We start from the raw sequence: 72,089 nt of genomic DNA, 5'->3' as shown, positions 1-72,089 counted from the left end.
TTGTATAAAAGCGTCAGCTAAATGAATAAATGTAAATGTAAATGTAAAATATCACCAAGTCCTAGCAAACAGTAATGCTTAAACACATTTTGCTAGATAGTTGATAAAACCAGATTTACTCTCAAGATTGACTGACTAACATTATTTTCCCCCTTGCCAGTTCTCATTTAGTCCTTCATGTTACAGTAACTGAAGGCAAATCTGAATGATGTTCCATTTTAACCTTAATCAACCTTAATCAACAAGTAGAATCGACCATGACATCCTCGCCTTATCTTTATCCTTATTTCCTTGCAAGAATGCAGAAAAGTTGCTCACCCATTGGTAGATGGAGTTGTAAAGCTGCATTTCACAATGTTTTGTGAATGTTGAAGTTAGGGGGCCTGAACAAGTTGATACAGGAAATCAGCAGCTTAATAACCAGGTTGACAGGCACCAAGTATTTTAGTATTTTATGTAGTTTGAGAATACAAAAATACTTGAATGTTTTTAAATACAAAATACATTCGATTTTTTTCAAAGGTTTGAAAATACATAACCTATTTTAAACACATTTATCTGAAATCCCTGTCGGCCCAGGTTATCCCAAACCTTAAAAGAAAGGCACAAATCATACATAGGCCTAACATAAAAGTTATTTTTGTAACTCCTACCTGTCAGTTCAGACTGGGCTAAATGATAGAGCCGTGGCTCTCAATCAGAGCCTCAAAAAACTTCCAAGGGGGCCTCAAGATGACTTAAAATTATTTAAAATAAGAAAAAGCAAAAAAGCAACAAAAAAAAGCATGACAATAAGCTAAAAGAGGGGTTTCAAAGTAAAAGAAAGTGTGCCTCCCTTTTGAAACAACATGCACAATGACACCTTCACCACCCCCCAATTTTGTAAAAATGTTCAATGGTGATCATTGTGCACGGTTTGTTTGCGCTTCAATAATAACAGACTCTCGTCCCTAATGTACAACTCCTGCATGTCACTGTACGTGTTGCTGTAATCGTCGTTACCTTGATTGCAATTGCCATCCATCCAAACTTTGTTAGCACGACACTGGTTTGCCTTGTTCAACTGAGAGATGTAATGTGTGTGTCATATGCTTATACAGCAGTTCAGTCTGTATTTCACAGCACGATTAAAAACAGCTTGGGCTGCTACAGAACACTCTCAGAAGAGGAGAGAGATCATGCTTTCAAATAATATTGTGTATGCTGTATATGCTGGTGTGGTGATTTGTGAATATTGATGCTTTGGCTATCATCAAGGCTGTCATTAAGTGTGTGAATGAGAGGATTCACTCCTTCTACACAAAATAACATCTGTCTTCAAATTCCTTGCATGCCCAGACATGTCAATGCAATTGTGTGTATCTGTGTTTATAGTGAGTCTGTCTGTACATGTCCGTGTTGACTTTCGTGCTTTCTAGCATACTTGAACACAGTAGATCCTTTTTTTTACTTGATTAGTTAATGTAGAGCATTGCCACATAAAATTCACTTGATTAATTTTAGTTTGCAACCACGTGCTTATGTGATTTTTAACATCAACAAATATTAAACATCAAGCCTCCTTTTAAACTCAATAGATAGCTGCCATTATTTTTAACAGGAGCAAATTTAGCGTGCAGTCCTCAACCAAAGCTATCTCTGTTGGTGGTCGCCCCATTACGAAGTAATGAGTGCAATAAGAGCGCTTTGGAACAATTCCTCTTCCTGTCCTGGTGCCCGACATTAAATGATAAACAAAACAAGGTGATGAGATTAATAGGGTTTTAGGCTTTGCAAATAAGCCAAGCTTCCACTCTTAGACACATCTCTGTGCCTGATCTCATTTCTTTGTGCTCAAAAACATTGCTTGATGTAAGACTTCATAAAGAGTAAAAAACTAATTATGATGTTGAAAAATTATCCTATTTAGAACATATCTAATCTGATTTGCATACTATTCGCATATTCTGGTAACTGTTACAAACACGTGGCCTTATGTTTCCTCTTGACTGGTTAACCCAACACAATGTCACTCTGAAATCTCTATGTAATTAACTCTTAAAAATAAAGGTTCTTTATTGGCATCTATGGTTCCATAAAGAACCTTTAACATCAATAAAACCTTTCCATTACACAAAATGCAGTTTTTAGTGGAAAAGGTTCTTTAGATTTTTTAATTGTTCTCCACACAAAGAATTTTTTTTAAAGAACTGTTCACTGAGGAACTTTGAGGAACATAAATAAGGGGGAAGAAGGGTTCTATGTGCAAGGGGTTGACTCATTAACTGTTTTAGGGTCAGCAACACAGAACAGATAGATGGTGCAGAATGCCTTGGGCTAATTAAAGTCTCCTCGACGTGTGACTGGAATGCACCATTATTAAAGGACCTGTAGGTAATTAAGCTGCAGTCTCTCTTCCTAGACACACTTTTCAATGTAATTAACATACATTACATTCTGCTCTTTAACGATATCTCTTCAAATGTGCTTTGAATATTTTGATATACTATAACACATATTTTGCGAGACAAACATAAGAAAAGTCCAAAATAATAAGTTAATAATATCCAGTGTCATATGATAAGGAAAAGACATAGGCCTGTTTATCTTTTAACACTCATCAAAGGTACAACATATCTGTAATGTTGGAAAATTTATATTGTATACATGTTCCTTAATACATCACACCGAAACACAGAAGGAAGTGACAAAGTTTAAAAACTGAGAAGAGTGGATGTTTGTGTTGTCATGTAACTATGAGGAAGGAGACAGTTGTCTCTGGTCAACAATGAACTGTATCCCACATAGGCTACACGTTCTCTCACACTCATTGCACTATAGAGCAGAATTGTAGTTGTTCAAGGAAATGTCATAATAGCTGCTGACTCCAGACATCTGATGGACTTCTGAGAACTAGCAAGTGCTTTTACTGATAATCTTGAGGAGATGCAGTGATGAAGCTGCTGGTAATGGTGTGGAAATGAGAGAGACAGACACGCACCAGATTGTCCACATACATACAGTTTCGAGACTCCATAATGGGTCAGTCTCTCACCAACAGTAGGCTTTAATTCTGCTAAAGCAAAATTATTGATTAGGCCTAGTGTTCCTGACAGTTAGTACATCAGTTGAATCTATATACCATTGTCCATTTCACAGCTGCTGCACTGATTTATGTTACACTGACATAACTTAAGAAAGAACACTCTGTTTGTAATATATCAACATTAGCCGCGTTTCCACTGTCGGGCCAGGGCCGGGCCGTGCTAGTGCGTGCCAGGGCCAGTCGCGTTTCCACTGTCACTTCCGGGGCTTGATCGGGGCTTACTCGGGGCCAACGGCCAGGATTTCTGGCCCGTCGAATACCTTGGGCCAGAGCGGGCCAGCTCGGGCTAGAGGAGTGGTTACGAACAGAGGCGGAGTTTACCTGAGTCGAGAGACGGCAGCGCCGGATAATTCTGTCAGCATTAAAGACTTTTAAAATAATTTAACTCGCGTTCATGTTTGAATGCCTTGTGTTTGTGATGCAAAAGACTATGCGTGCTAACCGTTACCATAGTAAACATAGTAAACGCTTGAAGATACGCATTGTAAAAAAACATACGCTTGAAGAAATCCGACCAATCATAAAGGCTATCACAGTCATGTTTTTATTTTATCTGTCAGTAGCCCACGTCTCGTCTCTTTATACCGGACTATCATAAAATAAAGCAACTTTTTTTTCGGGAGCTTCCTCTGTGCAGAAACGAGGACGTTATAAAATACATCGTTTCAGAAATCAGAATCAGAATCAGAATCAGAATCAGAATCAGAAAGAGCTTTATTGCCAAGTGTGCTTGCACCCACAAGGAATTTTTCTTGGTACTGAAGCTTCCAGTGCACATATACAAATACAAATACAACAAGAAACATAGTAATACAAATTCTAAGAATAAAATATATAAAAAAAATAAAAAATAAAAATAGTATAAAAAGTCAAAAAAGGGGTCACAGTTGGGTTTAGTCTGAATAAACATTTACAGATTATGAACATATTTACAGTATGTTGAGTAATATGAATTATAATATAAATATAAATATCACCTGAGTTAGAGAATATTACACTAGACAGTGGGAGTCTAGTGCATGTTACAGATTATGAACATATTTACAGTATTTTGAGTAGTATGAATAATATAAATATAAATATCACCTGACTTAGAGAATAGAATATTGCACTAGACAGTGGGAGTATTGCACTTACAGGCATATGCATTGGGGGGCATGTTAAGTGTTCAGAAGGGAAATGGCCTGTGGAAAGAAACTGTTCCTGTGCCTGGATGTTCTTGTGGCCAGTGATCTGTGTCGCCGTCCTGACGGTAACAGTTCAAACAGGGGGTGTCCAGGGTGAGTGGAGTCTGTGATGATTTTACCTGCTCTCTTCCTCACTCTGGAAGAGTACAGGTCCTGGAGGGTTGGCAAGGTGGCACCAATAATCCTCTCTGCAGTCCGGACTGTCCGTTGTAGTCTCCTGATGTCCGATTTGGTAGCTGAACCAAACCAGACAGTGATGGAAGTGCTTAAAACAGACTCAATGACAGCTGAGTAGAACTGGATCAGCAGCTCCTGTGGCAGATTGAACTTCTTCAGCTGGCGAAGGAAGTACAGTCTCTGCTGGGCCTTTTTCACAATGGAGTCAATGTGATTTGCCCACTTCAGGTCCTGAGAGATGGTAGAGCCCAGGAACCTGAATGACTCCACTGCTTCCACAGTGCTGTTCATGATGGTAAGAGGGGGGAGTGCTGGGGATTTTCTCCTGAAGTCCACAATCATCTCCACTGTTTTGAGCGTGTTCAGCTCAAGGTTGTTATAGCTGCACCAGACAGCCAGCTGTTCAACCCCCAGTCTGTAAGCAGACTCGTCACCATTTTGGATGAGACCGATGACGGTGGTGTCGTCTGCAAATTTCAGGAGCTTGACAGAGGGGTCTTTAGAAGTGCAGTCATTAGTGTACAGGGAGAAGAGCAGTGGGGAGAGAACGCACCCTTGGGGGGCGCCAGTGCTGATGGTGAGGGTCCTGGATGTGAGCTTCCCCAGTCTCACTCGCTGCTGCCGGTCCGTCAGGAAGCTGGAGATCCACTGACAGATTGAGGATGGCATGGAGAGCTGAGTCAGTTTGGCTGTGAGAAGATCAGGGATGATGGTATTGAAGGCCGAACTGAAGTCCACAAATAAGATCCGTGCATAAGTCCCAGGTCTGTCAAGATGTTGCAGGATATAGTGCAGTCCCATGTTGACTGCATCATCCACAGACCTGTTTGCTCTGTAAGCAAACTGAAAGGGATCCAGCAGGGGTCCAGTGATGTCCTTCAGATAGGCCAGCACCAGTCTTTCAAACGACTTCATGACCACAGACGTGAGAGCGACAGGTCTGTAGTCATTAAGTCCAGTGATTTTAGTTTTTTTGGGAACCGGAATGATAGTGGAGCGTTTGAAGCAGCAGGGAACTTCACACTGCTCCAATGATCTGTTGAAGATCTGCGTGAAGACTGGGGCCAGTTGGTCAGCGCAGGCTTTTAGACAAGCAGATGAGATGCCGTCTGGGCCTGAAGCTTTCCTAGTCTTCTTTTTTTGAAGACTCGGCTCACGTCCTCCACACAGACCTTAAGCTCAGGTTGGATGGCAGAAGGGGGGAGGAGAGGGGTTGCAGGAGGTGATGGTGGATGTGTGAAGTGCACATCAGAGCGGGTGTGAGGTGTGAGTCTGGGCTTCTCAAACCTGCAATAAAATGCATTGAGAGTGTCGGCCAGTTGTTGATTCTCCACAGATGGGGGGGATGGTGATTTGTAGTTGGTGATGTTCCTCAGGCCTCTCCAGACTGATGCCGGGTCGTTGGCTGAAAACTGGGTTTTCAGCTTTTCAGAGTAGCTTCTTTTAGCAACTCTGATCTCCTTTGTCAGTCTGTTTCTGGCCTGGTTATACAAGATTTTATCCCCACTTCTGTAAGCATCCTCTTTGGCATGACGAAGCTGTTTGAGTTTCCCAGTAAACCATGGTTTATCATTAGTGAATGATAAGAATGTCCTGGTAGGAATGCATGTATCCTCACAGAAACTGATATATGATGTTACAGTATCTGTGAGCTCATCCAGATCGGTGGCTGCAGCTTCAAAAACAGTCCAATCAGTGCAATCGAAGCAGGCCTGTAGATCCTGCTCTGCTTCATTGGTCCATCTTTTTACAGTCCTTATTACAGGTTTAGCTGATTTCAGTTTCTGCCTGTAGGTCGGTATAAGATGAACCAAACAGTGATCAGAGAGCCCCAAAGCTGCCCGTGGGACGGAGTGATACGCATTCTTTATCGTGGTGTAACAGTGGTCCAATATATTACTGTCTCTGGTAGGACATGTAACATGCTGTCTGTATTTTGGCAGTTCACGGGAGAGATTTGCTTTGTTAAAATCCCCAAGAATGATTAAAAGAGAGTCTGGGTACCTATGTTCCATTTCAGCTATATGTTCAGCCAGCTGTTGTATCGCCGCGCTCACACACGCGTCTGGAGGAATGTAAACATTCGCAAGAATGAATGAGGAAAACTCCCGTGGCGAGTAGAAAGGTTTACAGTTCATGAAATGCACCTCTAAGTTAGGAGAGCACATCTTCTTCAGTGTTGTTACATCTGAACACCAACTTTCGTTAATGTAGAAACACAATCCACCACCTCTCGTTTTCCCCGTTAGTTCCGCGATGCGATCCGCTCGGAACAGCTGAAAGCCCGGCAGATGTAGTGCGTTGTCCGGTATGGCTTCACTCAGCCAGGTTTCAGTGAAGCACAGAGCAGCGGAGTTTAAAAAATCCTTGTTAGTGCGGGTGAGGAGAAGAAGTTCGTCCATTTTGTTAGGAAGAGATCGGAGATTTGCAAGATGAATACTAGGGAGTGCAGTGCGGAGGCCGCGCTCGCGGAGTTTCACCAGCGCGCCAGCGCGCTTCCCGCGTTTGCGTCTGACCGCGCGTTTGAACAACACCGCTGCCCCTCCGACGAGAATGTCCAGTAAAACGTCTGAGTAATCAAAATCTGTAGAAAAGTTGTCTGGTGTGTGTTTCCTAATGTCCAGTAGTTCGTCTTTGGTGAAACTGATAGGAAAAGAATGACTAAACGCAGAACAAACCAACAAAAACAACACAATAACTGGAGAGGAAGGAAGTTAGAAACTTGTTCTGAACTTGAAGGAAGTTCTGAACTTGCTAAGCTAAGCATTCAGTGAACAACGCTTCAAGTTCGGGAAAAAATAAAAAAGTTGTGGGCGCAGTACAAGGCGATTAAAACGCACAATGGACAAAGCGGTGCCCAGAGAAGGAACTTTCCATGGTTCGACTTGATGGACGGTGTGCTGGGTCACCGTCCATCTGTTAGTGGAGAGACAAGTCGGGACACTATGGCAGCCGCGGACGGGGAGTTAATACATGCTATCTTCTTAAAATCTACGTTTTCTAACTTCCTGCCTGAATGAACATCATAATTCCCGCTGAAATGGGTGAGGTTGTATGACGTTTGATCCAGGAAGGCGTGTTAAGGGCGGGGTTTAGGGCAGCGCTGCAGGGCTAATGGCCCGGCAGTGGAAACACAAGCCCGGTGCTTGAGGCCCGAGGCCACTGGCCCGGCTCGGCTCGCTGTTAGCCCTAGCCCGGCCCTGGCCCGACAGTGGAAACGCGGCTAATGATCTTACAATTTTTCCCTCACACATCACTACAGTATGATACCTGAAAGCACACTGTAGCACCACTATTTCTGCCAACATCAGTTGCTTGGCTGACATATGGTATTAAATGTACACACTATGAAGATGCAGAAAAATTATGTCATGACAACAATCACTGGCTGATGCGTCACCACAAGGACATGCAAAATCGTACTAGCTTCACTAGTGACATCTGCATGAGTTGAGATTTGAAGGCAGGCCAGATAGAGGGGGAAAATGTCAATATTGTATGTTTAAAGATATGAATTGAAACTAGTGAAAGATCTTTTCCTCTGTATATTTTGATGTACATCAGAGTCTAAAAGTCTGGATTATCAAACAAAAAAGTTACTTGGTTCTATGCATTGGTTGTTGATTGGATGTTGAGATGCACTCAATGGTGGAGGCAGATGAACACAAGCTTACAGGGGCAGGGTTTAAGAAAACTGATGATTGATGAAGTCCTTTATAATTCACCAGAGAGGAGAAAAAATTAAATATGCATACACAGATGAATTGTTCACAACAATATCTATAGATATGGGGGCCATATTTGGAGCGCATTCAGAAAATAGAAACAGGTTATGGGTTAGGGTTATGTCACTGGTGGGCTAAGGTTAATAATACATCACTGGTGAAACATCTACTATAATATAAGAAAATATTTGTGATGCATATGTTGTTGGCAAAAATGTTTATTTCCTAGCTCCACGTCGTGCCTAACAACTCCCCTTAGCGGTTCTAAATTCACTGTAAATAGCGCCGTACATAGTCCAACTGAGGAGGGAGGGGGTTTTGGACCTCGGAGGGCGTGGAGCTAACAAAAAACAGATTCATGGTAACTGCCAATGTTACATTGAATTCACAGGAAATAAAGTAATTTAAACAATACATGAGGCCATCTACTCATACCATAAGCTCATCAAATACACATCTAAATAACTAAAGAACATGCCTAAGCAGGAAATATAGCAAGCATAAAAATTTTTTTTACATTTAGGACAAACTTAAGAAATACAGAATAATATTTAACTATCAAACAAAGGCACTTACATGGTCAATTACACACACAGGAAAAAACAAAGAAAGGAGAAAGATTCAGTCCTCTGCACAGTACATCCATGTGCAGCAGAAGGAAGATGCTGTGGGCACAGGTGCAGTTAATAAAGCCTGATAGAGCCCTAATTGGCTTGAGATCAGGTGGGTGGAGCTAGAGGTTAATAGGGAAATTAACAGGCTAAGAATGGTGTGGCACATGCTTTGCACCTTGCAGCTTAGGGACATAAAAACCATAGATATCATATAATAAAGGCTAGACGTCTCGTCCGCGCTGCTGGCCAATGGAGGTCGACGTCCACACACGGTGGCCATCTTGCCACAGGGAGCTCGCTCACTCGTAACATTGTGTTTTAATGGTGCATGTACTTTTAAATAACCATAATCTGCTAAATTTTCTACCGATTTTCAAACGGTTTGGTTTGTTATAAACGTCAGAGATGTAGTTATGACACTGCATACATATGAATAATTAAGAAAATCTGCAATTTCAACATGTTCCAGCGTTCAGAATTATAGCCACGTTAATAACGTTTGTAAGAAACCAAACCGTTTGTAAATCCGTCAAGATTTCAGCGAGATAAGAGGATTTGTGTTCGTGCTGATCACTCACCTTACTTCAGATACCACAGAGCTCGCCAGAAAGCTTCCCTGTGACAAGATGGCCACCGGTGATGCCGTTCGAGACTCCGCCTTAAAACATCTAGCCTTAAATGGATATCTATGATAAAAACTTCTTAACAGCCGCCCCGAATTCCAAGGATTGATCCAGGAAGTAACTGAGTTCAGACACTGATTTCGGTTGAAGTAACAATCAAACACAATGTGATCTTTACCATTGTGATGCACAATGTGGTGGGGGTATGAACCAGGACTCAGGGGCATCTTCTATTTCAGAGGATGACAACTTATTGACATACCCAGCATTAACTAATTTCTGGATCTTGCTGGTATAGGTCTCTGCCTGTTGTGGGTTTTAAAGGAGTCGCCTTTCACAGCTGCGGAGACGGGACATTACCGCCTTCTTGGGGGCCAGAGGTCTACACGGATGAGAAGTGCTGCATATCGTAGGGTGCCATCAACAGGTGTTCTGATGGTTTGGGTCTCAAGCTGGTGCATTGCCTCTTGATCCTTTTTGGAACGAACCAGAGCTTTCATGCTTCTGAGGTAATGCATCAATCTGCCACAGTTTCTGGACATTATGGTGGATGGCATCAGGTGGGCATTTAATCTTCTTTAAGCACAAAGGAGCAACTGGTGCTGGAAAATAGAGAGTAAAACGTTTCTGTCGCAATATCGAGTTCTTCTAAGCTATCTGGGATGCTGAGGAGATGAAACTGATCAGGAATATTATTAATAAAAGTCATTTTAGTGCCAGAAGTGATAGGTCTAACATATTTGAAACACGGAGTCGGCTTTGCAGCCTTGGCTAAATGAAGTATTCACAAGACTAGATAATGATCTGAGATGTCATTGCTCTGTTATAGAATTTCAACGGCATCAACATTGATTCCATGTGATAATATTAGATCTAAAGTATGATTACGACAATGAGTAGGTCCTGACACGTGTTGTCAAACTCCAATAGAGTTCAGAATGTCTTTAAATGCCAATCCCAATGCATCTTTTTCGTTATCTATATGTATATTAAATCACCAACAAATAGGACTTTATCTGCAGCCAATACTAACTCTAATACAAAATCAGCAAACTCTTTGATAAAGTCTGTATGGTGCCCTGGTGGCCTGTAGACAGTAGCCAGCACAAATCTCAAACGTGATTTATCATTTACACTAGCTAGTGTTACATTAAGCACCAACACTTCAAAAAAATTATATTTAAAACAAGACTTCGCAGTAATTCTGAAGATATTACTATAAATTACAGCAATACCTCCCCCTTTGCCTTTCAGACGAGGTTCATGTTTATAACAGTAATCTTACGGGGTGGACTCACTTAAAGCAATGTAATCGTCTTGTTTTAGCCAGGTTTCTGTCAAACACAGCACATCTAGGTTATAGTCTGTAATCATATCATTAACAATAAGTGCTTTTGAAGTAAGGGATTGAATATTCAGCAACCCAAGCTTTATCATTTGTTCATCCGTATTTTATCTGTTTTTTTATTTGTTGAACATCAATTACATTTTTACCCTTAAATGGGTTTAGGACTTTTTTGTACGTCCTAATTTGGGGAACAGACACAGTCTCTATATGATGGTGAAAGAGTCTCTATGTGATGTGATGTGATTTATCTGACCTCAGTGACGTGAGACAGCTAGCAGATGGTCGGTTTAGCCTGTCTGCTTCCTGACCTGAGGCCCAATTCATGTTTGAGCTCTAAGACTATGTGCCATATTACTAGAGAGAAGAGCAGCACCATCCCAGGAAGGATGAATACTAGGGCTGAACAATTAATCGCAATAAAACCGCACACAATTTGGCAAAGGCTGCGATTATTTTATGCGCAGCTTGTCAGTGGAGTGCGGCTGATTGGTAGTAAATACTGCCCCATTTGAATGCCAGAGGGCGCTCTCATGCAAACACAATAAATATGCCCCGCCGCAGAAGTACAATAATGCGCATCATTCCAGGAAATCCCTATCGCTGTAGCTGAATAAACAGAAGATTGAAACGCTTTGATTAAACATGACTTATAAATACACGACTGCCTTATTCTGTGTAAGAAGGCACATCATCTCACAGAAGGATGCTCAACTGTCATTATGAAGTGAGTTTGGAGTAAATGCATGTTATTAAATGTTGTCTGTTGTTGGACAAGAGGTTCATAAATGCTTCTCATGTTTTGGAAAGATGTTTGACGCGTGTTGTTTTTTCAAATGCATGTTAAAAGTGACTCAAACGCACAGTGCTTTCAGATGGAGTAGCGTTTACAGAGCCATACATCAATGACAAGCTGCGCACTTTAATAAAAAAATAAATAAAAAAAACGCAGCCTTTGCGATTTTAAAATCGCGATAAGCCATCTCGATTTAAGTGCGATTACATGTAAAGTGCGATTAATCGTTCAGCCCTAATGAATACCATCTCTTTTCAACAGGTCAGGTCTGCCCCAAAAACTTTTCCAATTGTCTATGAATTCTATATTTTTTTGCGGACACCACTTAGACAGCCAGCCGTTGAGTGAGCACAGTCTACTAAGTATCTCATCACTCCTGCGAACAGGAAGGGGGGCCAGAGCAAATTACAGTGCCTGACATGGTACTTGCGAGTTCACACACCTCTTTAACATTCATTTTGGTGACAAGGGACACTGGAGATACAGTTGGTGCTGAAGATACTGGGAACTCTGGAGATACAGGGGAAACAGGAATTACCTTGCCAAACCAGTCTATGAGGATCTCCTCAAAAATGACCTTCAGTTCCTCATAATATATCCCAGAGGCCACTGACATCTCATCCACAGCAGTAGTGGTGTAGGCGGGGCTCTCCTCCCAGCCCTCGAGCTCCACAAGCACTCCCTATGTGACGCACGATGTTGCCGGCTCACAAACCTGTTCAGACTCCGTTTGTGGTCCAGGCTCTGTGACGATGACACTCTCTCTCCTTATCCTCGGTACAGGCTTGTCTATCGCGGCAGGCTGGTCTCCACGGTCTGCGGTGGGCACTTGCAACTTCTCCGTCACATCACTTGCTGGAGGTGGATGGCTGGTCTCTGGCAGTGATGGAGTGGGGCTAGTGGTGATGTCATCCTCAGCAGGGTCAATGGTGAATGGTGAATTGTTCACCAGCACCCACTCCACAAATGCAGCAAAATCCTCCTTCGGACCGCACGCTGGAATGCGTGCCTTGGACCGCTCGCTCAGGCTGGTGTGATAAAATACACAGAACAAGCGGTCTGGGTAGTGTGTCTGACACACAAGCTGGATAAAGTCACAAGTGTGTTCTTCCAGCGGGCGGTCTCCCTGCTCCAGACAGAAGCTGGTTGGCGGGTAGAGCCATAGGGGGAAAAAAACCCTGAAAAATAAAGGAAAAAACAAAGCCCAAAAAAATAAATCACTGTTAGGTCCGTTATTCTGTCACGTTATGTGAAGGACAAAGCTCATGGAGACGAGAAATATGTAGAAATAACATTTAATAACCAAACTCTCAGGGGAAACCCCAAACACTTACATTGAGGATAACAGACAAAGACTGAACGAGAACACAAGGTATAAATACACAGGGTCTAACAAGATAACTAATGAGGTGATTGACAATGCACAGGTGATAGACATGACTAATTAGAACAATCATGGAACACTAGGTCACAGGACTGAACCAAAAACACAATGAAGGGGGGAAACACAGATCATACATGTAACAGTTTATATGAAGGAATTTTCTATATTGATATTTCACAAGTGTTTAACCTGAATTTTGACTTATGCGTTGGATTGTATTGCTTTTTAGGGTTGAAGGAAATATTCATAAACATAAAGGAAAAGTTACTGGTCCTTTTTTGCTAGGACATTATCTGTTTCTCTACAGATTTTTTTTTTCTAACAGTGTACAGATAAAACACACATGAGTAGTACACCAATATACTTACTGTGTAGGCCAATGATTGAGCAAAGCATCTTGGCCTGTGGTTGTTATTGCACATATTTTAGGGGGTGTCTCTTGCTCAAAAGGGAGGCTACAGCAAGCAGAACAAAAGAAACCACAGGAATTATATTGAGTGGGGTTATGCAACATAGCAATTCAATTGTCACATTAGTCTATTAATTTAATTATTTGTGTAAAAGAACATTGCAGTTTGCTTCTGGACCTGATGATGGTCATTGAAATATCTAATTGGACATGGAATATTGCAAATATGGAATATTTAAACATGCCTCCAACTACCATGCACTCTATTGGAGTGCATGGCGCTTTGCAATCTTGAAAATTGTAACCATTGTTAAGACACTCACAATATAGCAGGCAGTTAAATCGAAGAATACGGTTGGGAGACAATATTATATTTTATATTGGAGATGATTTCGTTGTTTTGAATTCTTATATACAGAGAAAATGCAAAGTGATACAAAACATATTAAGACTTATGAAAATGTCTTTAATACTTTGAAAGTGTCTACAACACTGATACTTTCTCGTGTAAGTCAGGTTGCTGTGGAAACAGTAGTGGAGGCCTCTATTTATCTTATAGTAAACCACTTTGATCAACAGATGGAATGTTTGGAAAGTAGCAGTGATAGAATTGTTACTATAATGTCATGGCTGCTGAAGATACATTATGTAGCCAAATTAACCGCTGCTTATTACATACAGTACACTCACGTAAAGCGATATACTTTATGCTATGTTTAGAAAGCGGTCATATAGAGATTGTCAAAGTTTTTTTTTTTTTTTTTTTTTATCACCTTACTGAATTTTTCGTCAACGATACCAGGGACACCGAAGCACCGGGGAACATGAAATTTGGTGGGCATGTAGCCCCACTAGACTTCTAAGGAAAAATTTCGTTTGGTCCCCGGGGGCCACTCCCCCCCCCCGCGCTGGGCCCCCCCAAAACCAAAAAAATGCAGTTTTTCCTAAATAACTACCTGAACCGTGGCACCGAGGATGAATTTTTATGGTATGTTGCTCTTAAGGGCCCACATCAACCTAGCCCATAATCACTCATTTGTGATTTGCGCCCCTCCCATAAAAAATGAAAATGCAATATTATTCTGCTTTAATCGCCCCTATCTTCAGTGGAGATGTTCAGAACTGCACCATATTTCATGTGTATGATTAACTTGACATCCTCTGGGGGTATCCTCTGCTAAGTTTTGTAGAATTTCATCCATGGGGGGGTATAAAATAAATTCATTTATGTGCACATGTAGTGACTGTACACTCATCGGCCTGTAGATGGTGCTGTTGAGCGAAGGGTTGCTGGTTTAGGATGATACTGTCACACACACACATGCAGGAATACAAACAAACGCAAGCATGCACACACACTGACATCCACACGCACAGACACACACCCATACACACACATACAAATCCACATGCACAGACACACACACACAAACACACACGCGCACACATGTACGCACACATACATACACGCACAGACACACACACACACACACACACAGACACACACATACACACACACATACACACACACACACAGACAGACATGCACATACTATTACTTTTTTTAGGTATATACATAAACACGCAATACAGCCAAATTACTCCACGTCATTTATTTTTGTGGAAAGCCAGTGCAGGCCTGAGCGGCGGTCATATTTTGTACCGCGATGCGGTACATCTAGTTAAGTCACACTTTAGATTAGGGTCCAATTCTCACTTTTAACTATATTAACAATGACTTTTGCAACTCCTAATTACTGCTTATAAATAGTTAGTAAGGTAGTTGTTAAGTTTAGTTGGAATTGGCTAGGACAAATGATGTAGAATATGGTCATGAAGAATAAGGCTTCAATATGGGCATGAAGAATATGAGCTTTTTAAGTACTAATAAACAGCCAACATCCTAATACACATGCTAATAAGGAACTAGTTAATAGTGAGAATCTGACCCAAAACTAAAGTTTTGCCAATAATTATTATAATTATATTACTATAGAAACTATATCACTAAATATATAACACTAAATATACTATATTATATTCAAAACTTTGTATATTCAAAACTTTGACTTTCTGTAAAACTGCTTTGTAACAATGTATATTGTGAAAAGATTTAAATAAATTTGACTTGACACTTTTGTTATTGACCTTATTTTAATTAATAAGAATTATTTATCTATTTTCCACCTACACTTTATTCTTAGTCTACAATGCAACTGTTAAATCTGCTAATTTAAAATGATATGCAATCTTAAGGGTTAAAACAATCCCATTTGAGGTCCCTCTCCAATGCACTCTTTATTAGTAGCCAGTATCCCAAAGGCTCAACTTCATTTGTCTGTCTGAGCCAAACACTGAGACATGAAAGATCACTGAACCACAATTCTATGTGCAACGGCTTGTGAAAAGCTAAATGGCCTCCCATTGGCTTAAGTCGAGAAATACCGGAACGATCAATGGGCCAGCCAGACTGTAGCTTTCTGCTGAGGTCACACAGTGGGGCAGCTTTGAGGTTGTGTCTTAACAGATGTCAGTAACATTAAGGCAGACAGTTGGGAGAGAGGAGGCTTGATACTGTATTCATTATCAACAGACTATTAGGTCTCAATGAATGATATTCAGATATTTACATTCTAAGTTGCTCTCCTGGAAAGTGCTCATGTAATCATACATTTCATAAAATTCATTTTGGCTCTTTACAGTACAGTATTATTCTTCTGTAAGACTGCTTTTTCAGCAGCCTTGGTTCGAAAAGTATTTTTCCCATAAGGATTTTTAGAAAGTCTTTGTTACAAGAGTTACAAGTCATGAAGCAAACCAACCAGCTATGAGGTAAATAACAACATTATAAACTTTGATTTGAAGCAAAAAAAGTATTTGAAAAACGGACAAAAAGACAAACTTCTGACTGTAATTAACAGCTTTAATGAGGGAAAGAACTTTAATCTCAGCATTGCATATGATTTATAATCAAATAAAAAACAATGGATACATTTAAAACTATTGATTTAAAGATGTTGATTATGTATTTAGAAACTATATATTTTACGTTTATTGCAAACTGCCCTATAGTAGGCAAAAAAGGTATGTGAACAGAGTAGTATTTCTAAATTCAGTATTCATAAAACAGTGGTCGGATGACTTACTACTTTTTTACTTTTGGACATTTTACTATACCATGAGGTAATGGGAGAGGATTTATGAATGGCAGTGAAGTGACACAACTAGCGCTGGTCAAATGACAATGACAACAAATATTTTTAGCATAGCAATATTAGCAATATTCTTAAGCAAACCATCGATTATCAACCTCCGAGCTAACAGTAGGTCTGTCTTTAAAGTTATCGAAGTTTCGAAGTTATCATAAAAAAATCAATTCCCCTATAATAAGACTTATATTCTGCACTTTATTAATAAATTGCAGAAATACTGACCCAATTACAGTCAAGTCAAGTCACCTTCATTTATATAGCGCTTTTAACAATATAGATTATTTAAAAGCAGGCCAAGGCCAAAAAGCAGCTCCTAAAACAAAGCCCATGGCCTTGTTCAACAGAGAAGTCTATTCAATGAATTTACTAGGTAATGTTATATAACAGAAGCCCTGAGGACCAAGCCATTAATATACTCTGCCCAGACAGCTATTAACAGATTCTGTGGCATGCCTGAATTTGCACTTTATTTAAGCAGCCAACTTTGGCATTTCTTGCCCTTCACCAGGACATGAATACTTTTTTAACCTCCAATATAATATGATATATATATATATATATATATATATATATAACTTATTAGCTAGAAATATCTAATAGGTACCACAAAGTTGTTTTCATTTTTGATTAAGATCTCGGAGAGAATGGATGAGAGTGAGGGAGACTTGCAGACCTTTTATTAATCTATCTGCTTGTGATGTCACTGTGACACATGAAATGAACACAAATAATCTTATGTAGCCCCTCGCCTCCAAGTCCAACCAATGGCATTCCCAAGAGATTAATACAGTATTAAGTGTAAATGACTTAACACCAATCCACTTACAAGGACACATGCTAAAATCCTGATGTTAAGTGTGCCAAACACTGTTCTACAGTAGAGAAAATCACCAGCGAATGAGATCAAGGAAGTTGTAGCCATTTTAACTGTCCTCTTTAATCACATGCAATATGCAGTTAAAACAGTCAAAATTGGCTGAGAGTTTAGAGGGTAATGATGATAATAAATTATGGTGTGTATTAACAAAAGCTGATTGGGATTATTCATTGTCAGATAGAAGCAAAGTGGTAAGCTCTGTTTAAAATGGTTTCACTTTGGATTTTCCCTTGGCCTCCTCCACTGATATATATTTTATATATATATATATTTTTTTTTACTTCTAAAACTTGTTTAAACCTGAGACTTGCTTTATAAACATTGATATGGAATCTGTGTCACCATGCCATTGTAATTAGGTTGCAGAGGAAAACACTAATCCATGGTGCTGGAGGCAGGCTTCAGAAATCCCCACCAGAACAGATCATGGTCACAAGCTAATTGGATGGTCAGTGTACTAAGGGTGGAGACTGCATATTTAGACATTAAAATGTTAGCGTTATAATTGAACTTTATCTATTTTCAGATCTTGCATATGGGGAAATGACAACAAAGACTGAACACAAAAAAATCCTGATAACAAAGTTTTTTATTACAACAGTTTCAATGTTCCATTATCGATAAATGGTTTGTGGCAATATAACATGGTTGCTGAGGTTTTTTTCTTTTTACAAAACCCAAGAAAGAAATTTGATCAACAGTTGAAAGCATTCACATTGAATTTACATTTTGAACGATAATAACCGCCATACAATAAGACAACCAAGACAGGGTGCAACACAAAGCAACCCCAAAACCACATCGATAAAAAGGGCACAATCAATTAAAATACAACACCCGGTCCTTAGAAGTGTTTTCACATCTAGACTGAATTTGCTTTTTTCTCCTCCTCCTATTTCTTAGCAATAAAAAAGCATTTCACTGAAGCAGCACTAACAAGAAGGTGTTAATCATTACCAACATAAAAATCCAAGATTGTGCAGTTTATCCTATAATTTGAAATAAAAAATACAATGCCATAACTTTGTGAGCTGGTCACTTGTCAACAAAAAGCCACGCCTCATTCGGATGATGAATATTTGGGGATATCCACAAGGCCACGCCCCCCTGTCCTATGGCATAGTCGAAACCAATGCAAAATAGCCCACCATGGGCACCAGATGAATCCATGCCACATGCTCCTGGAAGAAGAAGCTTTCTCTTTTCTTCCCAACGCTGGAATGGACAAGGGAGGCGGTCCAGACGCATCTAGGTGTTGCTAGAGGGTCGGCTCATCCCATCCAAAAGTGATGCAGCTTTAGATTTTTTTTTTCTTTTTTTTTTTACATTTTGGTTACAAAGTTATACTGCTAAAAGAAGTGAATGAAAAGAAGGCAATGCAGGGAAGGGAGTGTGCACAGTGCATGATGGCAGCTTGTGTCTTCACGAGGCCGCCTGCTTCTCCTGTTCAATGGCTGTGGACAAAGAAGGAAGGGTCATATTTATATTCACCTCCTCTTTGCGAACATTTGCACTCAATTTGTGCTTCTGAATCTCATTTGATAACATTCTGTGTGAAGATTAACTAATTATAACCTATGGACACAGATATAGACGTTTCCAAGCACAGCTTACTATAGTTATGTAATGCCTGGATGTCAAAAAAAGGACAATTTTGTGTTGAAATTCTTACTTTCTTTAGATGGCAGTGGGTTTTTCTCCTGCGTCTCAGTCTTCTTCAGCTTGGTTTTGTCGAAGCTGGTGACCTCTTCCAGGTTTGGTTTGTCAGACATGATTGGTTGTATGCTTAAGGAACAAAAGAGAATACATTTATTTATTTTTCTCGCTTTCTTGTCTGCAAAAGCACTTAAATCATTAGGAGAGAGCGAGGGTTGCTTCGCTAAAACACCGAGGCAATGAAGGTCTTGCAATCTATTGTTCATTTGGAGGCGATTTGCATCACATGCCGTTAATGTACATGACAGTGCCACACAGCACTGAACAAAACCGCACCCTTTTTGAATGGCGTCTGAGACAGCAAAAATTAATATTTACATAACAATAGCAGTTCCCACGCTGAGATTACAAGAGAAGCGCAAATATGATGATTCAATACGACAGCGGACCGTTTTGCATATATTTTCTTTTCTTTTTCTACTTTTTTTTTTTTTTTTTTTTGTCAGTAAAAATCTGAGATTTTTGCTCATTCAGCTCGGTTTCTTTCGTGAGCATGGTCGCACAGATCATTTCGACTGGATTTCACAGAACGTGATTGCATTCAGGAAAAAAACACCGCCCTGTGCCGCTTTATCAGCCAGCACACAATGCTACAGTTTCTTTTAACGCCCTGTTCACCAATCACACGTTATAACACATTACTGCCTTTGATACAAGGGAGCATGTGCCAACTGACACGAGACACATCCTTATTAATGCATTTGCAGCACAAAGAGGCTTAACAAAGGAAAATAGGTTAACCGCCTTGATCGCCTAGAGTTATCGACTTTAAATCAACATTTGCGTATTTGTTAATAGCTACAAATTAGAATGTTATAAAGATGCTTTGAACACAGCACGTCTTCAAATACAAAGACATAGGCTATATGTTTTCAGAAATTATTTGAAAAAGGACAGATTTCACACGTCCAATAAACAGCTACTGATATAACGGTTTGCGTTTTTACCAATAGTTAACATGGTGCCAATATAATTATTTTATATGCGTAACATTATATCTAAAATACATACCTTGGTAGACGGATTGGAGTTAGAAGTATTTAGCTGAATAACGTTGCAGTTACTGTGGCGCGCCAATGCGCAAGCATGAAATATATAGAGGGAGATATGCTAATCAAAAGCTGACGTCAGTTCTCAGTTCTACTGGAGAACAGAACAGGGTTCAGGGCAGGTAATAGGAATGTAACATTATCCTATCTAAATTGTTGGTTTTAATCGCAGATACTCACAAACTGTCTTTTTATGACAAAGAGATCAATACATCTTTGTATTATTTGTTTCTTTCTTTTATTTTACATTTAAGATTATTTTAGCAACGTGCTAAGACGCCACCTGGTGGACATGTTAGACTCGTTTATATACTGTCTATGGTTAGACTGTTACATTTCACTTTATGCAAGAACATAAAATTTAATTGATTTTGCTCAACAGTTTAGTTTGATTAGCTTACGTCTTCCCCCCCCCCCCCCCCCCCCCCCTTTTTTCTTTTAAAGGAAACAAAAATAATAATAAAAATATCTACAAATGATCAATTAAAACACATTTACTGTGAAATATATCCCATTATGCAATATAAATTACGTATCCCCCAACCCCCACCGTTTGTACCCTTTTCTTGGCACAATCTTTTTAATTGTATACTTTCGCAATAATCGTTGGGGTACTTTTATGTGTTAGTGTAGGGGGCTTTTATTTTGGTAATGATCCGGAAGTGGTCTTAAACCTATTGCAGCAATGCAAGTAGAGATAAATTAAATGCCGTTTGATATTAGAAGACAACAGTTAAGGGCAATATATTGGACAAATATTAAGAGTCAGGATGAAGTAAATACAACAACAAATATACTAGGAATATGTTGGGAACAATGAATGAATAAACAAAAGAGTTTTGGATGGAAGGAGATATTAAGGAGATGGGGATAGGTAAATATAGATGCATCAAGAGTGGTGTACCCACATTACCCTTTATGGATTCTTCCTCAGCCAATAGTAGATTTAACTTTACTGAAGATAAGACAAAAAGAAGGATAATGAGAACAAAGGAATATGGGCTTAAGTACGGAAATAATATAGGTATACACAGATGCTTCCAAAAAAGGGGGGAGAGTAGGAGTGGCAGTCAATGTTCCAAAGTTACAGATAAAGAAAAAAGCTAGAATAAGCGATCAGCTGTTATACAGGTGAAATGATGGCTATTCTGCTAGCAGTACAACTAATTAAGGAAATAGAAATACAAAATGCGGTCATATGTTCAGATTCATTTTCAGCAATGTCAGTATTGATAACCAAATGTCAGAATCAAGGCCAGACATAGTAATGGAAATCCTTCTCTTTGAATTATAACAAGGTATGATAGAAGTACAGTTTATGTGGGTTCCAGCCCATGTGGGAATTAAAGGGAATGAAGAAGCAGATAAATTAGCCAAGCAAGCAGTAGATGACGAAATGGTAGAAATTGAACTACCACATAGTATAAGAGAAATAAAACTCAGTAGACTAATAAAAGACAAAGTGATTTAAAAGTGGCAACAGTATTGGGATAATGAGACTAAAGGGAGACATTTAATACAAAATAAATTGGGAAAAGGTAGAAAGAGTGGGGGAAATAGAAGGGACGAAAATATAATTACAAGATATGGGACATAAAGGTTTGAATACAACATTACATCTAATATCTAAACATCCAACTGTGTGAGAATGTGTGAGAAATGTGGACAGAGTGAAACTGTTGAACATGTAATTATAAAGGATTATGATGAAGAAAGATAAGTGCTAAGAGAAGAAATATGGAAGAATGAAGGAAAAGAGTTGACATTAAAGAATATATTAGACTCACTCAGATATAGGAAATAGTATGGTAAAGGTGTTGTTTCAGTTTCTGAATAACACAGGATTAATTAAAAGAATGTAGGAGAAATGTATATATAAGAGAGGTAGAGGGTGCAGATAAGATGAAAATAAACTGTGGGTAAAGGAAAGAATATCTGGAAAAAAAACAAGGATTTAGTGAATTACTGGAAGTTTTGGGGTGGAAACTGGAGGAGCTGGGTGTTTTTTTCTTTTTTCTTTTTTTATATATAAATATATACAGTGCTATGCATAAGTTTAGACACCCATGCTAAAGTTGACTAAAAAGAGGAATAAAAAATCATCTTTTGGAAATTGAACTTAATGCCTTAATTAAAAAAATTAGGAAAAATCCAACCTTTAAGGACACCAATTTTCTTTGTGAATGAATAATGTATCGTAAATAAATAAATGTTCTTCCTTAAAATACAGGGTGCATAAGTCTGGACACTCCTATGTTAAATTCCCATAGAGGCAGGCACAGTGGGTAAGGGAAGAATATCAGGTAGGAGTAGGTATGAAGAGAATATGATTCTGAGGTATATGATTACTAGATTAAGATTGGGGCATACAAGATTGAATAGTACATTGCATTTAATAGGTAAGCATCCAACAGGTTTATGTGAGGCATGTGAAGTTAGTGAAACAGTTGAGCATGTATTAATGCACTGTAGGAGATATAATGTTGAAAGGAAAGAGTTGAAGGAGGAATTAAATAATAGGCCTATAGGAGTTAAGTTTACAATTCAAAATGTATTAAAGTCAGATAGGAGTATAATAAATTTAATGGTAGAATATTTGGGAAATACTGGGTTAAATAAGCGTATTTAAAAGAGTTCTTTTTATTCTTTTTTTTTCTCTCTTTCATGGGGGCTGAGAGCTGAACACGCAGCGCCGGATGAAACTCTATGAAGCCTCTGTGCGGGTAAATCATATGTCGGTTGAGAGGAAGTGTCAATGGTCCATTTTCAAGATAGGTGGCGGTAATGCACATATTTGTCTGCGATCCGCCGTAAAAAAAAAAGCAAGCAAGAAGAAGAAGTGATCTTGAACACATGTGCGTTCATGTATTTAGAGGTTCTCACGTGTAGAATGATGGGCTTTTGATGCTTAATGGTTCATCCATAACGTAATATCTAAAAAAAACATGAAGTTTGCATACAAGGTATGACCGACGCTATTTTATTCGTGATGTTCTTCTTGTGAATAATTGTATTGCTTTTCCTTATATATTTTTTAGTGAGATCTTGCCTGCCGGTTTACGATTGTTGATAAATATTTCATAATATATACTAAATAAATAAAAGCGACAATGAATTGTTTTTATTATGTGCATGTCTGAAAGAGAACGTTTGGACTGATATTGTTTGCATTTTCTTCTAGTTTTCCAACTTATTAGGGGCATTTTATCGCCACGGGAACCTGTCTTTCTCTAAAGATGGGAATTCTGTCATCAGTCCTGTCGGGAACCGCATCTCCGTCTTTGATATGAAAAAGTGAGTATTTCTATTTCATAACGTTGAAACAAACTTATTGCATAGCCCAGTCTAAGTGAGTTGAAAACACTCTCATTTAAAAGCGAAAGTTATGCTGATTTCAGCTGAGGAATGTTATTTTTCGTATTTCTTCAGTAACCGATCAGAAACCTTACCAGTGTCCACCACAAAGAACATCACCTGTTTTGGAGTCTCTCCAGATGGGAATCTTGCCATACTTATAGATGAAGGTATTGGAAAGTCCACCATTCTCCATGCGTATTTTTTTCTGTCATGTCATGAACATGACTGTGTTCAAAGAAAGTTCTTTTTGAAAATAATCCAAAATCAAATTTGATCCTGAGAAATAAGAGTAAAGGTTATGAAACAAAGAAATAGTTTAACATAAAATGCTAATAAAATGTAATATTGATGATTCTGCACCTTTTCTGTGTCAATCAAGTTAGCAAAATTTTGACAACGACCATGCTATCTCCCAGATTTCCTTGCTTCCAAAGAAGCACAAGGTCTTCGTAACATCTTCAGATCTTGCTGAATAACATGGATCATTAGGTTTTAACACAAACTTGTGGCGTTCATGCCGGCTCAAGGCTACTTAAAGGGTTAGTTCATCCAAAAATGAAAATTCTGTAATTAATTACTCACCCTCATGTCGTTCCAAACCCGTACAATCTTCGTTAGTCTTCGGAACACAAATGAAGATATTTTTTATGAAATTTGAGAGCTTTGACAGCAACGTCATTGCAACTTTCAAGTCAAGTCACCTTTATTTATATAGTGCTTTTTACAATACTGATTGTATCAAAGCAGCTTCACAGTGATAACATGAAAATAATACAACAAAGTTTGTTTTTTAGAAGAAAGTTGCGTCTTTGATGTTAGAATAAAATTGCGTCATCTTCCACCTTAAAGGGATAGTTCACTTTGAAATTAAATGTTGGTATGTTTTAGCTTACCTCAAGGGCATCCAAGATGTAGGTGTCTTTTTTTCCGCAGTAGTTTCAATTTTTATATTTTTAGGTCAAACCGTTCTTGTCTGTCAGTCATATAATGCAGGTATATGGTCACCGCCTCAAAGAGCATGCACAGAGTCCAAATTAAAACAATTCCCCATCGTCCAAATTAAACAATTCCCCATCGTAAGTACACATTGATGGCCTAAGACACGAAACGAGCGGTTTGTGTGAGAAAACGAACAGTATTTATATCGTTGTTACCTCTTGTACACAGCCACGTCCAAGTGATCTGAGAGCGCGGGCGGGTATAGATATATACAATAGAAGTCGCCTTGGCTACTGCAGTTCATTGGAACGAAACCGTAGCCAAGGCGACATTAGGGCTGCTCGATTATGGAAAAAATCATAATCACGATTATTTTTGTCAGTATTGAAATCACGATTATGTAAGACGATTATTCACATGACTTTGGGAATGTGTTGCATTTATTAAAAAGACACCTTTCAACAATTCTTAAAATCAAAATTTGAACATTTATTGTATTTTTTAAAATAAAATAAATAAAATAACAGATATTAAAATCAAAGTATAAAAGTATTCAAGTACAAATTATAACCACAAATAAATAAGATCAACAATAAAGTGCACTTCCACAATCTCTTGTAAAGAGACAAAATTTTGGCTAAATATATTCAACAAATTCCAGCTAGTAACTCAATCCAAGAATATTAAAGGCTGGCCCACCATCAGGCCCCAGCATTAACAGCAAATAAGTTAACTAAAATGTAAGACAAAATAAAAATGATTTAAGTCAACATGCTGGTAGGGCTGCTAGCCTGCTAATACAATCTCTTATAGGTTTTTAGCCAGAAACACCAGTCTGTTAACATGATCTGGTTTAAGGGATGAACGCAAGCAGGTGACAATGTTTCCACATGTACTAAAGACCCTCTCTGAAGAGGAACTTGTAGCTGGAATGCAGAGGTATTTTCTTGCCAGGTTTGAAAGCCGAGGGTATAGCCTCTGGGATTCCATCCACCACTTCAGTGGGTCTTCCTCAGCATCCAGTATTTCCCTCTGGAGGTAAGACTGTAGCTCACTAGCTATGGCCTGGTCCTGTTGCTGAGGAGGTGTGACTGTGGCCTTGAAGAAGCTGCTTAGTCCCTTCTTCTTCTTCTTTGGAGCATCCTCTGTATCCTCAGCAGGCGTTGCTGCAGTCTCAAGAGGGATGTTCTCCTGGAGGGAACAAATTATAAATTTGGGAATTTAGAATTTTTATTTTTAACCTGACCGTTATGGCATTAATGTTCACAATATTTGCCAACAAACATGTTAATGCACTTAATATTCTATTATTAATATTAATATTATTATTATTATTATTACCATGACAGTCTTCATCTCCGCTATCAGTCTGTCTTCAATGGACCCTCGCTTGTCTTCATTGACATATTTAAGTTTGAACCTAGGGTCCAGGGCAGAGGCCATGTCAAGCAGTTCTTGTGTTGCTGTGTCACTGTATTTGTCATTGAGATAATGTACTATCTTCAGTTTGATGCTTTTGGCAAGGTCTGTGTCTTCCTCCTGCACTTCCAATATTTGGTTATTGAAGAGGTGGAGGGTTGGTTTCAGGAAAGAAACACTTACATATTTCTCTCCAGAAAGGGCATCAGTGAACTCAACCAGAGGGCTGAGTGACTTGTTGATGGCCTCCAGCACATCAATATCCTGCCATGTGAGGGTGAGATGTCTAGCCTTCCGGTCACCAGAAAAAACCTGGGCAATGGCCTTCTGTTGTTCAAGGACTCTGTCGACCATAGCCTGTCTAGATCCCCATCTGGTCGGGCATTCAGTCTTTAGCGAGTGTTCAGGCAGTTTCAACTGCCTCTGAGCCTCTGTCAGAGCCCTTTTCTTTTTCCAACTGTAGGAAAAGCTACTGACCACCTTCTTGCAGACCCCCATCGCCCGATCAATCCTGGGATCCTTCATTGCATACTCTAAGATTACAACAAATACATATTTAGCATTATTATGATTATCACAACCTTCATCAAAGCATTATTTTATATAAGCATTTATTTTATATTATTATAGTATAATATAGTATAATATTATAGTCTATTATTATAGTATAATAGACAGTATATAATAGTAAGCTTAGACTAGTAGGCTAGCCTAGTCACAACCTTCATCAAAGCATTATTTGCCATTTGTGGTGTGTGTTGTTGTTAATAATAATAATAATAATATTATTATTATAGTTTATTACATGGCTTGGTTGAATTGTAACGTAGAATGCGGTGTGTTATTTCTTGATAACAGACCGCTGCGGCTGCGCCATGAAAAACAGAGCGTTGCTATGGACGCAGGATTCTAACTGTAGAGACGGAACGGACTATTTTCTTTAGCGGAAGCAATACAATCGTTTTTTAAATCAATATTTTGCTTCAAATTATTGATTTATTTGGTAGGTGGCCATGTAATAAGCGGGATTAGAGCGAGGCGGTTGTTATAGCGTCGGGGTTGTATTCCTGTGTATGGTTGTATTCGCAACCGCCTCGCTCTAAACGTTACATTATCCCTTAGTAGTAGGCTAGCCTAGTTCTAGCCTAAGCTAGTAGTAGTAGCCTAATGGTAGAATAAGGCTAGTGTGAGAGAAACAATCACATGTATCCTAACTGACATATTATTATTTATTAGTATTCCTAGTATTGTTTTAACTGTTGTTTTACACAAAATTAAAATCACCACATATCACAAGTCACTTCCTATAACACTCACTCACCTGTAGCCAAGTGGAGTCTGTGCCCGAAGCACTGAAGCCTTATCCATCCATTTAGCTCTGCCGCCAGCTTTATGTTTGAGGCATTGTCTGAAGTAATGCAGATTAGCTTTTCTTCGTTTAAACCCCATGCAGCCAAAGCTTCCCTCAGTCCATTGGCGATGTTTTGGCCCGTATGGTCTTCGGGAATAAACGCCGTTTGGAGGCATTTGGTATTCAAATGGAAATCGGCATCAATATAGTGGATTGTGAGGCTAATATATGGCTCCATGGTTCGACTAGCCCATAGATCCGTCGTGATTGCGAAGTATTCTGCTTTGGTCACCTCGTTAGCCACTTCTGCATGGCATTTGTTGTACAAATCTGGCAGAGCAACTCTCGAGAAATGGTGTCGAGATGGCAAAGCATAGCGCTTATCCAACATATTTACCATTTTCTTGAATCCAGGGTTGTCAACTATGCTAGTGGGCCGCATGTCTTTAGCTAAATAATAGGCAACGGAATCAGTTATTTTTTTGTGTCTTTCCGAATTCAACAGATAGGGAGTTGCGCTGTACAGTGTGTCTGTTATGGATGCCTGAGTTACGGAGGATTTTGAGGGGGTTGTGGATTGCTGTTTCTTTATTAGACTGTCATAGGTCACTCTGTGTTTAATTTTCAAGTGGTTAAACAAATTGGTGGTGTTCCCATGCGTTGCAGCAACTACCATGTAACAAATCCTGCACGTAGCATGTTTCTGCTCGTCATCGGATTCCTCAAAGCCAAACTGTTCCCAGACAACGGAGTTGGTTTTGCCTTTTTTGCTCACCAAACGCTGCTGTTGCTGCCCTCCTTCTGCCATCTTTACTCGCGCCGAGTTTTCAAATTTCAGCGGATGATATCCACACGACTCGCCCTCCCTGACTGATTTTATGGCTTCGGGAGGGGCGGATGTGCGCGTTCGCGTGCGCGTGTCATTCAGAACACAATACAAAATAAGAGTGTTCTTGCAAAACAGAACATGGCAAAATAATCGTTTTTACTCGATTATACTATTTTGGTGATCGTGGGGAGCCAATATCGAAATCGAAATCGAAATTCAATTAATTGCACAGCCCTAGGCGACATCTAGTTTTTTTGTTAGGAATTGTTTTAATTTGGACTCTGTGCATGCTCTTTGAGGCGGTGACCATAGACCTGCATTATATGACTGACAGACACGAACGGTTTGACCTAAAAATATAAAAATTGAAACTACTGCGGAAAAAAAGACACCTACATCTTGGATGCCCTTGAGGTAAGCTAAAACATAACAAAATTTAATTTCAAAGTGAACTATCCCTTTAAGGCAGATCAATAATATTGTTGAATATTAAATGTCCCCAACTAAGCAAGCCAAAAGCCAAGGCAACAGTGGCAAGGAACCAAAACTCCATCAAGGTGACAGAATGGAGAAAAAACCTTGGGAGAACCCAGGCTCAGTCAGGGGGCCAGTTCTCCTTTGGCCAACGAGCGAACAGTGTATGATTATGATCCAGGCAGCATTACAGGTCAGAAGTCAGATTGGATCGGAACATTCCGAATATTATCCAGTTCCATCTGGTTGAAGATCGGAGTCATCACGCCGGTATGGAGACGAGTTTGTTGAGGATCAGTGCCGATGGCTGTCGTGTCGATGAGGCCTTCACAGGGCTGATGAGGCTGGCCCTTCAGGGATGCGTTGTGGATGGGCCCAGGCGCAGGTCTACCATCTGATCTGGATACGGCCCGGATCCGGCTGACTTCAGTAAACCTCGGAATAAACAGAAAGACTAACATTAGTGTAGATGCCATTCTTCTTATGATGTAATGAGTACATCAGGTGTTATAGGAAGTGTCCCCGGTTCCGGCTGACCTAATCTATGCAGCCTAATAATCATTTAACTGATTTGCATAATAGAAATGTATAATGTTCTATATGAATGCCAGGTAAAAGAGATGTGTTTTTAGTCTAGATTTAAACTGACAGAGTGTGTCTGCCTCCCGGACAATGTTAGGAAGACTGTTCCAAAGTTTAGGTGCTAAATAGGAGAAGGATCTACCGCCTGCAGCTGATTTCGATATTCTAGGTATTATCAACTGGCCAGAATTTTGAGATCGCAGTAGACGTGAAGGACTATAATGCATTAAGAGCTCGATCAAGTACTGGGGAGCTAAACCATTTAATGCTTTGTAAGTAATCAGCAATATTTAAAAATTCATACGATGTTTAATAGGGAGCCAATGCAGTGTTGACAGAACGGGGCTGATACGGTTATACTTTCTGTTTCTAGTGAGAACTCTAGCTGCTGCATTTTGGACCAACTGGACTTTATTATGCGTGCAGGGACACCACCCAGTAGAGCATTAAAATAATCTAGCCATGAGGTCATGAACGCATGAACTGTTCTGCATTTTTCATTGAAAGCATATGTCGTCATTTAGATATATTTTTAAGATGGAAGAATGCGATTTTACAGATGCTAGAAACGTGGCTTTCAAATGAAAGATTGGTATCAGAGAGCACACCCAGGTTCCTAACAAACGACGAAGACTCTTTTTTTTTTTTACAGATGCTAGAAACGTGGCTTTCAAATGAAAGATTGGTATCAGAGAGCACACCCAGGTTCCTAACAAACGACGAAGACTCTTTTTTTTTTTTTTTTTTTTTTTTTTTTTTTTGCACAAAAAGTAGATCTACTGTAGTCACATGGACTATTTTAACTGTATCTTTACCATCTTTCTGGACCTTGAAAGTTTCAATGACGTTGCTGTCAATGGAGGGACAGAAAGCTCTCAGATTTCATCAAATCTTCATTTGTGTTCCAAAGACGAACAAAGGTCTTACGGGTTTGAAACGTCATGAGGGTGAATAATTACTGACATAATTTTCATTTTAGGGTGAACTAACTGCTGTACCAAATACTAAGAAATAATGAAATGATTTCTAATATTTAGCTTTTCATTCAAATTATGATGCTAATAATATCATTTGTAAGGGAAAAACAATGTAATGAATGAGAAAATGGAACCATAGAACAAGCGTAGTTTTGGACTCTAACACCGTTTGATGAATGTGTTTCAGATGGAGCAGCCATACTGGTCAGCTTGGTCACCCGGGCAGTACTTTACCATCATCACTTCCATAATCCTGTTCACAGTGTGTCTTTCTCCCCTGATGGAAGGTCAGCTATTACACACCTGCACACAGCACTTTTTATCTACACAATATGACTTTATGCATGAGTAGCTCTTATTTCATGTTCCTTTAATTTTTTATAGGAAATTTGTAATAACAAAGAAAAATGTGGCTCTAATGTTTGATGCGCCTGGAAAAAACAGAGAGTTTAATGCATTTGCATTAGAAAAGAGTTATTATGGACCATTTGATGAGACGACTTGTATCGACTGGACAGATGATTCCAAGTGCGTAAAATATTTTTTTTCTATATTCTTTCCTTTGATGTATGAATGCCGCCTCACAGCAGTCATTTTGTTACAGTGCGATTTATTCTATCTTTTATTTCAGTGCGATAACAAATATAATTCACATGTTTTGTGTTTGTCCATTTTTACTTACTGGTTTCCCACGGTATTTAGTAATGTGTTTGATATATAACACTGCAAACAATTCTTGGACTGTATTTTACCACTATGTAACCAGTTACACTCTCACTCTCCTTCTCTGATAACTAGGTGCTTTGCTGTTGGTAGCAAGGACATGACCACTTGGATCTTTGGAGCAGAAAGATGGGCGAATCTCATCTACTACTCGCTTGGGGGTCATAAGGACATCATAGTGGGCTGTTTCTTTGAGAAGGACAGCTTGGATGTGAGTTTGTAAAAAGTGTCTGCTGCATTTGTGTAGCACATGGGTAAATCAACTAGCTGCCCTTTCTTTACGATTTTATCGGGTCAAGAGTATTTTGCAACGTATTGTTGTATATTAAACATTAAGTCGTCGTAATAGATTGTTAGGGCCAGAGCACCGATGGTGTGAGGACCCTCTTGGAATTGCTCTGTTTATTAATTCATTGCATTTTTTTCTTGCTGTTCTGCAACATTGCAATACTACAAAACTAGACTCTTCCCAAACAAAACCTACCAGTTGGTTTTGGAAGTGGTTCCATTTTAACAATTTTTAAACATTTCTCTTTTCAGAAAATGTCATGTAATGTCAGTGTCTTTCAAAGTAATACTTTTTAATTTTATAAGCTACACAACATAACCACCCTCAGTTAACCTGACCCACACAAGAAACCCTGGTGTACACTGTAAAAAATATTTTTTTGGGAAAGTTGTAAATAAAACGGATTATTGGAGCGTGTTTTACAAGAAAATACTATTTCAGTTATTCAACTACAAAGTTTCACATTTAATTAGATGTTACTTGGTGTTTCTTTGTAATTATTTGTGAAATTTAACTAACATTTAAGTGAAAATAGTTTCTGCACCACATTTTTCAGTGTAGTATATCTTGTTCAGTTAATCAGCTCATTTGCTAGCTCTTTTAATAGGACTTGATCAGTCTCAATATGGAATTGCATGTGGGAGGATTTCTCTTTCATTATCTATAATATTCAAAACTTTAGTTTATAACAAACCTAGTCTTTGAAAGCTTTTGTGTAGTGTTATGAGTGACTGAGTTTGAAAGGAACACTGAAATTACTTTGTTTTAGCTGTGCTCTAATGACATACCTGTGCTTAAATGTGGCACCTTTAAGCTGCTTTTCACTTGTTTTTACAGATGTACACAGTGAGCCAGGAGGGCACTTTGTGTGTATGGGAAAGTGACACTGAGCTCGAGGGCTTACGGAAGGGACCAAAATACTCTGAGAGAAAGAAGATGCAGGAGGAGAAAAAAAGCAGAGATGGGGAGGAAAAAGATGATGATGATATTGTGGAAATTGTAGGCGAGGATGATGTGATTAAAGGAAGCGCAGAAACACCCAAAGAGGTGGAAGGCATCAAAAACGTTCACTATTCACTGAGGAGCAAGTGAGTTTGTCAGTTTTTCTCTCCCAAACTATCCTTATCTCTTCAATCTTTTGGTCAATTCTCAAGGCCTGTTCACACCAAGACGAATGTTATGCAAAAATAAGGTGCGAAAATCATTTTAATTTGAATGAACGGCAGTTAATGCACCTTTTAAAACTACTGGTGTATTTTAGCATCTTGATGAGCATAACAAACCGCTTTCCTTGTGTACCGCTGTTTCTGTGTTTCCGTAAGCACCACTACTGTCAAAGAGTGATTATTCTGAACAGACAAATTACATGTGAAAACTGGGCTGAATTTTCATGTTGAACATTTGTGTTGGTCTGAACAGGCCTTTAAACTGATTGTAGAGCATGGAAAAAGCTCTCATGTGTGTATAATAACATGCAAAGATGTGTTTCTAATATTGCATTTAAACAGACACTATTTTAACAAGGAAGGGGATTTCAACAATTTGACAGCGGCTGCCTTCCACAAGAAAACACACATTCTTGTGACCGGCTTCGCATCTGGAGCTTTCCACCTGCATGAGATGCCAGAATTTGACCTCATTCACTCACTCAGGTTTGCCATATTTCAAGTGAATATTTGTCAAATTATATTTCCAGTTGGGATGATGCAATTGCGGTTGAGCTCTCGATTTGAATTGTATTTTGGGCATATTTCAGTTATGATGCCCTTTTTACTTGCATTTAGAAAAACAATGATATTTCAGCTAATGTTGTAAATTATTCAGGGAACCTTCTAACTTGGTATGCAGGGATGGAAATTAGCACCCGCCACCAGCCAAATGCGGGTGATTTTGTGTTGTGGCGGGTAAATTCGCTTCACCTACCGGCCACCGTGGCGGGTAAATAAAAATATACTGTTTCACACAGACGGCGGACACTTTTAGAGGACATAAGTGTACGCTGAAATAAAGTCTTTCACCTCAGAAAAACGGACTTTCTTGTCCTGTCACGTCAGCCGTTATCCTGTTCTCATAGCGAACACTCTTCAAATGCACGCGCAAATGTGGCGGCGCGCGCTGTGTATCGCCTCACTGTATATAAAGTGCAAAATAAACTACGAGCATGCAACGCCGTTACGTTGTAAATTACACAAAATAAAAGTAATGCAGGGATGATTTTCATACCATTCACCAGGAGCAGTTTCCATGGTTCATTAACAGTTATTGTTAATATTGTGTATTCACCATGGTAACTGTCGTTTCCATATTAACCCCAAAATGCCACTTTATTTTTCTTTGTGTTATTTTTTATATTTTTAAATGACTCTAGTGGCTCATACCAACATTGTATTAACATTGTATAAACATTGTCTTTACTATTAGTCATATTCTTACAATTTATGTTAAGTAAAGGGGGACAGTACTTGTGCGTGTGGAAATAGCCGGTTTCAATAAAACTACTTGTGACATGTCATATTTGGCTTTGACTTTGACTGAACATTTGCTCTCACTTTGCGTAAAAAATATCGAGATATATATCGTATATCGATATTCAGCCTAAATAATCGGGATATGACTTTTGGTCCATATCGCCCAGCCTAGTTTCATTATTGGGACTAAAAACCTAAAACTGGAAGCCATAAAAGACCACGAATCATTCAAATGCCACATCCAGGTAAAAAAGAGAAATATATATAAGAGAGAAAGAGAAAATGTCAGTATTTCATTGAGACTTGAGATTAAATAAACTGCTTAAGTATTGTAGATCTTGTAGTATTAATTAATTTTCACATGCAGTTACACATTGTCGGTTAAAAACAAGAAAGTGGCTGGTAAAAACATTGAGTGGCTGGTAGATTTTGAAATCCACCAGCCACAGTGGCCGGTGGACAAAAAAGTTAATTTCCATCCCTGTTGGTATGTTACAAGAATATACATTTTAAAAATGAACAGCAGTGCCCAAACTGTGCAGTTAATTTGCTGTTTATTTAACAACAGAATAATCAGCACAAACAAAAAAACTTCTGTGTGAATTACGATTGAAGTAAATCTTACACATTATGTGTCGCAGCTTTTTTTGAAGAGTTAAAGGACAAGTTCGGTATTTTACACTTAAAGCCCTGTTTTTAGATCGTTTCTGATGAAATAGAACGTTTAAGATTGAAATTTGGACACATGCTGCTGGCCCGAGAATTTTCGGTTTCTGTGGTAGCACTCCCCCACTTCAGCAATGGCTGCATAGGTGCACTGGAACAATCCTTCCTAAAACGCATTAAACTTTCGTTTACAAAGACGTGAAACTCACCGAGTGGTCAGGGGTGTTCACTGATATGCTCACACAAAAATCGCAGTAAAAGATGTTTTCCAACAGGTGTTTTACCATTCGTTGTAAAACTGTGGACGCCTCACACCTGTACATTCTTCCGTTGAGAGCTTGAATAATAGACACTCCAGCCCGGCGGCGGAGTAATGCTGTACCTCACAGCACATCCAATACAAGTCAATGGAGTTGGACAAAAACTACGATAAAACCTGTTGGAAAGCATCTTTTGCAGCGATTTTTGTGTGAGCATATCAGTGAACACCCCTGACCACTCGGTGAGTTTCACGTCTTTGTAAACGAAAGTTTAATGCGTTTTAGGAAGGATTGTTCCAGTGCACCTATGCAGCCATTGTGGAGGTGGAGGTGTGCTACCACAGAAACCGAAAATTCTCGGGCCAGCAGCATGTGTCCAAATTTCAATCTTAACCGTTCTATTTCATCAGAAACGATCTGAAAACAGGGCTTTAAGTGTAAAATACCGAACTTGTCCTTTAAGAAAGTCTCTGAGTTTTTTTTTTTTTTTTTTTTTTGTGGTTCTTTAAAAAGACAATTTCATAAGAGCCATTTTTTGTGAATCGGACTTCACTGTTCACATAATGTTATTGTGTGGAGCCTTACGAGGACATCTTAATAGAAAGCTGTATTTCGTTTAAAGTAAAAGATCTTGAGGTTTTAAGAATCTTTATACAAAAATTGCCTAAATGAAGGTCTCTGCATTTTTACCCAGCTTCAACCTCCAGTGTGTCTTGGATTTCGATTTTCATCTATCTTCAGTCTCAACCACTATTGTTTGTGACTACATTGCTGTGAATTTATTCCATGCTGTTTATTGAATTGTTTATTGAATTCACATCTAGTATTTCAGATCAGAGGATTTCTACTATTGCTATGAACCCCACTGGCGATTGGATTGGCTTTGGTTGTTCAGGTATTATTCTTACAACCAGGTCTTTTTCTAAAGAGCACAACAGTGTTCTATCCTTTGCTATAATTTCTTGCGTCTGTTCTATGTTAAAGGTCTGGGCCAGCTGCTGGTTTGGGAATGGCAGAGTGAGTCCTATGTTTTCAAACAGCAAGGACACTTCAACAACATGAACTCTTTGGCTTATTCACCTGATGGTCAGTATCTTGTTACTGGAGGGGATGATGGGAAGGTGAGTCTTCTAACGCTAGGTTTTTATTGAGAGAATAAATAAGTGAGAGATTAAGTTAAACTGCTACTTTCCAGGTAAAAGTGTGGAACACCAACAGTGGCCTCTGTTTTGTGACGTTCACTGAACACTCCAGCAGTGTCACCAATGTTGCCTTCACTTCCAGTGGCTTTGTAGTGGTCAGCGCCTCACTAGATGGCACTGTCAGAGCATTTGACCTGCACAGGTATCATGTTGTTCATTTTGTGAAATGTATCATGTCTCCTGTAATCACTCAGTAGCTATGTTTCCATCAACACTTTTTTATCCGAATTATGTGATATCGAATGAAAAATGCCTTATGGAAACAGTAAAATTCGATTTAATTTCTTGAATATCGACTAAAATGAAATGCGGTCGGTCTCATCGGATTTTATCTTGATCGATGTACGGTTTATGCGATAAACGCTGATGGAAACGTTATTGGCCGAATAAATAATGGATTGCGATTAAGTTTTAGGTCATTTTATGGGTACAACCCGCCATAAAAGAAGTTTTAGTTAATTTCCGCCCAGTTTGCACCCATTATATACTGTCTGGTTTGCACACATGGCCGGTGTCAACAAAGTGGACAAACGAGGAGACGAGATACTTTTTGAATTGAATTTAACAGAAAAATAAAACGGCTATTATAGCAAAAATCTAAGAAATGCCATAATAGTCAAATAATGTCGCTATCAGCTGTCACATAAGCACCTAGAGTCCTGCAATGGTTTGGGTTCCCGCATAAAAGTGGCTAAAACGGGTGGATTGTGACATTCCTAAAATTCACAGGCGGGGATGCGGGCGGATAATGAACTCCTTGCGGGCGGGTAGCGGATGAAAAATATGTGCAATATTTGTATGTCTAAATTGCCATTACACACTCGCAAATATGTGTTTTGGGCATCCTTAAAAATATTCTTGTTTGCCGTTACCCGACCGATCCTGTCAATTTAGGACCGACCCAATACATTTTTTCTCCCTTTTAGTCCGACCGACTGGCCGGTTGTAAATTTGCGTTAAGATCGACCGATTTTTTTTTTTTTTTTTACTCTTCAAACAACTAATACAAATGCAATAAAATAATATTAATTATATTTTAGTAGGCCTAAGTATTTTGTAGGCTACGCTCTTTCTTTTAAATAAAAACCCGTCAATCAAGCAAAATAATATTCAGTGATTGTAGGGCAGGCTAATAAGCCTATGTGTTGTAGCCCAGTCATTAAAAAACGATTTAGTTTCATATTCATGTTTAAAGGGATGCCGTCAAGCTGAAGGAGGAGTCCTATCGGGCCTGGCTGGCTTGTGGGACTCCTGAGGCAGCTGATGGGTACCGACGGGCCAAGCGGACTGCAGCCCGGGTGGTTGTGGAGGCAAAAACTCGGGCCTGGGAGGAGTTCGGTGAGGCCATGGAGAAGGACTATCGGTCGTCCTCGAAGAGATTCTGGCAAACCGTCCGGCGCCTCAGGAGGGGGAAGCAGTGCCCTACCAACGCTGTTTACAGTGGAGGTGGGCAGCTGTTGACCTCGACTGGGGATATCACCGGACGGTGGAAGGAATACTTTGAGGAAGTATACTCTTCCATTGAGGAAGCAGAGGCTGAGGGCTCGGAGGCGGACTCGTCCATCACCCAAGCTGAAGTCACCGAGGTAGTCAAGAAACTCCTCGGTGGCAAGGCACCGGGGGTGGATGAGATCCGCCCTGAGTACCTCAAGTCTCTGGATGTTGTGGGGCTGTCTTGGCTCGGGGACAGTACCTTTGGACTGGCAGACCGGGGTGGTGGTCCCTCTTTTCAAGAAGGGGGATCGGAGGGTGTGCTCCAACTATAGGGGGATCACACTTCTCAGCCTCCCTGGGAAAGTCTATGCCAGGGTACTGGAGAGGAGAATCCGGCCGATAGTAGAACCTCGGATTCAGGAGGAACAGTGTGGTTTTCGTCCCGGTCGTGGAACACTGGACCAGCTCTATACCCTCTACAGGGTGCTGGAGGGCTCATGGGAATTTGCCCAACCAATCCACATGTGCTTTGTGGATTTGGAGAAGGCATTCGACTGTGTCCCTCGCGGCGGCCTGTGGAGGGTGCTCCGGGAGTATGGGGTCCGGGGCCCTTTGCTAAGGGCTATCCGGTCCCTGTACGACCGGAGCAGGAGCTTGGTTCGTATTGCCAGCAGTAAGTCAGACTTGTTCCCGGTGCGTGTTGGACTCCGGCAGGGCTGCCCTTTGTCGCCGGTTCTGTTCATAATTTTTATGGACAGAATTTCTAGGCGCAGCCAGGGGCCGGAGGGGGTCAGGTTTGGGGACCACACGATTTCATCTCTGCTCTTTGCGGATGATGTTGTCGTGTTGGCCTCATCAAACCAGGACCTCCAGCATGCACTGGGACGGTTTGCAGCCGAGTGTGAAGCGGCTGGGATGAGAATCAGCACCTCCAAATCCGAGGCCATGGTTCTCAGTCGGAAAAGGGTGGTTTGCCCGCTTCAGGTTGGTGGAGAGCTCCTGCCTCAAGTGGAGGAGTTCAAGTATCTTGGGGTCTTGTTCACGAGTGAGGGAAGGATGGAACGGGAGATTGACAGGCGGATCGGTGCAGCTTCTGCAATAATGCGGCCCTGTACCGGTCTGTCGTGGTGAAGAAGGAGCTGAGCCGCAAGGCGAAGCTCTCGATTTACCAGTCAATCTACGTTCCTACTCTCACCTATGGTCATGAGCTGTGGGTCATGACCGAAAGGACAAGATCCCGGATACAAGCGGCCGAAATGAGCTTTCTCCGCAGGGTGGCTGGGCGATCCCTTAGAGATAGGGTGAGAAGCTCGGTCACTCGGGAGGAGCTCAGAGTAGAGCCGCTGCTCCTCCACATCGAGAGGGGTCAGTTGAGGTGGCTCGGGCATCTTTTCCGGATGCCTCCTGGACGCCTTCCCGGGAAGGCGTTCCGGGCATGTCCCACCGGGAGGAGACCCCGGGGAAGACCTAGGACACGCTGGAGAGACTATGTCTCCCGGCTGGCCTGGGAACGCCTCGGTGTCCCCCCGGAAGAGCTGGAGGAAGTGTCTAGGGAGAGGGAAGTCTGGGCATCCCTGCTTAGACTACTGCCCCCGCGACCCGGCCCCGGATAAGCGGTAGAAGATGGATGGATGGATGGATGGATGGATTCATGTTAAAAAAAATAAAAAAAAAAAAATAAAAAATATATATATATATATATATATACATTTTTTTTTTTCATGTTGATTATATGAAAAGTGAAAAAAGCATGAATAAGATAAGATGATCCCGAATATCTGGAGACAAATGGAGTGGGCAGACATGATTTTGACCACTTTATTAAGTAGGGCTGTATTCTTCCAGTCGATTAGTCGATTATTTGGTCGATACGTTCTGGCTCGACCAAAATTCTGATTGGTCGATTTTTTGCCGCGTTCATTGCATTAGTTTTGTCGCGTTCATTTACCGGTAATCAGTTTTGCCGCGTTCATTTCATCAGTTTTGCCGCGTTCATTTCATCAGGTGGAAAGCACTAATTGCTAATGGGGGTGTTTTCAGAGCACCCCTGTTTCACAGGTAACAGTCTGTCTTCAGAACACCCCCCTTGTTTTCACTTCTTTTGGATTAGCCCAACTCACCGGAGAAGACGGACAGATTGAAGAAAGTATGCTACTAGAAGGTTTGCTGAATATTACTTGATCTGGTTTGTTTAATAAATATTATTTTTTTATTAAAGTGGACGTGCCTTTTGTGTTTAAGAGTAAAAGCTTTAAGTTAATAGTCTATTCGTGTCTCAGCCGCGAAGCTGAGCTCCTATGTTCAGCCCATAGCATAGACTGTAAAAAATAGGTTCAGCCTCACTCTGTGCGAGCTGCACAGAGCGGCTGAAATTATAGAGTCTGTCAGTTATTATAATACATATGACAGAAACAATTGTCTAAATTATGTTACATATTCCTCAAAAGTTGTCATGATATCACTAGTTGACAACATAGTACTATTTTCGGAAATCATAGGCTATGATATTGCGCAGGTGCACGTGATGCAACGCTGTCAGAGCCGACAGACTCGTGTGCCAGACTCATTTCAGTGCACATTAATACGTCAAAAACGATTTAATACTGCAAATAGCCTACTAGTTTTTTTAAATGTTTATTTATAATTCATTTAGGCGGACAACAAGGCTACCAAGTACTGCGCACAGTGCGCAGCTAATTAATTTAACGTTTTTTTTCTAACGTCATTTTTAGTCGATTTTTAGTCGAAAACTTCAGGACTTCAGTCGACCAAGATTTTCTTTGGTTGAGTACAGCCCTATTATTAAGTTTGTTTTTGTAGAAAGACTTTCTTTAAAGTGAATTTCGTTTTGTATTAATTGTATCTTAATTTTAATCAATGTTTAATCAACCATTTTCCTGGATTTAATAAATAAGAGCTAAATATAGCAGGCAATAATCAGGACACGGAGAGGCGCCCACGCGTGAACTGGAGGTAGCCTAGGCTGCTTGAATGGCCCAAAACAAAGCGCACTTTAGCGCTCATTAGCCCATTCATGAGGCTATTGTGATGTTGAGAGAGGTGCGATATAAAAAATAAAGCACTTTAAATGGAATGATTTTAGCTTGTGTGCGATTTATCGCGGGCACGGGTCAGATCTGGTGCTGAACTTTGCGGGCGGGGGCGGGTCTCCAAAAATGGACCCGTGCAGGACTCTGCACTATTACAACTTGTGCAATATTGATCATTTGTTGGTAGATGGTGCGATCCATTTTGTCTAGCAAAACTTTGTTCGCAAATGTTTGCTTGAATGTTGTGCGATTCAGTGCGAAAATGAATGGAAACACCTTAAAATGTCTCAAATCAATTCGATATACCAATTTGATCGCAAAACAGCATGTGACGTCATTACGCACAGGTTTTTATTCACTTTAAAGCCGTTTGATGGAAACACACTTTCACCAGCTTTATTCGCATGATTTTTTTTACCGAACTTCAGATAATTCAATTGACAAGTTGATGGAAACATAGCTAGTGTTTCAACTGTAGAAAGAAGTCAATAAACTGCTTATAAACAATGCCACATTACGTTACATATACCTCAGGAAAGCCATTAAATGACCATAGCTCCTAGGGTTGTGTGATATCACGATTTTTTTTATCGTGGACGATTAAAATGTCTCTGATCTGCTTTTGAAGAAATATCGTAGTATCGTGCTACAGTGCATTCTATCAGTTGCAGTTCTGGCGCTTCCGTCTCAACATATGCTCAACTGAAGTCTTTTTTTTATATATTTTTTTTTTATATGCCAGACAATTAAATTTTTTTATATTTCAACAATGAATTGGAGTAGAAAAGAAAAGTTTATATATAAATGGTCTTCTGTAAAAAACATTTTTATTTGAGTTTATTATTAAATGAATGAATTGATTATTAAACAACTTTATTTTGGGGTTTTGGCTAAACAAAACATTTCTGTAAAGGAATCATTATGGTGATAAACAAGTCCGTCTTTGTTATTAGTCCCATGTTCGAAATTGAGTTGAATCCATTGTGAGTCAAAAGTAGACCAATCTTTAAGCGTCTGAGATACTCTCAGACTTTGTGAAAACAAAAATAACTTGCAGATAGATACAGGTGAAACTCCAAAAATTTGAATATCATGCAAAAGTTATAATTTTGATTATGGCCTACAGCTTATGAAAACCCCAAATTCAAAATCTCAGAAATGTAGAATATTACATGAAATCAATTTTTAAAAAAAAATTTAAATACAGAAATGTCAGCCTTCTGAAAAGTATAATCATGCGTATGTATAGTTATATATACTAAATATATTAGTTTCACCTTTTAATTTGAATTACTGAAATGGACGAACTTTTGCACGATATTAAAATTTTTCGAGTTTCATCTGTAGATAGATCTATATTTCTGGGTACAGATTAAAAAATAAACTCTGTGTGCTAAACTCTGTTCTCTCAGATACCGGAACTTCCGTACCATGACATCACCACGACCAGCCCAGTTCTCCTCTCTGGCAGTGGACAGTAGTGGGGAGTTGGTGTGTGCAGGTTCTCAGGACTCGTTTGAGATCTTCCTTTGGTCCATGCAGACTGGACGACTGCTAGAGGTGTAATATCCTTTTTATTTCTCCATACAGTTGTCAGATTATATCAATAAGCAGCTTTTTTTTCTTTAAATGGTGTAAAAATAGAAATGAAACTGTAGTTATTGGTTAGCTAAACATTAGGTTTGAAATAAGGCCCTGATATACTCGCGGCAAAGTTCTTTTTCGTTCTTCGCTTAGGATAAAAAGAAGTTTGAAATATGTTAGCAGCGATATTCTGTTAGTGAACATCCGATGCTTCCCACACTGGTGAGAGCGGTGTTTAGATGAATATGTAAATATGTGCTGCACGCTTTCTTCTCTAACAAAATAAACACAACAAATTTGAGAAAACAGCAAGCATTTAAAAAAAAAGCATAAGAATAGCATCAGATCATAACGTGGAAAGCTCTGCAATTCACGTGACGTTTATTTATATAGCACTGTATACTATAGATTGCTTAAAATAGAAGGCACACTATGCAAGATTTGTACCTTAATATAACCGCTTTGGCAGAGTCGACGAAGAAAGCGCGGTCGGAAGAGTCAAGGAAAAGAAAACGACGGCTCTGCGTGAGTGGTATTTACGACAGTAACGTTAAATACAAGTACTCCAAAAAATGGAAACTGCATAGTGAGCCTTTAAAATCAAGCATCTTTACCGTATTAAACATGAAAAAGTCAGTGTCTCATTTCATCAGAAGTACAACTTCAGTTTCTACTATAAAGCAGCTCTCCAGTGTGTTCATGTTTTCAATCATTCAACGGATTGAACAGGAGAAATTGATAATTGAATGAATGAATTATTACCTATTATGTAATCGCCACGGACCAATGGTAGTACAAAGGTGTTTACCAGTCATAGCGAACTTTTCCAGCAAGCTGTTTTGAACTCCCAAAACGAACTCCATACACAGTTCGGTTTGGACTGATTTTGTTGGAAATTACGTTACTGAAATTTGTTGTTCGATTTCACTTGAAGTATATCGGGGCCTTAAGTTTTTTGGCCCAGTGGGTCCATAATTTTCCGTCTAGGCCAAGAATTCAGTCCTTTGTAACTCTTTATTGCTGGTGCAGGTGCTCAGTGGTCATGAGGGTCCGGTCAGCAACTTGTGCTTCAGCCCAGTCCAGTCTGTGCTTGCCAGTGTGTCATGGGACAAAACTGTCCGGCTGTGGGACATGCTAGACAGCTGGCAGACCAAAGAGACCCTGCGGCTCAACTCTGATGGCAAGTTCACAAAGTGACAGTTGATGTGAAACTATTCAGAGAGAAATAGAGCAGATGGATTGGAAAGAAAAGTTATTTTAAGATGTCTTGCACCTGTGCTCATTCAGGACTGGCTGTAACGTATCGTCCTGATGGTCAAGAGTTGGCAGTGGCCTGTCTGGATGGTGAGATCACATTCTGGAACCCTCAGACTGGAGGACAGACTGGCTGTGTTGTTGGCCGCCATGACCTGCAGATGGGACGTAAAGAGACAGACAAGATCACTGCTAAACAGTCTGCCAAGGGAAAGTAAGTCAGACAGTAGCAGATGGGCTTGGAAATGATCTCCAAATTGCTGTTCTTTTATTCAGTACTCTAGGGGTTTAAATCTTTGGTGATCTAAAGGGACGGTCATATTACCCTTTTCGGTCCACTGACTTCCATTTATATGTAGATGAATGCAGGAGACAGAAAATTCCGCGGCGTTCCAAAATTCAAGCTTGGTGAACTCTCACCTGCAAATCTCTATCATGTGAAGACGTGTGACCAATAGAAGGTTGATGTCACAAATCGGCCTCTTTGCTTAAAGAATGCAAATTATAAATCTGCAGGATTACTGCAAAGTGGAGTAGATTGCATATTTTTACATTTTGGATGTATTATATTCGGAACTGTTTTTTTTATAAAGACGCAGCAGAGTGTGACATCATATTACGCCCGCTGCAGCGTCCATAGAAATTTTGCGTGCTCAAAGTCTAGTGTGACCACGACTTTTGCCGCCCCCAAATTCTGTATAAAAATTGTGCATAAAAGCCATACTACACACATAGAGAGTAGGGATGCACCGAAATGAAAATTATGGGCTGAAACCTGAATTCTGAATGCTCTTGGCCAAAAAGCAAAATGCTTTAAAAAAAATATATATATATTTCTATTTTTAAATTAGCTTATTTTTGAATAATTGTATTAATATTGAGTTGAAGTCTATAATGAAATTCAATCATTTTAATGATACTGAATAAAAAAATAAAAAAATGATACAAGCATATATAAAGGGCCCCTATTATGGATTTTTAAAAATGACCTTTCATGTAGTGTGTAACATTAGCCTGACGTCGTCATACTCCAATTCTAGTCAGAATGTGAGTCTGATACTGCTCCATTGGGCTGTGATTAAGGGGCGTGTTTTATTTTCACTTCCCAAGGACGAGCATGTGAAAAATCAGTGGTTAAAACTCATCTTTACCACGATACCACAGCAGTATAATCCTAAACTTTTGCTGTGTTCCCTTTATTTTACTGAGACGACTGCTTCTCAAATCTCGGGAGTTCAATGCAGGATTTGCAAACCGCTTGCTCTTGAAAGATGATGTTCAAAATACTTAGTTTTGAGTTGTATATTGTGTAGGTCTCCTGTAACTCACATTATTATTGTCTTACTGAAATACTTCTGCTGATCAGTTGTGGGCCACTATTACCTAAAACTGTGTATATTAATGCAGATCGTCTGTCGTTCTCACTACTTTGAGGAAAGATTAAGCATGGAGCAAGATTTGTTTTACCCACGTTTGTTACATCAGTCATTCACGCTAGAGCTCGGCTAATGTATGCACCTTTATTGATAGTTTCCACATGTTCACCACAATAAATTAGAAAAATACTCTGTAAATAAATAAGTAGGCCTGTAAGTAAAATAATCGGTTTGTTGGTGGACATGCACTTGTTAATGCTGATGGTGAGGAATTACAGTTGCAACATCTCATAATGTACCTCAAACCGAGTAGTGTATCACTGAGAAACGTCCTGCTCGAGTCGTCCTTGCGATGGAGGTTCGGGTTGAATTAATTCTTCCAATGTTTCATCATTGGACTCGCGCTCGCATTGATATGGTAAAATCAACGTCATTGTTCGTTACTGTGTTTAGTTTACGGTGTAGGAAGCCTCAGGACACGCAGAGCTGACGTTATGGCAATGGACGTTTTTGTTTTCGACACACATACTGTACGCAGTAAACCAATCACAACAGACTGCTCTGATTGGCCAGACAGCGCAGTCTGTTGTGATTGGTTTACCGCGTACAGTGTGTGTGTGCGTGAGTAGCTCGCAGAAAGGAGGGATTTAGAGAGACTGATTCATCTGATGAGTCGTTTGAGAATCATTGAAAATTTGGTGATGTGCATATGTATATTATGAGAAAATTAAACCGTGTTTTGACCTTTGATGCATGTACACCTGTCATAGGAGTCTCCAAAACAACATTAAGAAACTTTAAAATAGCATAATAGGGGCACTTTAACACATACATGCATGTCTTTAAACAAATCTTTAAATATCTAATGAACATTTAATTTCACAAATCTTGCAGACTTGCTCAAATCCAGCTGTCAGATCTTCTGAAGTGCACATTTGTTGCCTGCATGAACGTGTTACTCTGCGCGTGACGGTCTGTCTGTGTGAATTGAATGTGTACAGTGTAATGTGTAAACTTTAAACCCTTGATTTCAAACAATGCTACGCTATATTCAGTTGCCACTATGTCCTATTCATATGATGTTCCCTGTGCTGTATGTAAAATTAGTGTTACATTGTCTTTATTTAAAAAATATAAAAAATATAATTTATATTTATATAAAAAAACTATTTAATATAAAAAAATAAAAAAATCAGTGCGCGCAAATTTTACATGTTAAATTTTAAAGGTTGGGTAGGTAGGAATCAGTGATGCGCGGGTTGATCCGAAATGAGCGGGTGCCTGCGGTCACCCGCGGTTACGAGTCATCCAAAAATATTTTTAATGATATTCGGGTCGCGGTCGGTCGGGTCGTTTGAAATAAAGATGCCAATTAAACCTTTGTAATTTATATAGTAGTATAGAGAGCATAAGCGGAGTGGAGCGGTGAGAATCTTCGCTCATCGCTCACGGAACTGTCCACCCCTCCGCCCCCCCGCTCATCAGGCCGCTCCGCTCATTATCGCTCGATCAGCGCTCAACGCAGTTTGATCCGCGCTCCTCTCAAATCGCCCCCCGCTCGCTCCAAAAAGGGGAAAAAAAATCTACATGTAGCCTATATCACTGTAGCTTAGACCACAGCCTTACCTCCTAAAGAACTAATGAGCAACAACAACATTTTTCAAATAGAAATGTTTTATTTCAAATGACAAATTAGGCCTATGTAAGAAGGAATATAGCCTACACAAAGTCCTGTAAAATTAAACAAATAAATGGGCCTAATAATATGAATAACAATTATATAAACAAAAATATAGCCTACATAAAAATTTTAAAAGTAAATTTACTATTAGGCCAGAATTTTGATAAGTTAACTTTTGTGCAACGCGCACGATTAAAATTTAAATGGGCTTATATCCATTGTACACACAAACTGCTGTAAAATAAAACGAATACATGGGCCTAATAATATAAATAAAATTTATATAAACAAAAATATAAAATAAATATACATAAACGTTTTAAAAGTAGGCCTAGGCTAAATTAACTATTAGGACAACATTCTTATAACGGAACTTGTGCGCAGCGCACAGGATTAAAATTTAAATGGGCTTGTATCAATTGTTTGCATTTTACGCTGTATTTAATTTAGGCTACACTTTAAGTTACCATATTCAATTTGCTAACCTTTTGCTTTCTTCCCAGCGTGTTCACATATCACACTGCATGTTTTCGAGAGATGTGTCTTTTTAGATTCCAAAATTAATCTTTAGGCCTACTGACTGAAACGATGTCGTTTTCTTCTACCACATAATAGTTAGTTTTACACCTGTATGACTTCTTATTTTCCTTTTTGAAGTAGCCTACTTTTTGAACTCCATTATTGAGCCGAGTTTTGACTGAAAATAGAATCCATCTTGCAGTCATCAACAGTAGACTGAGTCAGGCTTGACTGAGCATGCTTCAGAATCTTGGTGTGCGCGGAGCGAAATTGGAGCGGGAAATAGGGCGACGCTCCATCCTTTTAAAAATGCCGCTCTGCGTTCTGTCCAAGATCCGCCCGCTTGCTCCCGCTCCACTCCGCTCACATGCAATTTTCTATGAAATACATAGGCCTACACTTTATTGGCTGAATAACTGGCGCGAAGATGACGCACGAGCATAGTCTGCAGGTAGAGATGGAGGCGGCAAGAGAAAAGGTGAAGACTGGGGAGTGGAAGCTCCGCAAATACACAAACAGAAAGAGCAAAGTTGCCGAAATAATGAAAGATAATGACCAAAGTGCTGGCTTTGTCATGTGTATTTCTTGCTATGCATTTACTAGCCTACTTTTAAAAAATGCGGGTCAGGAAGCGGGTCGGGTACAATATTTTCGTTCTTTTTTTTTGCGGTCCGAGTTGCGGGCGGGTTAGTTGAAAACGTCGGTCGGGTCCGGGTTGTTTATACATTGACCCGCGCATCACTGGTAGGAATTGTCTAAAAAACTTATTTTCCAAATTTGTTTAAACTTTATTTATATATCAATACATAATTAAAATGTAAGTACTCTGAAAAAGAAAGTATAAAAATTATACTACTAAATTATTTGTGAAAAATAATGTTATACAATTATTATAGAATCAAGAATTTGCCATCTAAAGTAAGTCTGTTTAATTTATAGATTTTTCAGATCATTGTTCTAATTTATTAAATATTAATTCAAATAAATGTGAAGTATATTGGCCGAAATAATGTCTCTTTTAAGATGTCGGCATCGGCCATCCAAAAACCAATATCAGTCGACCTCTAAGAATAATGTAGGAAACATTTTACTGGTTGACATTGTTTTACTGGTTTTAAGACATTTGGCATTATCAGGACCCACAAATATTCTCCCATTGTAATATTATACATTATTCAACATTATATATAATAGTTTAATGTAGTACTGACTCTGTAAATGTTGTTTTTTATTTATTTATTTATTTTTATTTTTATTTTTTATTCCTCACACAGTCATTTTCCTTTTTGGGAACTATACACAATACAGATGGCCACTATCCACGATACATATTGTTGCATTTTTGTATTGTGATATATTGTGACGCGATGAATTGTTACACCCCTTCTTTTTTTTTTTTCACAAATAAAATAGTTGTTTAAAAATCTATGAATAAAAACACTGTAAACAATAGGGCACTCAGTAATCTGGTAAATTCGTGCACAAAATAATAATTTTTTATTATTTATAATTAAAAAAGGTAACAAATTTGACATATAGCACACATATATCTTGTAAATTACCCCACTAATAATGCCCAGAATAGTTCCAAACTTATACAGTAGTACAAATAGGTTCTGTACTCATAAAACGAGGCATTGGAAAGTTTGTAAGTACATCAGGAGTTTATTTAAATAACACTTGCCTGACAGCTCATGCTGCTGCTAATTGCAACAATTATTAGTTAACACTAAGTTGTTAACACTTCGGAAAAAATAATAATTAATCGTTTCACTACATCCTTATGCATCGCTTTCTGCCAGGACTTTTACGTGCTTTTCCCAAACCCCTGAAGTGACGTCGACATCCGGGTTAGCAGTAGCATGAGCCGCCAGGCAAGTGTTATTTAAATAAACTCCTGATGTACTTACAAACTTTCCAATGCCTCGTTTTATGAGTACAGAACCTATTTGTACTACTGTATAAGTTAAGTACCATTCTGGGCATTATTAGTGGGGTAATTTACGACATGCATCCTTGGATCCGTTAGCGCCTGCACTAAGCCATCCGGCTGATTTCTCTAAATAAGCTCTAACTTTAATAATGTTCAACCAAGGGAAAAAAGGCTTCTGGGGGGGTGTTTGGCTTGAGGTCATGGTGCAATGGACCCTAGGTTGATTTTACTCCGAACCATCCCTTAAAAGTTTGTCGATCGTATCGCTTTGTGACTCCCTGAATTAACAAAAGAATAAATTCTGAGGAGCCTAAATATTTCCACCCCAAATAAACTTGTTTTACCCTTCTGAACCTAGGTGTATGTAAAAAACGGAATTAATCACTTATTTCCTCTAACTGATTTGTAGGTCCTTCACCTCCTTGTGCTACTCTGCGGATGGTGAATCGATCCTTGCAGGTGGACAGTCAAAGTTTGTGTGCATTTATAACAACAAGGAACAAATCCTGATGAAGAAGTTTGAGATCTCCTGTAATCTCTCTCTGGACGCTATGGAGGTACTTGCTTGTTTGTACTCACTGCAGATCTAGACATTACAAAACTGCTATTTGGATCATATTAAGAGGATTTCTTGAGTAAATTAGTAAACTCGCTGATACCGATACCATATAAGAAACCAAAAGAATATAAATCATATTAGTTGGCTTAATTTGTTCAAATAATTATTTCCTTCAGTTATTTTCATGCTTAATTAAGCCTGCTAAAATGTATTGTATGAGCTTCTGTTACTTTCACTCTTCATTTTATTGCTCTATCATATTTTATCTTTCATTTAACAGTACAGAACATATTTAGAGCAGCTCCAGAAAGGCTGAGGTGAGGATTGGGTCAGTGGTATACATGTTTAGACACCAGTGATTCCAATTTTGATACTACAACAAAAACTACAGTAATCAATCAAATGTAAAAAAAAAAAAAAAAAAAGCCTGCATAGCCTATTCATTACTGAATAATTTATTTTTATTTTTATTTTTGTAAACCATAACCTTTTTGTGAAGTTTCAAAAGGTAGCCTATTTAGTCAAGAGCAGTGAGTAATTTATTTGTCCATTGTTTGGACAGACAGACTCATAACTAGCCTGCTTCACTTGTTTCATTACTGGATGAATCAGTGTTTTTGAACAAATCTTTTGAATGAATCATTCAATGTCAAATACATTAACAGTCACTTGACGTCACCTAGTGGTGTAACGATGTAATCGATACAACTGTTATTTGAAACACCATGTTAGTTTTAAAAGGTGATTTGCTCTTTTGACTGCTAAGGTACATTTCTGTGTTTATATCCAAACTATTGTGGTGACCCACAAGTAAGACTGAAAGAGACATTCACCAAGGGACTGTACTTTTAAGGGAGAGTTGTTATGATATAGGAGTTCCGGGTTAACGTTGTGTGTCTGTTTTGACCTCACTCGCTGTACAGTGTTTTTATTGATATTGAAGTGGAGAGTAAAGCTGACTCGACGCATCTCCGTCTCTTGTCTCCTCACTTATTGCACTCCACATTGGTGACCCCGGCGCGAGTTTGATACGGCTGAATTATATCACACAATGACGGTGGTGAAAATGCCGCTGCTGCGGCGCCGGCACTATCTACACGGCCACTATCAAGTTACCGGACTTTTGGCAGCGCAATCCACGGCCGTGGTTTCAACACATCGAGGCCCAGTTCCAGCTGAGAGGAATAACACAGGACGTTGCAAAGTATTTCCACGTGCTGGCGGCCTTAGATGCCTCGACGACAGCCAGGGCTATGGCGCTGTTAGAGGCTCCGCCGGCCGACGGCAAGTACGACGCACTCAAAACGTTCCTGTTGAACCTCTTTGAACTGTCGGAGCTGGAGAAGGCAGACCGCCTGCTGTCCCTGGACGGCCTTGGCGACAGCAAGCCGTCCGAGTTAATGGAAAGGATGCTGGCTGTGCTGGGCGCAGCGGATCCCGCGTTCCTCTTCGCCCACATTTTCCTGCGGCAGCTTCCAGCACCCGTGCGCACCGCACTGGCCAGTTCTCCCCTCCCTTCCTCCATAGACTACCGGGCACTGGCTGTGGAGGCAGACAGGATTTTCCTTGCCAACCGGCAGCAGTTTGTCCATGCGCAGCTGCCCCCCCAGCGCACGTCTGCCCCGCTTCCACCAACAGAGGACGACCCGGACACCACAGCTGCTGTGACGGCCCGCCGACAGCGTGAGGACGGGTGGTGTTATTACCATTCCAGGTTTGGGGCCAAGCAGTGTCGCCAGCCTTGCAGTTTTGGAGCCCAGGGAAAAGCCAGGGCCGGCGCTCATTAGCAGCTATGGGCGCTGGCCGTGATTGCAAGCTGTTATTCATCACTGACTCCTTGTCCGGCCGGTGGCTGCTGGTCGATTCTGGGGCTCAGCGCAGCATCCTGTCGGCGAAGCCTGTGAACACCATGGCTGGCGGGCAGGGCCCCCCGATGGACGCCGCCAACGGAACGCCCATTCATACCTATGGCACGAGGTATGTGGAAGTGTGTTTCGGCGGGCGGCCGTGTCTACGCCGCTCCTGGGGGCGGATTTCCTCTGCGCTTACAGACTATTGGTGGATGTTACAAACTGCTGCCTGATTGACGCCCTCTCTTTTGCTTCATACCCCTGCACGCTGTGAGGGATGGGGGCGCTTTGTCTGTCGAACACGCTTGTCACCGGGGACCTGTATCAACGCCTGCTTGCTGAGTTCCCTGACATCACCACGCCCACGTTTTCATCGGCAGTGGCTAAGCATGGCGTGGAGCACTACATCACCACGGTTGGCCCCCCAGTCTATGCACGAGCCCGGCGCCTCGACTCTGCCAAGCTCGCGATCGCCAGGGAGGAGTTCGCCACCATGGAGCACCTCGGCATTGTGCGCCGCTCCAACAGCCCGTGGGCTTCTCCCCTGCACATGGTGACCAAGGCTGATGGCGGTTGGCATTCCTGCTGTGATTTCCATCGCCTAAACAATGCCACCACCCCTGATCGGTACCCAGTGCCGCACATACAGGACTTCTCCGCCCACCTAGCCGGCGCCACCATCTTTTCAAAGGTGGACCTGGTGCGAGGTTACCACCAGGTGCCTGTCCACCAGCAGGATGTACCCAAGACAGCGGTCATCACACCCTTTGGCCTTTTCAAATTCCTACGGATGCCTTTCGGCCTTAAGGGTGCAGCGCAGATGTTTCAACGCCTCATGGACTCTGTGCTGCGGGACATGCCGTTCCTATTTGTTTACTTGGACGACATTCTCGTGGCCAGCGCGTCCGCAGACGACCACCTGAAGCATCTCCGGCAGTTGTTTGGCCGGCTCAGTGAGCATGGTCTCATCATCAACCCGGCCAAGTGCGAGTTTGGCCGGTCGTCCATCACTTTCCTCGGCCACCACGTCACCCCACAGGGGGCCGTCCACCTCCCTGCCAAGGTGGGCGCCGTCGCCAGTTTCCCACGCCCATGCACTGTGAAGTCCCTGCAGGAGTTCCTGGGCATGGTGAACTTCTACAACCGTTTCCTCCCCTATGCGGCCCAACTCATGCGACCATTGTACGGCGCCTTATGGGGTGGGAGGCCGGCTGACGTGTTGGTTTGGTTCCCAGAGAGGGCTGGTGCCTTTGCTGCTAAAACCGCGCTGGCCAACGCTGCTCTGCTGGCGCACCCGTCTCCGACCGCCCCAGTTGCTCTTACTACGGACGCCTCTGATTACGCCGTGGGGGCTGTGTGTGAACAGTGGGTGGGCGGAGCCTGGCAGCCGCTGGCCTTTTTCAGCAGGAAGCTCCGTGACAACGAGAGGAAATACAGCGCCTTCGACAGGGAGCTCCTGGGTCTTTTCCTCGTCACCCGTCATGTCCGTTTCTTGTTGGAGGGCCGGCGGTTCACGGCTTTCGTTGACCACAAGCCGCTGATGTTCGCCATGGCCAAGTCTTCGGAGCCATGGACTGGTCGACAGCAGCGTCAGCTCGCTGCCATCTCTGAGTACACCACTGACATTCAGCACGTGGCCGGCAAAAACAATTTCGTCGCCGACTGCCTCTCCTGGGCGGTCACTGGTTCCGTCCACTTGGGCCTCGACTATGCAGCCATGGCTGAGGATCAGACCGCGGACTCTGAGGTGCAAGCGTACAGGACGGCCCCCACTGTGCTGCTCAGGGAAGATGTAGTGTTTGATATGGCCAACACTACACTCCTCTGCGACGTCTCCACTGGCCAACCGCGCCCTATGGTTCCCGCTGGCTGGAGGCATAAGGTTTTTGACGCCATTCACGGCCTTTCCCACCCGGGGAACTTGGTGGGGGCCAAGTTTGTCTGGCCGGGCCTGCAGAGGGACGTCAGGGCCTGGGCTGCTGCCTGTGTGGCGTGCCAGCGCGCAAAGGTGACTCGTCATACCAAGGCCCCTTTGGCACCCTTCAAAGTGCCAGAGAGGCGTTTTGATCATGTGAATGTGGACCTGGTGGGCCCACTTCCCCCCTCCCGTGGGTACACCTACCTCCTCACCATGGTGGATAGGACCACCAGGTGGCCAGAAGTAGTTCCCCTGTCCTCCACTACATCAGCTGAAGTGGCCCGGGCGTTCATTATGGCTTGGGTGGCCCGTTTCGGCACACCGTCCGACCTCTCCTCGGACCGAGGTCCGCAGTTCACATCGGAGCTTTGGACTGCAGTCGCCGAGATCCTGGGGGTGAAGGTCCACCGTACCACAGCCTATAACCCACAGAGCAATGGACTTTCCGAGCGGTTTCATCGGGACATGAAGGCCTTATGGGCAGCGACTGGGCTGACCGCCTCCCATGGGTTATGCTTGGCCTTCGCTCCGCCCCCCAGGAAGATCTTCAAGCCACATCGGCCGAGCTGGTGTATGGCCAGCCTCTGCGTGTCCCGGGGGAGTTTCTTCCAGATGCCACGGCCCCGTGGTCGGTTGTCTCGGGACATTGCCGACGCTTTCGTTCCCATTCCAACGTCTCACCATGGCCTCCCCCAGTCCTACGTGCCCAAGGATTTACCGTCAGCCAAGTATGTCTTCATCCGCCACGATGGTCATCGTAGCTCGTTGCGGCCCCCCTACGATGGGCCCTTCCGTGTCCTGGTGGGAGGGTCTAAGAACTTCGTTGTGGATATGGGGGGCAGGCCGGAGCGGGTGGCTATAGATCGTAGCGGGTGGCTATAGACCGTCTTAAGCCTGCTCATGTGGATATTGGCGAACCGCTTCAGCTGGCCCAGCCCCCACGGCGAGGGCGCCCCCCTTCGGCAGCCTCGACCCTTTGCCCTTTGCCCTTTGCCCCTCTCCTGTTAACCCTCTGGGGACCAAAAACGCGCCCGCGCGTTTTGCTCGTTTTTTTTTTTAGCAATGAAAAATAAACACAAAATGCTCTGTTAATTTTGATCTTTCATTTTCGTGTAATACATCAATCGATCCTGTTCAGTTTCTATTTTTTTTCTGTATACTCACAATAAAAATAAAGTGTTTTGCTTTTTGACAAATAAAGAAAAACTAACATGATGCTATTTCTGCCTTCTCTCTGTCAGTAAACTCCCATTTGAAACGCGTTCGAAAATGATCTATAACTCCGCGAAAATTCAGTCAAACAGGGAAACAGACCCACGGGCATAAAGCTTAAGATCGCAGCTTTTAAATGAAGTAATTTATATAAAAAACAAATATTATCAGCTTCTGTAATCTGTATAAAAAGAGAGCGACTCCAGTCAAGCTCATTACGAGATGATTCACAGTAATTTGACCACGCCCCGGAGAGCGCGTGCTATTCAAACGCAAATTCTGAGAACCATTTCAGTCTGTGAAACGCCCACATCAGTGTAAACAGAGGCATAATATAGCCTACCTTATGGAGAAAATTTTCCGTGCTGATATGAGGAGCAGATCCCGCTGAGGAGTGAGGTAGGCTAAGTTATCCTTTCTCAAGTGTTAATGTGGAATAACGTTATAACGTTAGTGTAGGCCTATGTAAACAAAAAGATGAATCGCGTTTCTATAATATGAATCGCGTTTCTGTGAGATGAATGAAGGGTACATATTTGTAAAGACTGTTTAGCCTAAATATGAATCGCGTTTCTGTGAGATGAATGAAGGGTACATATTTGTAAAGACTGTTTAGCCTAAATATGAATCGCGTTTCTGTGAGATGAATGAAGGGTACATATTTGTAAAGACTGTTTACCCTAAATATGAATCGCGTTTCTGTGAGATGAATGAAGGGTACATATTTGTAAAGACTGTTTAGCCTAAATATGAATCGCGTTTCTGTGAGATAAATGAAGGGTACATATTTGTAAAGACTGTTTAGCCTAAATATGAATGAATTTTCTGCTCATATATATAAAATACTATTTTGTCAAAAATAAAGTCATAGACTAAGATGTTCCAATGTTGGCTATATTCAAACTAATGAATACATATGATAAAATGTAGGCCTATAATCTTTTCTTTTTTTTTTTTTTTACAAAGAAAGAGTACTTTTTTTGCAAAAATATTGCTGAAATTGTAATTATTGTTGTAATTGTAACCTTTTTAATAAAATAGCAAAACATATTTACAAGATAGATGTAAGCAAAATCTTAAATGGTCAATATAAGTCTTCTAAATATATAGGCTATTTTGTCCTTGCATTGTGGCTCAGTCAGTGTCACACCTGAATGAATGGCTAATTATGCAGAGTCATTATGCAGACTGGGTAATCTAAGGTGTAAACTACTCCTCCCCCTCGCATATTGGCTTTCCAAGCAAAACCTGTTTTACACCATTTAAATCAATGTATTTTTTTTTGTGAACGATAAAGCAAGACTATTTTCACATAATTTTGAAGCTAGAACTCGAAGAGAAAACATCCATTAGTCAAAAGTCTTGTGGGCACATATTTTGTATGAGTTTTGTGGTCTTATTTCAGCAACTTTCATTTTAATTTTTTTAAATAACCACGCATAAACATTATTCTCTCAAAAATACAAACATCTACATACATGTTGCTCGCATATTATGGTAGGCCTGTTTGTGCTATATAGAGTGAATTTACACCTTTGCCATTAACATGTTTATAAATAACTGAAAAAAGCACAAATGTCAGAGCATGTCAGAACATCTCAAGGGCCCCAAAAACAGCTTGGTCCCCAGAGGGTTAAGCACAGCCGGTATGACCGCCTGGTCCGCCCCCCTACACGCTGTCTTTTCTAGGGACTGTTATGAGCTGGACTGTTCTGTTTTGCACTAGTGAATAGTGTCCTATGTTCTATTTGGGGTACCTGTTCGGTCTGGCCCTGTTATTATGGGTGAATTCTGGGGGGGCCTGTGTGGTGACCCACAAGTAAGACTGAAAGAGACATTCACCAAGGGACTGTACCTTTAAGGGAGAGTTGTTATGGGTTAACGTTGTGTGTCTGTTTTGACCTCACTCGCTGTACAGTGTTTTTAGTGATATTGAAGTGGAGAGTAAATCTTGACTCGACGCATCTCCGTCTCTTGTCTCCTCACTTATTGCACTCCACATAATAAACTTTTATCTCTACTTCTGTGATCATTTGGATATTTGTAACCAGAAATAACAATACTGTGTGATTCAAAGATGTTGCCAATAATAGCAGTGGGCATTTACATAGAAGTCTTAAAAGGGGACATTGGATGCCCTTTTTGCAAGATGTAAAATATGTATCTGGTGTCCCCAGAGTGTGTATTTGAAGTTTTAACTCAAAATACCCCACAAATAATTTTTTGTAGCATGTTATCATTTTTTGTGTGTCCTCCTTTAAATGCAAATGAGCTGATGATCCAGGCTCCTTTTCAAGAAGAGGGGGCAGAGCTCTAATAGCTCATACCAGCAACAAAATGGGACAATCTCACGCACTGAAAATATCAGAAACTGTCAGTAGCGGTGTTCAGTTCGAACCGGAGTTGATGCCTACAGAGCCAGAGAATATATGCTGCATTGAGATGTAACCGTAATTAAACTAAACTATGCCTGTTCTAACTTATGTTGTCATCTTACTTGCAAGGTGCTGTTGTTATCTTTGTTTTTACAAAAGATTTTCTGCTAATAATATTATCCATGTGGAGATGTCCCGGGACACTACACACACACACACTCACACTCTCTCTGGTCCACTATCTTTGTTGCGACTCTCCATAGACGTAATGGTTTTTATACTGTACAAACTGTATATTCTGTCTCCTTACACTAACCCGACCCCTAAACCTACTCATCTCTCACACACACACACTAACCTGACTCCTAAACCTACCCATCACACACACACACGCTAACCCGACCCCTAAACCTACCCATCACACACACACACACACTAACCCGACCCCTAAACCTACCCATCACACACACACACACACACACACACACACACACACACACACACACACACACACACACTCTAACCCGACCCCTAAACCTACCCAACACACACACACTAACCCGACCCCTAAACCTACCCAACACACACACTAACCCGACCCCTAAACCTACCCATCACACACAACATTCTGCATTTTTACATTTTCAAAAAAACTCATTCTGTATGATTTATAAGCTTGTGTACCTCAGTTTAGGTCCCCAGAGTGACACGAGTACCTGTGAGTGTGTGTGCATTCAGGTTTAGGCCTAAGTCCCCACCGGGATAGAAAAACATGTACACACACACACACTCACACTCACACACTGCTTAGCTACTTCATTATTTAATCACACTGGCTTCACAGCAGGTTGTCAGATTAATTTAGTTGTTTTTTGTTGTTGTATGTACCAGTGTCACTCTGCTACATTGAAAAAAGTAAACTATGTTTAACAAGATTTCATCTTTAATATGAATTAGTTTGTGTGAATTTTTCATCGTTTTTTTTTTTGTATACTTTTAAGTTCCATTTATTTGGTGCTTTGTTCAATCTCAAACCATTATTTTAATTTTTATTATTAAGATTAAGATTTCTGCACAAGAGTTAACTGTAATCTAGGCAAACATTAAACTTTGCTGAAATTATGCGTCTAGCTTTGGTCTACCCTGGAAGTGTTCTGTTTGCTCTGCTAAACTATAATTACTAAAACTGAAACGAAATAAAATAAAAACTAAATAGAAATGTTTGCAAAATAAAAACTAAACTAAAACTAACAAAACCATTAATGAAACTAACTAAACTTAAATTTAAAGCGAAATTGAAAACGATATTAAAATAAAAACTAATTTAAAAAAGTAAAACTATAATAACCTTGGTTCATTGTACATCACACAAAACATGAAGCATCTGTTTTCACTCCAGAAAATCACTGTAAGAGCTGAATAAAACGGTATAAGCAGTGTGCATTAAAGTCTTATCCATAAACTAACTCTCTCCCTTGCATTATCATCAACATACACATCAAATTACACAAAAACACAACTAACAGTAAAAAAAAAATATACTGAGCTTATGTATTTTCGGGGGGTGCTTAACCCTCTGGGGTCTGAGGGGTTTTTGGGGTCCTTGAGATGTTCTGACATGCCCTGACATTTGTGCTTTTTTCAGTTGCTTATAAACATATTAATGGCAAAGGTATAATTACACTCTATTTAGCACAAACAGGGCTACCATAATATGTGAGCAACATGCATGTACATGTTTGTATTTTTGAGAGAATAATGTTTATGCATGGTTATTGAAAAAACTAAAAACTAAAGTTTCTGAAATAAGGCCACAAAACACATACTAAATATGTGACAATAAAACTTTTGACTAATGGATGTCGTTGCCTAGAGTTTTTTCTTCAAAATTATGTGAAAATCATCCTGCCCTTATCATTCACATAACACAATACATTGATTTAAATCTTGTAAAACACTTTTTGTTTGTAAAGGCAATATGCGCAAGGGGCGTCAACAATTCAACAGCATCATGCATATGTAGTGGTTCACACCTGAGGAGACAATAGGGCCCGCATACTTAATGAGCCATTCATTCAGGTGTGTCACCTATAGCCACAAGAAAGAATGCAAGAGCAATATAAATATATAAATATAAATATATATATTCTACCAAATTGGTTCACAGTTGGAAGCATGTCAAAAGTTTTTTTTTTTTTTTTTTTTACAAATTTTGCTTGCAAATTGTATAATATCCAAGGAAAACATGTCTAGTAATTGTGCAGTTAATTCTCATACTGTATTTTCAGTTTTGGAATATGTATCCTCTCCCCAAATTTTTCAATAATAAAACACAATAAATTTTTTTTAAAGAAAATGCTTATATTTACCTTTTAAAATTTGTTTACATCTACCTTGTAAATATATATTTTTTATTAAAAAGGTTACAATTACAACAACAATTGAAGTGTAATCTTTCTTTGTAAAAACTAAAGTATACATTTTATCATACATATTTCAAAGTTAAGGATTCATTACTTCGAATATAGCCTACATTAGGGCTGGGCGATATGACCAAAATCTCATATCACGATATAAGTCATCTCATATCCCGATAACGATATATATCACGATCTAGTACCTTTTCTATAAATTCAATCAATTAATAGTTTATATATATATATATATATATATATATATATATATATATATATACCACATGGAAAATACTTTCTTTTAATATATATATATATATAAACTAAAATAATAGTTTTTATATATATATATATATATATATATATATATATATATAGCCTATATATTGAGTATATAATATAAATATGTACTCAAAAATCTACTCATTCATATGTGATTATTTTTCTCCCTTTATTTAGAATTTTTTGGCAAATGTTTGATTAAGAATGTAGAAATATAAAACAGTTTTCAAAAACAAATGATTGCAGGCCCAACATAAAATATTGATATATAAAATGCCAAATGTAAACATTGTACTTTCAAGTTTAAAATGTAGCAGCAATTCTCCGAATCTGTTCAATGAACGGAACCAGAAAAGGAAACAAAATCTAATTGAATCGTTCACAGACACACTTATTTGAAAAGGCCATTAACCGGTTATTAACATTATTTGATCATTCTGTTAAATATTTTAATTTGGCAGTCAACCAATCACGAATTCAAATAGTAGGCTAGGCTACTGTGCAAATGTGATATTGACGCATAGCCAATATCAACGTGAGTGAAATGCCCGCGCTCAGCTGTCAAGTCATATAGTAAGTCGCAATGCGCTGGCGTTAGTTTTCCCGAGGATGTATATGCTACTGTATATGTCACCAAATGTCAAACAATTAGGCCTACATTTCAGTGAAAATGAATAGCAGGTAATATGCAACTTTTTGTTTTTGAAACCAGCGAAAATTGCAGGATAGTGTAGAACATTGATTCACACAATGTCACATCACGCACTTAAAGCGCTTCTGTGAACGGAGGAAACAGAATAAAACTAAATATATAAAACTAATATATAGGCCTATACGCAAAATATAGGCTATTTCACTTAAATAATTACAGATTAACAAAACGAAAGGAACATTTTTCTGGCCTCGGTTCATGCAACGGGATCCAAAGTTCACGTAAAGGAAAACGAGACGGCAGAAAACGGCATCGTGCTTGTTTTCTGTATTTTACAAAAACTATACAGTTTTGAATACATTTATTTATTTTTTTTGCTTCTATCCGTATGACTATACGGAGTAACAGGTCCCTCAGAAGGACAACAAATCCTGTGATCGCGCCGACGCCTCACACGTGCACACGTTCTAGCATTGCTAACTTGACATCGCAGCATGTTCATTATCAAAATAAAATAGTCAACCAAACATATAGAAAGTTAACCAAACCATGTCCATGTTACAGAGGTAGCCCCTCGTTTAGGAACGAGCTCCTCGGTTTGTCTTGGCTGGTCCTTCTCCTGCTCGGAGCCACCCGGTTCTGTCTCCCCTTCACTCGCCATTATTCACGTTTCTGCCTGCGTCCCCGTGGTTGCGTGTAAGATTGCAGTCATCCAAATGATGAAAAAGTTTTGTCGTAAACAATGTTTTTTGCGACACCACGATATAAACGATAGAGCATAATATGAAACAATATACTTTTTATATCGTCCATACGATATATATCGTCATATCGCACAGCCCTAGCCTACATTGACAAAACATACTATATTTAACATATTAGCAAAAATTGGCAAACAAAAGCTTATTTGAGGTGGCAGATATTTTACAGTAAAAATGTGTAATCTATCCAAAACTAATCAACGAAATGTTGTCTTTCATTTGTCTGTAACATAGGTCTTTCGTTTTATTATAAGGAATATAAATGTTAATTTGCAGTTTAATACGTTGCTTATACAAATACATTTTATTTCAACATATTTCAGTCGATTTTTACTCAGTATAGCAAAATAGTTTGCTAAAAGCAGATCATTCATTCACACACAGAAACGCAATTCAAATTTAAACCGTCTTTTTGCGAGTTGTGGTAAACAGCGCATCTCTGCCGTTCATTCATTCACACAGAAACGCGATTTACTTGAGAATGAAAAAAAACGTACTACAGTATTCCATCCGTTGCTCCTTGAAATACCAGCACTTCTGAGGTACATTTTCCATTATTATTATTCCTCACAGCGCTGCGAGACAGTGTAAACAAGTACAATGATCTGAATAAACTTGATGTGTTTTCTCGAGCTGATATGTGGGCGTTCACAGTTTGTATGGGATCGTCTCAGTCATTTGCTTTGAATAGCGCGCACTCTCCGTGGGCGGGGCAGATTAAAACGTAATGAGCTGAGATGAGAACGACTGACATCTCTCTCTTTTCATAAAGATAACATAAACAGAGAATATATTTTTTTATAAATAAATTACTTCATTTAAAAGAAGAGAATTCAAGCTTCATGCCTGTGTGTCTGTATGCCTGTTTGACTGAGTATTCGCTAAGTTATGGTTCATTTTCGGACGCGTTTCAGAATGGACTTCAATGACAGAGAGAAGGCAGAACTCGCTTCGTGTTTATTTTTCTTTATTTGGCGAAAAGCACAACACTTTGTTTTTATTGTGAGTATACACAAAAATAATACACATTTAACAGAATCGACTGATGTATGAAACTTGTTTGTAATATCAAAGTCAACAGAGCAAAATGAATCTCTTTTGAACTGATAAAAAAAAAAAGCGAGCTGGTATCGCCGGCGATACAGCCGACCCCAGGGGGTTAATAAACTAGTAAAACATTGTTTATTATTTCTTTTTAAATGTATATCCGTAATACAGCTCCTATGAACTGTAATAAAGTGCACACTCTCCCTTTCATTACTGCCGTAACTAGTATCGCTCCTGGGACTATAAACTGGATCATGAACTGTTGGTACTGATCCATCATTGAGTAACAACTTTTTAGCAAAACCTGTGTTTTGTATTGTCCCTTTGTATTGACCCTTGTTCACAAAGCAGTTTGGTGTAAAATGATTCACTCAGACATAAACAAATTTTATTTTCTGAAGGTAATGTGCCCCCATAAACTTAAAGTAATCCACTGCGTCTTCATGTCGGAAGTAAATGTATTCATGTCGTTCATGTCATCTCTGATGTCGGAAGTAAATGAAGACTGTTACAGTATGTTCACTCTTACATCCAACAACATTGCTAACAAGACATTGTTGCTGCTCGAGAATGGAGAAAATGGTGGACAGTGTACAACTGGCTGAGGGCGGAAACAATGCCTATACAGGTCATGCTGCTCAGAAAATCAAAACGGCTTGATAATTGAGACGGTTAAGGTTTTTTTGAGATTTTTTGAGATTTTTGGAGTTATCATTGTAGGGTGGTTGTCCACACACTGCTAGGACACATTCTTATGCAAACACCATGTAAAATGGAATTTTGCATCCAATGTCCCCTTTAAAAGAGACCCACCTATTTAAACAGTGTTTAAATCAAAGGGCAAAAACCCTACTAACATTTATAAGTGCACCTCAGGAATCAGAAATAAAAAAAATGCAGTTCATGACCACTTTAAAAAGTAGTTTCCTTTTTTTTATTAACATGCCTCTAAATCAATTGTATTCATGCAATAATCATTAGATTAGCATTACAAAATTATTTTACACTAGCTTATATAGCAATTCTGTCATGTTCCTGTGTTTTCAGGAGTTCCTCGACAGGCGTAAGATGACAGAGTTTGGTAATCTGTCTTTAGTGGATGAAGGTACAGGGGATGGAGACGGAATAGAGCTCAGTCTTCCCGGAGTCAAGAGAGGTAAGTCCACTCCTCATTTATCAATAAACCTGCCAATCAATTTTAACTAAGGGTTATGCTTTTAGGAGCATTGAAAGTATAATTAGGGGCCAAGCACCGAAGGTGCGGAGGCACCTATTGTATCTGTTTCCGTTCTTATTATTCTGCTGCTTCTTCTTCTTCTTCCGCTCTTGGAGTCTATGGCAGCCCATAGAACCGATCACGGGAAAGTTATGAAATTTGGCACACTGATAGAGAACAGTCTGAACTGTCACCATAGCAAATTTGGTGTCTTAAAACCAATCCCTCTAGCACCACCAACTGTCCAAAGTTGTACTCATGTTTATGCTAATAACTTTTGAACCACAAGGCCTATCAACAAAATAAAAAATTCAAAAAAATTATAATAATTTCCGCCATTTTGAATTTTCCGAAAAACTTTTTTTTTTTTTTTTACTCCTCCTAGGCCAATGCTCCGATTTTCACGAAAATTTAACCAGATCATGTCCAGACCATGCCGACAAAAAGTTATGGAATTCAAGTTGATTCGTCAAACCGTTTTTGATAAACGCACAAACAAATTTTATGTAGTGCTTGTGAAAACAGACGTAAGGCTGTATCTCCGCAACGCTTTATTGTATTCAGACCAAACTTGGTACATGTCATCACAAGCATGACCTGAGGCAACATGCAGCGTTTCGGCGCAGTGCCACCTACTGGTCCGGAGATATGAAAAATGGATAATTTTGCTTATAACTTCTGAACAGTTTGTCCAAAAATCATAAAATCGGTCTCGTTAGATTCAGGGCAACATGCCGAGTCGACTGATATCCAATTTTACCATATCGGCCATTTTGGCTGTTGGCCGGCCATTTAGAATTTTGTGCTAAAATGCTGTATTTTAAGAACGCATGAACGGATTGTTTCGAAACTTGGAATGGGTCATCAGCACGATGCACTGAAGGAGCGTGAGAAGTTTCGAACCAGCGCCACCTAGTGGTCAAAAGTTATAACAAAATTTCCAAAAAGGCTAATAACTTTTGAATAAATCTGCCTATTGAAATGCCACTGGTCTTAATAGATTCCTTGGGTCAAGCCGAGAACATAGATACCAAGTTTTCCTTATTTGGCTGAACTTCCTGTCCGCCATCTTGATTTTCATTCAAAACCTACTTTTTCGAACTCCTTCTACACCGTTTGTCCGATTTTCACCAAAATCTAATCGTATCATCTCCAGACTGTGCCGGCTAAAAGTTATGGATTTCGTGTCGATAGACGAAACCGTTTTCGTATAGCGCAGCAGCAAAGTTGAGGCATGATGCCAAAGGGACTATTCAGGCTTTATCTCTGCAATGCCTTGACATATTGACACCAAACTTTGTATGTGTCATTGTCACTTCACTCTGACCACATCACATCAGTTTTGTAACTGCGCCACCTATTGGTCGAAAGTGATAATCAATTAAATCATATTTTTAATGAGTTTTTATATGATTTTTCAGCCATTTCGCCTAAAATCATCTTTGAATGTCTTTAATTGCTCATTGTTGCAGTTGATCTGACGCTTTCAGACATGTCTTGTCATCTTATTCTGCTTGGCCCCGATAATTGCTGCTTGCAGCTATATTTGAATATAATGTTGCTCTAATGCCTTTCTCTCCATATCTCTCAGGTGATATGAGCTCCAGACGCTTTAAACCAGAGATCCGTGTTAGCTCTCTCCGCTTCTCACCTACTGGTATAGTTTTTGTCTATATAGTACAACACATTAAGAGCGATATAACAAATTGCACATCAGTAATCCTTTCAGTATATTTCTAAACATTCCCAACATTCCAAGACTTCCCAACATTTTCATTAAATAACGAACGGAATGACGTTTTGGCATTTTTCTCCATTCAGGGCGCAGTTGGGCAGCAGCCTCCACTGAAGGTTTGCTGATCTACTCTCTTGACGCTTCACTGGTGTTTGACCCATATGATCTGGACATGGATGTGACACCAAAAAGCATACGGCGACAGGTGACGAAAAAAGAGTGGGCATCTGCAATTTTGCTGTCTTTTCGTCTGAATGAAATTCCACTCATAAGAGAAGTTCTGGAGGCTGTCCCTTATGACCAAAGTGCGTTCCCTTTTAAAATGCTCACATCTGTTGTGATTTCTTGTCACATTCAAAATGCTTAATTTTCTTGTCATTCTTTACATGTTATTGTTTGACGCTTTAGTTACAGTGGTATGTAGCTCACTTCCAGATGTGTATGTGGATAAGCTTCTAAACTTTGTGGCCTCAACATTAGAGAAGTCCAACCACCTGCAGTTCTACCTCAGCTGGGCTCAGTGTCTGCTCACCCTACATGGACAGAAGCTCAAGAATCGGTCAGCAACATAACTCTTTTCAGAATAAGCTCACACTGGTTATTGAATTATTATACTATTTGTGCCGGGGTTTTTTTTTGTTTATTTTTTATTTTTATTTATTTTTGCAAACAATTGTCAATCTCAACTATTCAACTGTTACCCAAGTAATTGAAAACATTTAAATGTGTGTATACAGATGCTATGTTCTTTATTTTTATATATTGCATGTTCAAAATGTTGAACGTTTTAGCTGGCAAATTTATTTGTAAAAAATGCTGGCGGGGAAAGAGTTAAAAAAAAATGTTGTATATATATATATATTATCTTTTTAGATAATATATAGATTAGTCCCATTTTGCAGTCTGTATTCAGAGTATCAATATTTCTCTGTTGTTGGTGACCACCATAAAGACTGTCGTGTGTTATTTTCAGATCTGGAGCCATACTGCCTACTATACAGCAGCTGCTGAAGAGCATCCAAAGACACAGTGATGATCTGTCCAAACTGTAAGCTTTTTTTCACAAATATTTACCAGTTACAAAATTCTAAAATAGAAATGTATGTATTTATTAGTTTTCCTTTCTTAGTAATTTTAGGGATAAAGTTTAAATATAGTTCAATTCTCTATGTACTCTGAACAAAATTATAAACGCAACACTTTTGTTTTTGCCCCCATTTTTCATGAGCTGAAATCAAAGATCTAAGACTTTTTCTATGTACACAAAAGGCCTATTTTTCTCAAATATTGTTAAAAAATCTGTCTAAATCTGTGTTAGTGAGCACTTCTCCTTTGCAGGGGTTTGGGGGGGTCGGGTCAGGATCTCATCACGGTATCTCTGTGCATTCAAAATGCCAATAAAATGCACCTGTGTTCTTTGTCCATAACATACGCCTGCCCATACCATAACCCCACCACCGCCATGGGCCACTCAATCCACAACGTTGACATCAGCAAACCGCTCACCCACACAACGCCATACATGCTGTCTGCCATCTGCCCCTTACAGTGAAAACCGGGATTCATCCGTGAAGAGAACACTTCTCCAAAGTGCCAAACGCCATCGAATGTGAGCATTTGCCCACTCAAGTTGGTTACGACGACGAACTGCAGTCAGGTCGAGACCCCGATGAGGACGACGAGCATGCAGACGAGCTTCCCTGAGACGGTTTCTGACAGTTTGTGCAGAAATTCTTTGGTTATGCAAACCGATTGTTGCAGCAGCTGTCCGGGTGGCTGGTCTCAGACGATCTTGGAGGTGAAGATGCTGGATGTGGAGGCAGGGCCGTTTGAAGGAATTTGGGGGCCCCAAGCAAAATGGACATGGAGGCTCCCCCCACCCCATACCCCCATTTTTATGTATTAAATCCAGGCAAGTGGTTGATGAAAAATGTATTAAAATTAAGATACAATTTATACTAAACGAAATTCACTTTAAAGAAAAGCTTTCTTCAAAACTAAACTTAACAAACTTGAAACCAAATGTGCTTATTTAATGGCTAAAACAAATAGGCTACTACAGACTCTCTTTTTGTACAAATTGCAGCACATTGATTTAATTCTGAATTTTGCACATGTAAGTTGAAAGGCATTTGTTTGTGCATAGTAAAACATATCTGTAACGTTTATCAAGTTCATAATTGTGCATGCATTTATTAATTTTATCTTAATGAATAATGCGACAAGGAAGAAGCATGTAAAGTGCGTTGTCTGTTTATTCAGAAATAATTGAATGGATCGGAAAAGTAACAAAAGAGGACATTGAGGGCTGAGGCTGACTACTATCATAATTTCTGTCATGGCAAGACTGCTTCATGTGTTTGTTCATCGTTGAAGTCCCCGTTTTTTGCTGTCATAGGCGAGCAGCGTGCCACATTTAATGCACGAGACAAAGCCAACACATATGTTGTTACCCACGACTAGTTTAAAATGTTTGCATACCTCCGATTTTCCTCCAAACTTGCTCAAAGTTAATTCTCCTGTTTTAATTTTTTCTTTGCTTCTTCAAGCTCCATGTTGTACTTAAGCTACAGAATAGTACAGCACGCACATCAGGTGTGATGCGTCACGCGTGCGAGACTGCGAGTGGCTGCGGTGACTGCGAGTCGTATTTTTGTATTTTGCCGGCAGCAGAGATCACGTGGTCGGTTGGCTGCTGTTCAGCGAATACTGGGAGGGCCCCCTTGAGGGGGATCCCGATAACAGTGTCATTGCACTTTACTGCATTGACTATCAAAGGGGCGCTCACACAGTTTGTCGTTGCATTTTATTCTTAACCAGTCGTTGTCTTGGGGCCCCTGGCCAGCTCGGGGCCCCAAGCAATTGCTTGGTTTGCTTGCCTTGTTGCGACGGGCCTGTGTGTGGTCTGCAGTTGTGAGGCCGGTTGGATGTACTGCCAAATTCTCTGAAACGCCTTTTGGAGATGGCTTATGGTAGAGAAATGAACATTAAATTCACAGGCAACAGCTCTGGTGGACATTCCTGCAGTCAGCATGCCAATTGCACGCTCCCCTCAAAACTTGTGCCATCTGTGGCATTGTACTGTGTGATAAAACTCCACATTTTAGAGTGGCCTTTTATTGTGGCCAGCCTAAGGCACACCTGTGCAGTAATCATGCTGTCTAATCAGCATCTTGAAATGCCACACCTGTGAGGTGAATGGATTATCTCGGCAAAGGAGAAGTGCTCACTAACACAGATTTAGACAGATTTGTGAACAATATTTGAGAGAAATAAGCCTTTTATGTACATAGAAAAAGTCTTAGATCTTTGACCTCAGCTCATGAAAAATGGGGGCAAAAACAAGTGTTGCATTTATAATTTTGTTCAACATATATTTAAAACACACCAGTTATTCATCAGGATTAAACATTTCGTTTTCTTTCCAGTTGTGACTGGAACATTTACAACATTCGCTATGCCGCTGCTCTGTCCAAACAGAGAGGGATGAAAAGAACAGCAGCTGAGTCCCTCAGTGATGAAGAAGAGTCGTCATCAGAGGCAATGGACTCTGCAGATGGTGAGGAGAATATGATGAATGAGCCTATAATGGTGGAAAACTGAAATGCATATCATGAACTTTTCAAATGAAACATTAGAGCCAGCACATCACCCAAATAAATGGAAAGCAGGTTATAGGGCTAGGACAAGGAACAAGAGGAGATGTGTTCTGTTTTTTATTTGTGCTGGTCTGTTTATTCTGTCAATGTAAACAGGCATTCTGTACCTACAAACCTGCTAGAACGGACATAATGCATGTTAGATTTTTATATATAAAATGAACGTGCTCAACTATTGATAAAATTGATCTTGTATCCTGAAAGATGTTTTGTTATATTGTGTAAAAAAATAAAATGATTTAAATATAGAAAGTGTTCAGAGTTTCACTTTAACAACATTGATCTGCTTAAGAACTTATGAGCTAATGGATTTTATTTTATAAAAATAATAGACTTAGCTTATCTACATGGACTAATAATGCTTTGTCATTGAGCATGGCATCTCCCAAAGGATACCTGTAATTATTTATATCCCATTTCTTTCTTTTTTTCTGCTGTTCTAATGCCAGGCTTTGTGGCAGGCTGGCCATTTATATTTTCATAGAATTGCATATTTGGCATAGAATTGTATAAACCTGTTTCTCAACTGGTTTGGCCATGGGACCCACATTTTCCCCATGGCCATTAAGCCATGACCTAATTCCTATAAAGCCTAGTTATGTTTAAAACAAAATTATTTCACAAAAATGGGTGACACACAGGTACAGTCCTGTTTAACATACACATACAGTACATTCAAATTATATCTATGTCAAGTAAATTAGGAATGTACTTAAACTCTAAGAATGACTAATATCGATGAATAAACAGTATAGGGCAAGGCTAAATAGCAGTCCCAAACTGGTTTTTGTTACAGTAAAAAAAAAAAAAAAACATAAAAACGATCGCTATGACAATTTTTTTCAATACTTTGAACAATTTCCCTAAACTCTTAACGCAACAACACATAATTGGCAAAACGGTTAATTTCATGCTCAAAATCACACATTGTAAACTAAACTCCAACATTAATTTTCAAAATACATAAACTAACACAATACACTGTCTACCAAAACACTGCAAACATGTCTCAAAATCAAAAAAAATTATTCCAAAACACTAACACATGTTCTCTTCCAACAGGAACATTTAGTCAATCATGGCACAATGTCATAAAAAAAACATTAACATCAGATGGAATTACAGAAACTGCATTATTTTTGTCTGCAGTTTCTTTTGAAGCCTCTCTACATTTTTGTTTTGTTGGGTTTGGTAAATGCGTGCATTTTGTTTCTTTTGCTGCAGAAATTTAATTTAAAAAAATGAATGTAGCTTTATAGAATGTACGGTTTATGAAAAAAGAAGATAGAACTGCTGCAGTAAAGGCTTTATTTGCAACAGGACATTTCTACAAGATAACAAAAATATGCAATATAGCTGCCATTTATTATGTGAAAATACAAAATATATAAACAGAAAAAGCCATCTTCTAATCTGCCCAGTCTTCTGCATTTGGCCACATGTTCTCATCCACAGCACACCTGATATCTCCTCTGGCAAGGCATCTTGGGAAGAATTTGTGGCATGCCTTATCCACACAGACGGATGTTATGCTGACTGTGTTAAGAGTTTAGGAAAATTGTTAAAAGTATTGCAAAAAATTGTCATAGCGATTGTAAAAAAAAAAAAAAAAACTGTAGTTAGTAAGTTGGTATGAGCCACCGCAGTCATTTAAAAATATATGCATGGGACATCTTACCCCCAAAGCATCTTGGTGACAAACGAGCTATAAAATATATATTTTTAAAAGTCTCTGAGAGTCAAGGATTTTTGCTAAAGAGAAAGAATTTATTAATGCTCTTTCTTTGTTTTGTTTTCATTAAGATTTTTTTATCTAGAGTCTTCCATGCCTACTCTAATATGAAGCATGCCACATGTGTACAACTACACCTTGTAAAAATGTAACACATTAACTTTGCAGACATGATTCATATTAAATGGCAATATATTTGTTAATATTTAAGTGATGACTGAATACACCAAGGCCAAGCTTTATGTAGGTCATATTTTCAACCAACCCAGGTAACCAACCTTGGTCTTCCCCACTGTCTGTCACCAAAAGACTCCTACAAGGCTTAAGTGTGTTGGTTCTCTTACGAGAGGTTCTCTCGTACTGCGTAATAGCTTACGCTAGGGGAAAAACTCGCTGTCTCCCAGTCAGAAAATATATTTTCTGGTTTTCTACAGGCAGTATATTAAACTCGTGGATAGAGAGGCCTAAACCTCTGAGCGCTTCCTCAATATCAAACTGACTCAGTCTAAGACAAGAAAAGGACTGTTCATCCACCTTGTAGAAGGTCTCACCCAGAACACCGACCATGACCAGAAGTCCACCAGGACGCAGGAGCTTGGTCAGCCCATGTAAAGCGCGACGGTATGTCTGAATGTCTTTACACGCTGCTTCCAGGCACAGAGATGTAATGACGCAGTCAGCTGGTTCCAATGTGTGTGGATAGAACGGATTCTCCAACCGGACATCACATTTTAAAAGCTTTTTGACTCGTTGCTTAAGTGAAGCCTCCAAATCAGACGGGCTGAATAGTTAAAAGATGAAAAAAAACCGATAAATAAATTATAACAAAACACCAAGAAGAATGGTATCATGATAGGCTTGGCTCTGTAATTTTATAAAATGGGTGTTTTTTTTTTTTTTTATCCTTAGCCTACATAGTTTTACAAATGGATTAGCCATTTAGCCTGCAAGTTAATTCCAAAATTGTTTAAAAGCCTATCGCTGTTATTATAATGTTAGGTTCTATAGTTTGAAATGTGATGAAAATAACAATGTTAAAGTTAGGCATAGGTAATTAAACTTTAGAGAGTGAGTTTATTTTTTAAAAGTCCAAAGAACCAAAAACTGCCTTTGAATAGGCCTAAACACACAAATATAGCATCTATAGGCTAGGTTAATTAACCTTACCATTTTCCCTCCAGTTCACAGATGTGCTGCAAACTAGGTTTCCAATCTAAACAGCCTTCTTGATTTTTCAACCATTTTTCAATTTCCATTCGATTGTTATCAGCGAAATCAGACAGCACAATCTCGTCATAGTGTTCGCACGCGCTTAAGATGCTGTGGATAGATGGTCCGCTGCCCACATCAACCAGCCTCTGACCTCTATGTTCTCCTTTAAAACAAACATTTGTGTTAAACCTATTTACGAAAAGTAAAACATTTAGACTTGCTTCCTTACCCGTGGAGAAAACTCGGCTAAGGCATCTTAAAACGAAAGTAAGAAAATCCTTCTCGTCAGAGTGACCGCGAGGGCAGGAATAGACATTTTTAACATATGCACGCGAATCAAAATGCCGCTGATAGAACTCTCCCTCAGTGAAGTTCATGTATTCACTCATGATTACAACACGTAGGCCTATGTGTTGACGACGACAGTAGTTGTTTTTTAAGAGTAAATTGTCCTGTCCTTAGTGGACCAGTAAGCAGAAGAGGCGCAAATGGAATTTCCAGACTTGCGCAACTGACGCTATAGTATGGAAGTAAAATAATGTCAAATGTTTTTGAAATAAAAAGCCTGTTGAATTGCACTACTTGAAAAAAAATAGGCATTGCATTAACCATGCTTGCATTTTAATGCATTGTATTTTTAGTGCTTACATTTTTATGGGCTGAAATTCAACATGGTTGAATATTTAAGCTGTGAATATTTCAATTAAAAACATTTCAAACACCTTTTCATTATTCAAAATTCAATAATCCATATTCACCTTTCATATTTCACTTCCAAAATATTCAAACTGTTTAAAAATACAACCAATAATATTCAACAGGCAATTTTCGGTCCATTTTATTTCGCTTTGCAAATTCGCTTCCACAAATTCAGTGGTTCAAATTCGACAGTAAATTCA

General features: G+C 39.7%; 4 protein-coding genes across 5 annotated transcripts; 1 reads left to right on the top strand and 3 right to left on the bottom strand.

The window, feature by feature from the left end:
• Positions 1-18,005: 18,005 nt before the first annotated feature.
• Positions 18,006-20,316, bottom strand: LOC309494988 (thymosin beta-11). The gene is made up of 3 exons (XM_082164506.1): positions 20,162-20,316; positions 19,107-19,219; positions 18,006-18,888 (listed from the first exon to the last, which is right to left on the bottom strand). Exons 2-3 carry the CDS (start codon positions 19,204-19,206, stop codon positions 18,857-18,859), a joined length of 132 nt encoding a protein of 43 aa, XP_082020632.1. The 5' UTR covers positions 19,207-19,219; positions 20,162-20,316; the 3' UTR covers positions 18,006-18,856.
• Positions 20,317-23,020: 2,704 nt separating this feature from the next.
• Positions 23,021-68,490, top strand: pwp2h (PWP2 small subunit processome component). The gene is made up of 21 exons (XM_082165364.1): positions 23,021-23,162; positions 23,381-23,493; positions 23,629-23,723; positions 30,315-30,414; positions 30,512-30,655; positions 30,926-31,061; positions 31,977-32,227; positions 32,648-32,791; positions 35,358-35,428; positions 35,518-35,654; positions 35,729-35,877; positions 41,632-41,779; positions 42,833-42,983; positions 43,091-43,271; positions 48,976-49,123; positions 62,684-62,792; positions 64,444-64,509; positions 64,674-64,892; positions 64,996-65,146; positions 65,561-65,635; positions 68,016-68,490. The coding sequence occupies exons 1-21, from the start codon at positions 23,145-23,147 to the stop codon at positions 68,188-68,190; spliced, it is 2,781 nt and encodes a 926-aa protein (XP_082021490.1). The 5' UTR covers positions 23,021-23,144; the 3' UTR covers positions 68,191-68,490.
• Positions 24,828-28,351, bottom strand: LOC309495585 (E3 SUMO-protein ligase ZBED1-like). Its single transcript, XM_082165370.1, has 3 exons — positions 27,236-28,351; positions 25,837-26,447; positions 24,828-25,686 (listed from the first exon to the last, which is right to left on the bottom strand). The coding sequence occupies exons 1-3, from the start codon at positions 28,071-28,073 to the stop codon at positions 25,303-25,305; spliced, it is 1,833 nt and encodes a 610-aa protein (XP_082021496.1). The 5' UTR covers positions 28,074-28,351; the 3' UTR covers positions 24,828-25,302.
• LOC309495619 (indolethylamine N-methyltransferase) lies at positions 68,435-71,694 on the bottom strand. Of its 2 annotated transcripts, XM_082165457.1 has the most exons (3): positions 71,420-71,689; positions 71,146-71,353; positions 68,435-70,759 (listed from the first exon to the last, which is right to left on the bottom strand). In XM_082165457.1, exons 1-3 carry the CDS (start codon positions 71,577-71,579, stop codon positions 70,351-70,353), a joined length of 777 nt encoding a protein of 258 aa, XP_082021583.1. In that variant the 5' UTR covers positions 71,580-71,689; the 3' UTR covers positions 68,435-70,350. The 2 variants fall into 2 exon arrangements, with proteins under 2 accessions (XP_082021583.1, XP_082021582.1); XM_082165456.1 differs by having other exon boundaries at positions 71,146-71,694.
• Positions 71,695-72,089: the final 395 nt, after the last annotated feature.

The sequence above is a fragment of the Leuciscus leuciscus genome, assembly GCF_965113295.1.
Source record: "Leuciscus leuciscus genome assembly, chromosome: 3".
Taxonomy (NCBI): Eukaryota; Metazoa; Chordata; class Actinopteri; order Cypriniformes; family Leuciscidae; genus Leuciscus; species Leuciscus leuciscus.
This window is presented reverse-complemented; position numbering and strand designations above follow the sequence as displayed.

Coding starts and splice junctions, on each gene's coding strand:
- LOC309494988 (XM_082164506.1), bottom strand. CDS start 19,206: ATGTCTGACAAACCAAACCTGGAAGAGGTCACCAGCTTCGACAAAACC. Junction 18,889..19,106: donor CCCACTGCCATCTAAAGAAA/GTAAGAATTTCA, acceptor CTTTGTCCACAG/CCATTGAACAGGAGAAGCAG.
- pwp2h (XM_082165364.1), top strand. Junction 49,124..62,683: donor TCTCTCTGGACGCTATGGAG/GTACTTGCTTGT, acceptor CTGTGTTTTCAG/GAGTTCCTCGACAGGCGTAA. Junction 62,793..64,443: donor TCTTCCCGGAGTCAAGAGAG/GTAAGTCCACTC, acceptor CATATCTCTCAG/GTGATATGAGCTCCAGACGC.
- LOC309495585 (XM_082165370.1), bottom strand. CDS start 28,073: ATGGCAGAAGGAGGGCAGCAACAGCAGCGTTTGGTGAGCAAAAAAGGC. Junction 26,448..27,235: donor CAGACTCCACTTGGCTACAG/GTGAGTGAGTGT, acceptor TTGTAATCTTAG/AGTATGCAATGAAGGATCCC. Junction 25,687..25,836: donor CGGAGATGAAGACTGTCATG/GTAATAATAATA, acceptor TGTTCCCTCCAG/GAGAACATCCCTCTTGAGAC.
- LOC309495619 (XM_082165456.1), bottom strand. CDS start 71,579: ATGAGTGAATACATGAACTTCACTGAGGGAGAGTTCTATCAGCGGCAT. Junction 70,760..71,145: donor TGTGAACTGGAGGGAAAATG/GTAAGGTTAATT, acceptor TTAACTATTCAG/CCCGTCTGATTTGGAGGCTT.